This window comes from Cololabis saira, chromosome 3 (assembly GCF_033807715.1).
Source record: "Cololabis saira isolate AMF1-May2022 chromosome 3, fColSai1.1, whole genome shotgun sequence".
Taxonomy (NCBI): Eukaryota; Metazoa; Chordata; class Actinopteri; order Beloniformes; family Belonidae; genus Cololabis; species Cololabis saira.
In genome coordinates, this window is record NC_084589.1 from 55,689,908 (window position 1) to 55,761,656 (window position 71,749).

Consider the following 71,749-nt stretch of genomic DNA (forward strand, 5'->3'; position numbering starts at 1 on the left):
CACACACACACACACACACACACACACACACACACACACACGCACACACACACACAGTCACACACACTTGGCATAGTAACAGAATGCAAGCTAATTTTATGCAAATTTGAAATTTATAATATCCGCCTAGGATAAAAACTGTACATGGCCCACTGGGATAGGTACCCAAGGCTCTGGTCATAGTCATACAGATACAACTAACAAAGTTACAGCAAAACGACAAAAAATCATGCTGTAGATTGTGCATGATTTTCTTGTGTACAAGACTGTGGCAAGTTCACCACAACAATGGGGAATTCACCCATTTTCATTCATACCTCCATGGTGTCCCCCCACAGATTGGAGGTATGTCACTGTTTTATTATTATTTCCACAAATCAACTTCCAAAGTTCCACACCACCACACAACATCATTCTCTAAGCCAATATCTACCGTATCTTAATTACATGATGACATAGTAAAATATTAAAAAAATGGTGGAATTCCTCTTTAAAAACAAAAACACGACATTGACGTTACTAGTCTGCAACACTGCAAGTTGCATGGAAGTCACGTTGGCTGGTTACCTGACTGTTGTTGACGCAGCTCATCATTCCGTTGCTTCTTTTTCTTTTTTTCGCACCCTGAAGGATATATCCTTTTCATTTTGCAGTCTGCAGTGTTGGTGTTACTGTTACTACTGTAACTCTGAACTAGGTTTTCTTTTTAGCGCCGGCTCGGTCGCCGGCTCGTAAACGTAAACAAACAGCTGCTGGCTGCTGCACCGTGCACGCATGAGATTGAACGTCAAGTTACGTTTTTGGATTCACAACGCACCACTGCGCAAATACCGTAGCAGCAGCTGTGGCGAGGGGTCTGTCTGTAGTACTCAGATAGTGGGAGGATCCTATAGTACGTTCTTTGCCTAAACTCCGCAAATTCGCTCAGGCAATTGGGGGCCCCTGGCCGTCGGGGGCCTTACGCAATGTGCGTACTCTGCGTATAGGAAGGGGCGGGGCTGTATCTACCGTACATGATCTACATTTTTGCACTGGGTTTTATAAATTACTATAAAAACTTATTAAAGGGGACCTATTATGAAAAACAGGTTTTTTCTTGCTTTATAAAGTGGTCTCCCCTCAGCCTGCCAACTCAGAGAAGGAGGAAGCAACAGAATTCTGCAGGGTCTGTACAGCCGCCCGGATGATCCTTCTAGTGCCATGTTGATCTACGAGCCGTTCTGCATCTGCGCCTATGGCACCAACATAACATGATTCATTTGTTTTGTAACATAAGAAATGAAATGATGAGGAATCGGGGTAAATAACTGTGGTGTACCTGTTTAGAATTCAGAATTAGTGTGAAGACGAGGTGACCCGTTCCCTCTTCAGGGAACTAAAGGCTGATTTATGGTTCCAGTTTCACCAACGCAGAGTCTACGGCGTAGGGTACGCGTCGATTTAACGCGGAACCATAATTCAGGCTTTAAGATCCGTTTACAGCGTGTAACTGAATGCCAGCGTCCGACTATCGTGTCGAGCTGCGTGACATCGGACTCTCTCTGTCCACACTGAAACCGTTAAACTCTCTCTGTCCACACTGAAACCGTTAAACTCTCTCTGTCCACACTGAAACTGTTAAACTCTCTCTGTCCACACTGAAACCGTTAAACTCTCTCTGTCCACACTGAAACCGTTAAACTCTCTCTGTCCACACTGAAACTGTTAAACTCTCTCTGTCCACACTGAAACTGTTAAACTCTCTCTGTCCACACTGAAACTGTTAAACTCTCTCTGTCCACACTGAAAATGTTAAACTCTCTCTGTCCACACTGAAACTGTTAAACTCTCTCTGTCCACACTGAAACCGTTAAACTCTCTCTGTCCACACTGAAAATGTTAAACTCTCTCTGTCCACACTGAAACCGTTAAACTCTCTCTGTCCACACTGAAACCCTTAAAGTCTCTCTGTCCACACTGAAACCATTAAACTCTCTCTGTCCACACTGAAACCGTTAAACTCTCGGCCAGTTAGGACAGGCCAATACAAAAAAAATAAAGCAATGGTATTGATTTTGTCGCAGAAGCTTCTCGCAAGGGAGACGCTTTGTGTACACAGCCGGCTCTTCAGCCCGGAGAGGCTTTGTTCCCTCTCCTGCTACACGTCATTCAAGCAGCCAATCAGCGCAGAGCCTCATTATCATAGCCCCGCCCCCTCAGAATCCCTCACAGACAAAAATACTATTTTGACGCTGAGAGGCCTAGTAGGTTGCTGGCACTTAGGCTAAGGGAGAGCGAGGGCAAGGCCTCCATCCCCGCCGTTAGGGATCCCGCTGGCACTATTCTCACTTCACCCCAGTCAGTGAACAACACATTTAGGTCATTCTATGCGGACTTGTATAAATCAGAAGTGAAACATGATGCATCGCACTGTGAGGCGTTCCTTAGTGTCTTACACTTGCCCAAGATCTCGCAGGCCGACAGAGGGCTCTTAGATTCGCCCCTAGACCTCGAAGAGCTTCATAGGGCCCTCAAGTCTCCCACCACAGTTATACCTAGAGCTATGGGAGGTGATAGGCCCCCTGATCCTAGACTCGTTTAACGCCGCTATCTCCAGGGGGGAGTTCCATAGGGACCAGAAGGCTGCTCTCATCTCGCTTCTGTTAAAAAAAGGCAAGGATCCCCTGGAGTGTGCGAGCTACAGACCAATCTCTCTGATCCCCTGCGACCAGAAGCTCTTTGCGAAAGCTCTTGCCGTACGATTGGAGGCAGTCACAGATGCTCTCATTGGTCCAGACCAGACAGGTTTTATGAGGGGACGCCTCGCAGCTGACAACATGCGCAGACTGCTCCACATTTTAAACTCAACTAATGACTCTCATGATTCCCGCGTCATTTTCTCGCTCAACGCAGAGAAGGCATTTGACCGTCTCGAGTGGGGGTATATGTGGACAGTGCTAGAGTGCCTGGGTGTTGGGACCAATTTCCTAAATATGGTGAAGACTTTATATGGTGCACCGACGGCAGCGGTCCTTACAGGGAAAACCATCTCTCCCACATTCCAATTAGAGCGCTCGACCAGACAGGGTTGTCCTCGCTCACCCATCTTATTCTGTCTCGCTCTTGAGCCGTTAGCTCAGGCTGTCAGACAGAGTACTTCCATTTCCCCTATAAATTACAGGATCAACCCCACCACATTTTGTTATATGCCGACGACATTCTTCTCTATTTAGAAAATCTGAATGTCTCTATTCCTCAAGTATTGGACCTGTTTAGTGATTTCGGCAGCGGATGGTACAAGCCAGGGGCCACCGTTGGTCCAGGGGCCACCGTTAGTCCAGGGGCCACCGTTAGTCCAGGGGCCACCGTTGGTCCAGGGGCCACCGTTAGTCCAGGGACCAGTGTTAGTCCAGGGGCCCCCGTTGGTCCAGGGGCCAGCGTTGGTCCAGGGGCCAGCGTTGGTCCAGGGGCCACCGTTAGTCCAGGGGCCACCGTTAGTCCAGGGGCTACCGTTGGTCCAGGGGCTACCGTTGGTCCAGGGGCCAGCGTTGGTCCAGGGGCCACCGTTGGTCCAGGGGCCACCGTTAGTCCAGGGGCCACCGTTAGTCCAAGGGCCACCGTTGGTCCAGGGGCCACCGTTGGTCTAGGGGCCACCGTTAGTCCAGGGACCAGTGTTAGTCCAGGGGCCACCGTTGGTCCAGGGGCCAGCGTTGGTCCAGGGGCCAGCGTTGGTCCAGGGGCCAGCGTTAGTCCAGGGGCCACCGTTAGTCCAAGGGCCACCGTTGGTCCAGGGGCCACCGTTAGTCCAGGGGCCAGCGTTAGTCCAGGGGCCACCGTTAGTCCAGGGACCAGTGTTAGTCCAGGGGCCACCGTTGGTCCAGGGGCCACCGTTGGTCCAGGGGCCACCGTTAGTCCAGGGGCCACCGTTAGTCCAGGGGCCACCGTTAGTCCAGGGGCCACCGTTAGTCCAGGGGCCACCGTTGGTCCAGGGGCCACCGTTGGTCCAGGGGCCACCGTTGGTCCAGGGGCCACCATTAGTCCAGGGGCCAGCGTTAGTCCAGGAGCCAGTGTTAGTCCAGGGGCCACCGTTGGTCCAGGGGCCACCGTTGGTCCAGGAGCCAGCGTTGGTCCAGGGGCCACCGTTGGTCCAGGGGCCACCGTTGGTTCAGGCCAACAAATAATATACGGACAATTTAGTCGGACGGACCCCGCTTTGGGACCAGGAAGTAGGCTGGAGCAGCGCGCATCACCGCGGCTTTAACCGGGGAATCTGACCGGTTCCGACCGGCCGGGACCGCAGGAACCGGCCTGGACTGGTAGCAGGGACTCCGACTTAAGATTCCTGGGGCGCCAGGGACTCCCTCTGAGAGGGGCTGCAAATCGGGATGGGGTGTTATGGCAGCTAATGGTGGAAAGGGTACGCACTGATCCTGACCTGGAGAACTGGATGAAAAGAAGAGACAATTGGATGTCTGGCAGCATCCAAAATGAAATTCTGGAGCTGTTTGCGCATGACATTCAGAGAAAAATCGGAGCTAAAGCATCCCAAAGTCCTTTTTTTGGCTTAACTGCTGATGGGACCACCGACCTCAGTGGCAAAGAACAATTTTCATGCAATATACAGTTTGCTGATCACAATCTGGACATTCAGAATTTCTTTCTAGGCTTTTACAACCCCCCAGACACAACAGCAGAGATGCTGTTTTTGTGCATAAAAGATTTCCTTGTTCGGCTCAATTTACCAATGGAGAAGCTGAAAGGCTACTGTTTTGATGGAGCCAGCAACATGTCTGGGAGGTTCACAGGAGTGCAGGCAAGATTAAAGGAAACATGTCCTGACTCCGTGTTTGTTCACTGCGCAAATCACTCTCTGGATTTAGTGTTACAAGAAGTGGCAAAAGAAGTGCGCCTTGTTGCTGATACACTAAACTTCGTTCGAGAAGTCACTGTTGTTATTAATGATTCAGCAAAGAGAAAAACATTATACCAGTCTCTTTTTGGATGTGGAGAAGTGATAAACCTGCTTGCCCTGTGTCCAACTCGGTGGTGCGTCAGAGTTGTGGCACTGTCACGGTTGCTGGCCTGCTATGGAGAGATGCTGCAGACATTCAGGACCCTGGAGAGTGACAGGACTGTCAAGGGGGAGACGCGTGCCAAAGTGGCAGGATTGCTCAAAAAGGGCACCACTACGTGCACAGTCTTTGGTTTGTTTACCTGCGTTACCATGTTTACTCCATGTGAATCCGTGGCTCGGTCACTGCAAGGCATCAAGGTCACAGCCCTTGGATCAGTGGAAGCTGCGAAACTTCTTTGCCAGCGACTCAACTCACTGCGACAGGATGACACCTTCGCTGACCTTGTGGACAAGACCAAGCAGTACGCAGAGCGCTACAACTTAAAGCCTCCTCATCCAGCGCGCACGAGCAAGACCCCAGCGCGTTTTCGCCATACAGCGGAGGAGGAGGAACGGGAGTTGGGGAACATAGAGGGTAAATAAATAAATAATAATAATGCCAACAGTATTTTTAAATAACACATAGCTTAACTCATCCGCCTGTAATTGTATATGTTGAAATAGTGCAACAAATACGCACACATATAGACAGACAGATATTATGTATCTATTCATAGATTATGACATAAAAAACGATACAATAGTTCAATAATACTGTACATCCACGTACGCCTGTTTGAGAAATTAGCCTGTAATTAATAATACACAAACAACGGTTTGTGTATTTTTCATTTTCATAACAAACCAAATTCATGAATTTGAACTTAATGAATGAACTTGAAATTAATTAATTCAAAAAAAAAAGTTTGACCCAGCTTAAATAAGCAGCCCATGTGTAAACTATTGGTTGGTTGTTATTTAATTGATGTTATATTTAATATTGCAGAATATCCAAGCCTGTGGAAGAGGGAAATGTTTGAGGCCCTGGACGTGGTGCGCTCAGAGGTGGAGCGGCGTTTTGATCAGGGGGGACTCTGCATAGCTGCAGGGCGAGAGCAGGCAGTCCTTCAGGCGGCCCAAGGGAAACAGGTTGATGTGGGTTCCCCGGAACTGAGCCCCTTCTCACGAGAGCAGCTAAGCATTGAGCTGGACATACTGAGGGACGTGTGTAGGGGGCGAGAAGTTATCACCATTCAGGATGTTGTGTCCATCCTGCACACCTTGCAGCCCCAAACCCGCTCCATGCTGTCGGAGGTGGAGAAGCTCATAAAGCTCTGTCTGGCCCTGCCCATATCTGTCGCGGCATCCGAGCGCTCTTTCTCTGCCTTGCGCAGATTGAAAACCTGGCTGCGCAATACTATGAAGCAGGAAAGACTCACGCATTTGGCCATTATGAATGCGCATAGTGACCTTATTGATGAATGCGATGTTTCGGCCCTGCTTGAAGAATTCATCAGCATTCATTCATCATCATGCATTCATCAACTGAGAGAAGGTCCACTTTTGGAAAAGTGTGAAAGCCCTTTGGAGCGCAAACTGTTCTTTTTCTGAATGCTGTTTTTATAGCCTAGTGTTATGTGTCTTAATAAAGGCTTGATTTATTCATTCATTTATTTCGTTTCATTTTCTTAACAATTAAGATGCTGCATTATAGTTCGTTAATCATTGATACTGTAAGTGTGCGTCTCTCCCCCGACCCTCCCAAAAAAAATCCCGCCCCCCCTCTCAGAAAATAGTTCTGACGTCCATGTAACCATGGTAACCCCAGACTGGTGACCCAGACTGGTTCCTGGTCTCCTGGTCTGTTCAGTCCTTGATCAGGTTTTTCTGGTAACCACGGTAACCAGTACTGGTAACCCAGACTGGTTCTTCATTGTTCCTGGTCTCCTGGGGCCTCATTTAAAATGGAGTGCGTAGGAGTCATACTAAAAGTGCACGTACGCCCAAAAGCCGAAAATGGCGGGCGCAAAAAAAAATCCGGATCTATAAAACCGCGTGCACGCACACTTCCACGCAATATTCCCTTTATGAATCACAGTCCACCTGGAAAGCTGCGCAGCTGAATCCGCCCCATATCCCGCCCTCAACACGCCCATAAATCCATATGGATGAGCCTACTGAGCATGCGCAGTGGCTTCCTGCAGCCTGTTAGGGATGAATGCGTCAGAATGAATGAACGTGTCGAGCCACCGTGCCACTGAATTTCGCTGAGATCTGAGATCTAGATGTTGTGGATGATGTGGAGAGAGGACAGTGAAACGAGATTATTTGGTGGTCACAGTAAAAGTAGAAAAAGTATATAAATAGTATAAAATAAAGCGAGTGAGTGGCAGCACGTCGTTGCTGCCCGTTAGTGCCACGATCGCACGACGCAATTTCCACTGGGGGCAGGGGGGACATGTCCCCCCCACTTTTCAAAATGATGTATTTGTCCCCCCCACTTTTTACAGTTTAAAAACTAACGGTAGGCTCAGCAAATCATCAAGACACTCGGGACGGCGGCCCGGCAGCCCCTGAACGTAATTGTTATATAGTCCAACTTTCCTTATTTTAATCAGAACACTTTCTTTTTTCCTCTTCGGCGTGGAGTAGTGGGCTCGGAGCGGCAGCCCCCCCCCCCCCCCCCCCCCAGCCGCCTGCTCCGTTATCAGCACTATTTTATTATAAGTCTGATATATGTTGTGATGTGTGATGACATTATTAAGAGTATGACATGAATCTGGCTTCATTTCACCACCTCACAGCCTGCCTCGCCAGTTCCCCGTGTCTTAAGTAAATTCTTACGGGAGGGTCGGGGTTGCCGTAAAGATACGCAGATTTTTCGGTTAGTTTTTTCTTTTTAGATCCGAGGATTTGCGTAGATGGTGGCTTCCGCAACTTTCAGGCGCTTTTTCTGCGCAAGCAAGCTTTATAGATGAGGCCCCTGGTCTGTTCAGTCCTTGATCAGGTGTTTCTGCTCCGTTTCCCTCCAGAGCTCCGTGGCTGAACGTGTTTGCTGCAACGTCATGTGTAAATGTTCTGGATACGAAGGGAATCCCGGTGGTCGTGGTGGACCCGGAACCAAGGTGGGCCTGGAAAACCTGGAAAACCTGGGGTCCTGGGAACCCTGGGAAACCTGGAACCTCTCAAGGACCTCACTCTGGGGTCCGGGGAACCTCTCCCTGCTGGACTCTGCAGTCCTGGGGAGGACGGGGGTGAAAACATGTCAACGGCAGTAAAAGAGCCGGCTGGCTCCGCTCCTCCTCCGGACTCTTAAACATTATCATTATTTACACTAAACCAGACCCTTATTTACACTAAAATCATTTTCATTTGCACTGAAACGGCTGTTATTTACACTAAAACAGACCGTTATTTACACTAAAATCATTTTCATTTACACTAAAACGTCTGTTATTTGCATTAAACGGCTGTTCCACTCGTCTCTGAACATTTATCTCCGTGTCTAACAGGGCCCGTTTGGACTGGACGGCCGGCCCGGGTTCCCTGGAGACGAAGGCGTCCCCGTAAGTCTTTTTTTTTTTTTTTCCAATATCTTTTTATTTCACAAAAGAAAGGCAATCACAAACATCCTAAATAACAGTAGGTCTTACAATTTTCTTTTGTGCACACAAACCAAATCTCGCCTACAACCCACCCCTCCCACCACCCCCCCAAAAAAACACAAAAACATACACACGAAATAAATAAAAAATAAATAAACTGTAAAAAAAAAAAAAAAAGTAACAGTAGGGGCATCAAAACTCAAATACTTACAGATACATAGGTTACATAAAGTAAATGACAACAGTAAAACAGCAATCAGCGTACGATGAAGTTTACAATGAATGAAGCTCTAAGCCAGAAAATAATGGGAACGTAAGTCTTGGTTTATCTCTCTTCCTACCCAGCAAACATTGCACGTCTGGGTGACGTGCAGATCTAGTCTATATTTGGTCGGTCCGTCGAAGACCATTTCTAGACGTCCATACGACGTGCAATTCTTTGACGTCTAAATATGAACGTCCATACGGCGTCAATATGCAGTTCAATATCTGACCTCTGGTTGGGTAATTTTTTGTGACGTCATGCAGACGTCTAAAAAAGGTGCAAGAAAATTGTTTGATTAAAGAAGAATATAGAATATCTTGTATTGTTTATGTAACCCAGTAGATACTTGGGACTAGAAATAATATATATATATATATATATATATATATATATATATATATATATATATATATATATATGAAACCCAGTAGAAAATTGGGACTGGTAATATTATTGTTTCTTTGAAAATGTTTATTTTATTCATTAACTCTCATTTGGTTATTATTCTGTAATTATATTTATTTTGCACACACTCAGGGTGCGTCCGAAAACGCATACTAAATAGTATGTACTAAAAAGTATGCTTAAATTTGGCACACTTTTGAGTAAATATCAGTAGTGTGCATTCATTCGGACGTACTATTAAGTGCGCATACGTCACTTCCTGCCGTAGGGAGGGGGGTGTTACCATGGTAACCTGTCACTGCAGCGGTAGCAGCGCTCCGCTCCGATCTGCTCCGCTCTTTCTCGTTTATCCCGGCCCAAACAAGATGGCATTTCCCCTGCGCAGTGTGGTTTTATTCTCACCTAGTGAACTTCTAACGAGAAACAGAAGAACAAGCTTAACAGACCTCGGGACTCCGACAGGGAACTGCATCGCCAGATAATCCTCTACTTAGAGGAAAAGGCAAGCATAAAACTTTTTTTTACTTCTCAGGGAATATGAGTTATGAAGTTCTATTTAATATGCTGTACATAACAAAAAATAAAATAAATGTATTTTAAAGATATCCATATAAAATAGAATATCTTGTGAATATAGTTTAATTCCTCATGTGATGTAATTAGGGCCAGAGCACTGACAGTGCGAAGGCCCTATTGTACCTGTAGTTTATATTTGACATGTCTACTCATTAAATTAGACACATTTGCAATACACTGAAATATACTTGGGTAATTTCATGCTTAGTTTAGGCTATTTAAAAACATTATCTGACAGAATATATATTTTGGTATGAACCATTTTTTGCAGTAACCCAAAGCAGCATACTAAGCATGACCATTTATAAGCAACTGTATACCCAGAGGCGATTCTAGGGTCTGTTGGGGCCCTAGGCAAAAATTTCTAGGGGGCCCCTCAAACCAGCGTTCATCACCGTTATGTTATAATAAACTGACACAAACGAAAACTTTATGAAATTTATATTTATTTACACACTGCTAATTTACACACACAACACTGTGTGTAGTTTTTTTTTTTTTTTTGACACTGTGTACAGGTGGATGATCCGTGATCATGGGAATGACGACATGGGGCCCTTTAAGGGAGGTTTCTTACTGGCTACTGAGATGTCATTGATAATTGCCTTGTGTTTGTTTAAGGAGGAGGATGTGGTCATTGCAGTTACCACATTTTGAGATCTGTACAGTAAAAACCGCCTTCAATACTTTTTTAGTCCTCAAAACCCCTGATAGGAAACACTTTTGTAATAAAAGTAATTATAAAAAAAAAAAAAAAAAAAAAAATTTTTTTTTTTTTTGGGCCTCATGGGCCCCCCAACAACTCGGGGCCCCAAGCAGTTGCCTGCCTTGCCTGTTCACAAGCTGCGCCCCTGTGTATACCTATAGCCTACTTTTGTGCCTTGTAAAGTGATAACAAAATAATATTACATTTTTAAAAAGAAAATACACCAATAACTCTTTCTTCATTTGATTTATTTTATTTCAGAACATGAAGCTGAAGCTCTGAAGCGCTTCCACTCCATCCAGCTGCAGGCCATCTGCGACCATCAGGGGCGCTTCCTGGACATATTTGTGGGTTTCCCAGGGTCTGTCCACGATGCTCGGGTGCTTAAGAACAGCCGATCCAGCCACCTGAAGAAGACCCTGGAGCATCTGGACGTGCTGAGTTGTCCTCTGGAGAAACAATCAGAGACAAGCTGTCAGCCGCTGTCTCAGCTCCAGTGGTTGAAGTGCAAGCTCTGCAACAGCATGATTACATCTAAATGTTAACAGATATTAATCAGATTTAAAATCAATAATTATAATTGACTAATCAATCAATGTAAATATTTATATAATAGTTTATACTAGTTATAATATAGTAGTTAGTATTTGGAATGCATAGTCAACATTTATTTCATCAAACACGATCTTGTTCTAATTTTTTTATTCAATTCAATCTGTTCATTGTTCATCTTTATTTTTACCTCACAGTAATATTATTCTTGATAGTTGTTGATATATTGCAGAGATCAGTTTGGGATTGTTATAAAGGGCTACAGTGTATTATTGTCATTGTTATCATAATCAACATCTTCATTATTATTAACAATATTATTAGCATTAGCATATTATACTATATATTGATTCTAGTGAATTACTGCTTTAATAAAACTGATGTTACTTGTAATTGCTGTGGCGTATGGTGTTCAACCTTAGCCTATTGTATTATTTTATTCCCTGAGGTATTTTTAGGTGCCAGCTGTTGTCCTTCTTCATACAAGTTAATAATGATCCAAAATGTGTTATAACAACACCATTTAATATTAACCTTTCTATCATCCTCCTATCATAATGAGGTTTAATGAATTCAACACTCATAAAACTTGTGATTGTTTTATGGGTGTTGAATTCATTAAACCTCATTAAATCATCCCATAATATGATTTTTTAATAATTACTGTTTTGTGATATATAGTCTATATGACCATGAACACTCACAAGCAATATGACCAAAATCAGTGGTATGTATCACAAGTTTTATGGGTGTTGAATGTCGAATATCCAATATCAAACCAATTCAACCGCGGTTGAGAAGTCTGTTGTTGCTGCTCTCCAGCGGATCAGCTGCTCCGGGTTCTCGTCTTCTCGTCCGTCCCTGGCACATCAAAACAATTCACGTGATAGTATTTCACTGACAGAGGAAAGTATCACCCCTTAAATTGATTAGATACGATGGTTGTGTTTCCCTAGCCCCTCTCACTCAACGTTAACTTTATACCATAAATAACATTAACACTAGCGATCACTGGCTGTAGGTAGCTCATTCAACTTTGCAAATACATCTACCTACACAATAATGTGATCAATTATGAACTCATCTGGTTAATATCTTATGGAAACCAAAGCAAAATCACACCTAATTACTCACATTTGAATTGTAGCGGGATGGTGTTGCTTCTGCAACTTTCCTCGGCTCCGGCAGCTTTATCCTCCATCATGTTGCTCTGCGCAGCCGAAGTTGCGCGCGCAACTTCGCGCGCAACTGTTTGAAAAAACTGTTCGAAAATGTTTGAAAATGGAAATAGATGGGTAGGGAAATATATTTTTTGTTTTAACATGGTTTTTGTAGGAGGACAAACATGACACACACATTCTTAACGTTTTCCAATGCTGTAAAAATGTGTAGAATAAATATTACATTTTGTATTTGTACGAAAAAGAATCAAGGCCATGCAGGAGAAAAAATATTGGAGAGGGGACGATTTCTTTTTATTGTGCAATTCGGGGAAAAAGTCAAAATGTTGAGAAAAAAGTCAAAATTTCGTGAATAAACTTGAAATGTTGAGGAAAAAGGCGAAATTTTGACTTTATTCTTGAAAATGTATATCAACATTAATTTCGACATTTCGACTTTTTTCTCGATATTTCGACTTTTTTCTCAAAGTGCACAATAAAAAAAAATCTTCCCCTCTCCAATATGTTTTCTCCTTCAGGCTCTGATTCTCTTCCGTAGAGGATTCAACGTTTCTTGGATTCCAATATCAAAAATAGTAACGTGGAAAGACATTAGCAGCTACATTAGCAGCTACATTAGCAGCTACATTAGCAGCTACATTAGCGGCTACATTAGCAGCTACATTAGCAGCTACATTAGCAGCTACATTAGCAGCTACATTAGCAGCTACATTAGCTGCTACATTAGCAGCTACATTAGCAGCCGAGGACCCAGTTGTAACTAATATAGAAACATGCAGCATGTGTTCCTTCATTCTAAGATGATACAAGACTTTTCATTTTTTGCAGCTCCAGACATATTTAGGGCCTTATTGTATCTGTAGGAATTTTCTTTCTTTCTTTCTTTCTTTCTTTCTTTCTTTCTTTCTTTCTTTCTTTCTTTCTTTCTTTCTTTCTTTCTTTCTTTCTTTCTTTCTTTCTTTCTTTCTTTCTTTCTTTCTTTCTTTCTTTTTATTTTTCTGATGAAATTAGGTCTTTTTTCCCCCTAAACGTGTCCCAAAAGTCACCAAATTTATCACCAAGCCAGGCCTGGTGATAAATGTGATATTTAATGGTTTGCATTAATGGGCGTGGCCTAATGGCTCAACAGCGCCCCCTAGAAAACTTTGTGCCTCAAGCCCCACAATACGGTTTGACGTACATGCACGAAAATCAGTACACACCTGTATCATGTCACAACTTAAAGAAAAGTCTCTTGGAGCCATGGCCCAAACCCAACAGGAAGTAAGCCATTTTGAATTAATCGCGTAATTTTGGCGCAATTTATCCCATTCCTTCATTCGTTAATACGAACCGAACCGTAACGTGCACCCAGGTGTGTTATACATCAAAATGTGCGTCTCCATCCTGCGACAACACGCATTACTTTTCTCAGTGAAAAGTGTTACCGTGGCGACGCTACACGCCAAAAAGCGCCCACCCTTCATCTGATTGGTCCATATCTGATAGTTCCTACTTTCTGCCATAACTTGAATGGTTTGATATAGAGAGTTGTGGGTGGTGTCATCCTCTAAATGTCCAGACCTGAAGAATCTACATAAAGTCGTACAAGCTTCCACTGCAGCCTGAACCTGCACAAGGGTGGAGGACCGTTCATCCGTTCATCCGTTCATCCGTTCATCTGTTCATCCGTTCATCCGTTCATCCATTCATCCATTCATCCGTTCATTTGTTCATCCATTCATCCGTTCATCCGTTCATCTGTTCATCCGTTCATCCGTTCATCCGTTCATCTGTTCATCCGTTCATCTGTTCATCCGTTTATCCGTTCATCCGTTCATCCATTCATCCGTTCATTTGTTCATCCGTTCATTTGTTCATCCATTCATCCGTTCATCCGTTCATCTGTTCATCCGTTCATCCGTTCATCCGTTCATCTGTTTATCCGTTTATCCGTTTATCCGTTTATCCGTTCATCCGTTCATCCGTTCATGCGTTCATCCGTTCATCGCTGCTGCAGCTTTAATAGTTTCTTGTGTTTTTGGTCCAAAATGTCTCTTTAACATGTTGGGTTGACGACCGCTGATCTAAACATCTAAACCCACACAAAACCAGAGTGAACGTCTGGCCCGTAAACCAGCGGAACAATCCAGAGCAAATGTTTAACGGAGGTATTTTCTACTTAGTGAGAAACATATTAGCTCATGTTGAGTGGAATTGCAGCAACACGAGGGTTTAAGAGGAACCAGCTGCAGGAACTCGTACGAGTCGGACAGACCATTAGACGTGGAAAAGTGTCGGGCAGAGACTCAGAGGTCTGTGGACGGTCCGTGTATCTTTTGGTCATTGGATTTTTCCATCATGAGTGGGAATCAAAAAACAAAAAACGATTGGTTTATTTGATTTTCCTTTTAAAACAAAAAACAAATATTGAATTACACTGCATTTTTTTCTTTTTCTGTGTTAATATGATTTAACAAAGATTCAAAATACGCTTTTATTTTCGTTTTCTATTTCATATAAGAAAAATGAAATTACTAGTCAACAGGAACGAAAAAACGAACCAAAAACAACAGTTTATTCATATTCAGTGCAGTGTTTGGCAGGTGTGCTTGTGAGAACTGGGGTCCCTGGAGGTCCTGGAGGCAAAGGGAAAGCCCAAGTACCCCCGTACCGGGACGTGGTCCCGGTCTTGGCCGGGTGCAGTGCAGCGTTTGGCGGGCTGGGTGTGAGTGTCTGGGGTCTCTGGGTGCCTGGGTCGGTTCCCGGGACCCGTGGGTACCTGGGTCCTGGCCACTTTCGCCCGCTTTTCAGACACTTGGGCCAGCTTTTAAGACAGAAACGCTGGTTTTTCTGTGATGCTTCCACATCCCCCCCCCACCACTACACATTTCCTTTTTTATTTCTTGACCCAAAAGGTTTAGGCTGAAGCCTCATGGCTTATTTTGCCTATCTTTTCAACAAAAGGCAGAACTTCAGAAAAAAGATACTAATAAGAAGAAAATGAAACGAACGAACAAAACGAAAAAATAAAATGAACAAAGAAGAGAAGAAAATAAATGTGGTCACTCATGATTGAGGAACATAATTTAGACAGCTTAATATGAAGATAATTTATATTAGTGTTCTATATTTATCTATTATTTTAGATTTATATATATTTTTTAATTTGTAAATTGAGCTACTTTTTTTTAGTTCCTCATCCAGGCGGTTCCACAGTTTCACCTTCCACACTGAAACACTGCAACATTTTTTTTTGTTCTTGGCCATTTCTGCTCAAAAATGCTGAAGCCCTTTAGGTTGTGCCTGATTTCCCTCACCTGTTAGTTAGTTAGTTAGTTAGCTAGCTAGCTAGTTAGCTAGTTAGTTAGTTAGCTAGTTAGTTGGTTAGCTAGCTAGTAAGTTAGCTAGTTAATTAGTTAGTTAGTTAGTTAGTTAGTTAGTTAGTTAGTTAGTTAGTTAGTTAGTTAGTTGGTTAGTTAGTTAGTTAGTTAGCTACCTAGCTAGCTAGCTAGTTAGTTAGTTAGTTAGTTAGTTAGCTAGTTAGTAAGCTAGTTAATTAGTTAGTTAGTTAGCTAGCTAGCTAGCTAGTTAGTTAGTTAGTTAGTTAGTTAGCTAGTTAGCTAAGTACTTAGTTATTAGTTAGTTAGTTAGTTAGTTAGTTAGTTAGTTAGCTAGTTAGCTAGCTAGCTAGTTAGTTAGTTAGTTAGTTAGCTAGTTAGTTAGTTAGTTAGTTAGTTAGTTAGTTAGTTAGTTAGTTAGTTAGTTAGTTAGTTAGTTAGTTAGTTAGTTAGTTAGTTAGTTAGTTAGTTAGTTAGTTAGTTAGTTAGTTAGTTAGTTAGTTAGTTAGCAATTTGATTAAATCGTATAATTTTATGTGTTTTCATGCACTTGGTCGATTTCAACACCGTCAAACTTGATTTTGATCTGTTTGTCAATCTTGTGGTTTCCAAAGATGATGAATTTTGTTTTGCTTAGATTTAATGACAGTTTATTGATGTCAAACCATTTTTTCAGAGTTTTAAGCTCTTTTTCAACTGTTACCTGGAGTTGCTCCAGGTGTTTCCCTGAGCAATACAGACTTGTGTCGTCTGCGAACAGAACACATCTCATATTTGTTAATACATCACATATATCATTTATGTACATTATAAATAGCTTTGTTTCCAAGGCCCTTTGTAATCCATGGCTGATCTAGTCTGGCTTTGTTCTTGGATGTAGCCTTTCTTAACGGACAATGTTTGTCATAATGCTTAATTATAGTGGACAGAAAGGCTTCGTAGGCCTGGTTTGGGTCGTTTGTGGCGTAAACCTCATCCCACGTCAGGATGCTCAGGTCTTCCCTGAACGCTGCAACAGATTCGGGTGTTCTACGTCTAGTGAGTTTGTGGTTGAGCATTTTGGTTTTGGTTTCCTTTTTAAGAAGCTGTGGAAAGATACTGAAAACAGGGAGATGATCACTGATATCATTTATAAGTAGTCCTATTCTATTTCATTTATATAAATATGATCAATCAATGTAGCTGTTTCTATTGTGATTCTACTTGGCTTTGTGATTAATGGGAATTGACTTTTGCTATATATTGCATTAATAAAGTCTGTTATTTTAGGATGTCCATGGGGGTTTAGAAGGTCTACATTGAAATCCCCACACATTATGTGTACCTTGTTACTTATGTTAGCGAAAAGGACATCTAGTTTTTGGTTGAATGTATCTAGACAAGATCCAGGTGTTCTGTACACGCAGCTGATTATTATATTCTTTGTATCTGCACCAATAATTTCAATAGTAATCAATTCCATAATACCATGCCATCCAGATTTAGCATAGGTCCTATCCATTGTGAATAGCTCATAGCCCTCTATTCCCACATTGTAACCCTTTTCTTTTTCCAGCCAGGTCTCGGAAACTGCAATCACATTGAATTTGCTGAGTTGTTTCAAGTAGTTATCTATTTTTGAATGATTTTTGTAAAGACTCCTGCTGTTAAAGTGTATTATTGAAAAAGCACCTTCTGTTTTAATACTTTTGAATTGCTCGTCAGTATAATACTCACAGGTATTATTTATCCTATTAAAGAAATGGTTTTCTGGGTCTATATCATTACCAAATTCGTCCATTTTGTATTCCATGTTATCAAAGGTTATCAAGTTACGGGTTTCATATTTTGAGTAGAGTTGATGTATGGACTCAGCCCCATGGCCCTCATTTACAGTAGATTCAAACAAATTAACATCAATGTCCCTGAAAGGGAGCATTATTTCATCATCACTGGGAGTCATTGTGATGGTCCTTCTTTTGGGTCTTAACGTTCGATTTAGGACTGCAGCTTCCCATCCTACATACATATTTGCACACACACACGCTCGCACGCGCCCGCACACCAGCCCGCCTACACACACACGCACACACCCACTCACACGCTCATCAGTCGTCAGTTGAAGCTAAAATCTCCAGTAGATCAATAAACTTTGATCTGATTGATCTGACTGATCTGTGATTGATCTGTGACTGGAGTTTGGAGGTTGGAGACGGTTCTGAACTAAACTCAGAAAACAGAGAGTAAATAATGTCCTGCAGTCGTTTATTTGGAAAAGATTGATTTTATTAGAAAACACTTTGGTCAATTTAGTTTTTCTTAAATCAGGTAAACAACGATCTTCTGAAACGTGAAAAAAACTGAATTTAAAAGATTCCTGAAGAAGTTCCTGACCAATCAGGACTAGAGAGACGTCAGCTGATTCAGGCAAGGCGGTGAGGCTAGCAGGCGCTAGCGCAGTCGCTAGCGCAGTGGCTAGCGCAGTCGCAAGCGCAGTCGCAAGCGCAGGCTAATTAACAGGCTAATTACAGGCTAAATAACAGGCTAATTAACATGCTAATCAACAGGCTAATTAAAAGGATAATTAACAGGCTAATTAACAGGTTAATTAACAGGCTAATGGACAGGCGGGTCGTCGTCCAGGTAACGAGTCTGGAACCAACTTCAACAGTTCAAGCTGAGCGTCTGGAGTCTGTCGGCCAATCACAGCGCGGCAGGAAGGAACCAGACCCTCCAGGAGGGTTAGCGGCGGTGGCGGCCATGTTGGCTCCGGAGTGGTGGCCATGTTGGCTCTGGGGTGGCGGCCATGTTGGCTCCGGGGGGGCGGCCATGTTGGCTCTGGGGTGGCGGCCATGTTGGCTCCGGGGGGGGCGGCCATGTTGGCTCCGGGGGGGCGGCCATGTTGGCTCCGGGGGGGCGGCCATGTTGGCTCCAGGGGAAGGAGTCAGCGAGTTTCACCATAAAACGATGAGAAAGTTAAACATCCCTCCGGAGTGGAGGCGGGAGCCCCGCCCCCTGGCTGTGACATCACTGAAGGAAGCCCCGCCCCCCCTCACAAAGCCGTCTCCGTGGTGACAACATCCCGCTTCTCCTCCTCCTCCTCCGTCTCCACGGTGATCTGGACGCTCGGTAGCTTCTCCTGGCTGGGGGGAGAACAGCGTTACCGTGGCAACAACCCCGACCAATCCCAGCCGGCCCCGGCCCGTGATGTCACCGCCGGCCCCGCCCACGTACCTGCCGCTGCGCCGCGGAGCTTTGCTAACGTCCGAGCTCCGGGACACCGACTTCCAGACGCCGCTGCGAGACATTTCATCAGAGATGTTGACCTGGGAGGGATCGGACCTACACACACACATATATACATATATATATATAAATACACACTTATACACACACACACACACACACATGTATATAAATACACATATATACACACACACACATATATATATATATATATATATATATATATATATATATATATATATATATATATATATATATATATATATACACATATACACACACACATGTATATAAATACACACACATATATATATATATATTAGGGGTGTAACTGTATTTGTATTCGTCCCGTCCCGTCACGGTACGGGCGTCACGGTTCGGTGCACGCAGTCATACGGCGAATACGTCTGACTGAGTTAAAAAAAATAAAAAATTAATCGTTTTTCTTTCCCCTTATAAATATCAAAAGTCAGGTTCCATTACAGACCTAAATGTGTGCTAGTCTGTGCATATCAATACATATATGTGCAATTCATATATCATCATAAATTGTAGGCTATAATAACGATAAAATGTTCTAATTCTTCATTTACAACTGTCCTGAACGCATCAGGGCCGTGAGCCAACGCGGATTGGGAGTAAAGCCTGATTTATGGTTCTGCGTTAAATCGACGCTGAGCATACGCCGTAGGGTACGGCGCAGTCTACGGCGAGGTTATGCGGCGACGCGCAACCTTCGCCGTAGGCGCTGCGTTGGTGTAACGCGGTACCATAAATCAGCCTTAACAGTCACAGTGAAGGAGATTAGCGCTAAAGTTTAAAAGAGGACTAAATTTGTACAAAGTTTTGAATGTTACCCCGTTTTCCACGTTACCTGGATTATTTTGGGTTATGGAAGAGTCAACTACCGTTGGTGAGTCAGTGTAACCTTCATAAATACTTTATTTATCAGTTTCTTGACCAGCTGCCTATTTTAATGAGCTTGTGTTGTTGTGAACGAGACCGCCGAGTCTATTCTCTGTTATAGAGCTCAGAAATGATGTTATAGACCGCTGTGTCTATATCTATCTAAATAGATTGTGTACTTAAGACCAGTTATGTTTTTTTTGTATTTAAGCTGTATCAAAGATGAACTGAGTCAGTCAGTGACTATCTGAGTTTTCAGCGCCGTGTGATTGACAGCTGTCAGGCCTGTGTGTGTGTGTGTGTGTGTGTGTGTGTGTGTGTGTGTGTGTGTGTGTGTGTGTGTGTGTGTGTGTGTGTGTGTGTGTGTGTGTGTGACTTTACTCTGCTTTCTGCAGCATAGGCCTATATGCTTAGCTCAATAAAAGTGAGAATAAATGTAGTTTGATGGGTAGGATGATGTTGTTGAACGTTAAAATGACTATCATAAGGCCCATGGAGAATGCTCCGCCCCCAGACGGCTCTGCCCATGTGCAGCAGTAGAGGAGCCCGGGTTCAAGTATTTATTAAAAGTGCTCGAGCCTCGTTACAATGTCCCATCCCGCGCTCACATAAAAAAACATAAAAAATTAAAAACACTAATGCACAAGTTAAATGTTTTATTCTATTTATTTACACTTTAATAAGAGATGCTTTTTAGTTTTGTAGCCAATTGAACAAACTTTAACTTTCAAATGCTATGATCAAAATAAAGGAAGAAAAAACTAATGTTATACATTGGGACTTTTTGTATTTTTTTTCCCGTTGTACCGAACCCGTACCGAACCGTGACTTGTGTGTACCGTGACACCCCTAATATATATATATATATATATATATATATATATATGTAAGGGAGCCCTCTTGCCCCGATGGGATATTTTTTGCTGGATACACAATGGATTCCTACAAATATTGGAAACCGTTGTGTTTGGTGATTCTGTCTGTCGAGGACGTTGAAGATGCTTCATAATTGGATTTATGATAGCAGGATTTCTCCTAATTGGAGGGGGGGGATTCCTGGTCTACCGACAAACGCGTAAGTCGTCCACAGCTGTTTTGGCTCTTTCAGAGCTGCCGGACGTGGCTGAAGACTGAGTCTGTCTGTTTTGCAATATAATTGTTGATTCTATAATCTGGCCTTGACAGGGCGGTTTTGGCTCATCGTCCTGGTCACAATCTCCCTGGTGGAATGTAAAAAGGTGGCTCTGCCCCCACTAACCCTCCCCTCTCAGGAACATCTGTGGACCTGTTTCAGAACTGACCGAGCCGTCTGATAACATCAAGGACATTGGCTGAGAGCAGCTCTGAGCGAAGTTCACTGACTTACCGCTCACACACACACAATGATAACCACCTCCCTCAACTCAACACCTTCCCGGCCCCCCCTCTTATCAGCCCCCCCCAACGCAGTCTCCGGGTTTCGAGCGGCGATCACTTGGATGTACATGGGGCGTGTCCCCATGTGGGGGCGTGTCCCCATGATGGGGGGCGTGTCCAGGTGGCAGGGCTCTGACTCACCGGTCCTTCAGGGTCTGGATCGGTGACTCATACGGCGCCTCGTCTTCCGTCTCTTCCGACGTCCTCCGTCCGTCCTGGAGACACTGAGGACCAATCAGAGCACAGAACCGGGTCACATGGCCGCAGGGTCGGGTCGGACCAATCAGAGCTCAGAACCGGGTCACATGGTCGGGTCGGACCAATCAGAGCTCAGAACCGGATCACATGGTCGGGTCGGACCAATCAGAGCACAGAACCGGGTCACATGGTCGCAGGGTCGGGTCGGACCTGGACTGGTTGCTGTTTGTGTCTCTGCTTGTTCCCGTTTCTGTTTGGTTTTTTTCTCTCTTACAGATTCCAAAGGCTTGTGTTTTCCTGTTTCTCTCATTTCAGACTTGCAGCAGATATATTTATATTATATATATATATATATATATATATATATATATATATATATATATATATATATATATACCGTATTTTCCGCACTATAAGGCACCCAAAAGCCTTTAATTTTCTCAAAAACCGGCAGTGTGCCTTATAATGCGGTACACCTTATATATGATCACTATGGTAATTTCTGTTACTGTAGTCAGGGGGATTGTGGGTAATGTAGTCAGGGGGATTGTGGGTAATGTAGTCAGGGGGATTGTGGGTAATGTAGTCAGGGGGATTGTGGGTAATAACAGCAGCGACGCTGACTCACATAACGGAGACTTTGACGAGACTGAGCAAAGCTGGTTTTTATTTTGTTAATAAAGTTTGACATACGGTACTTTTCTTCTTGTTTTTCTTTTTTTTTTTGCATTTGCTGTATGATTTTGTAGCATTTCCTGTAGCGCAGCTCCATCAGGTAGATACGTAACTCAACCCCAGCCACTATAGTCGGTATTTTACCAGATATTTAGTGCTTAGCCTTATAATGCGGAAAATACGGTATATAAAAATGTTTAAAAAAACAACAAAAAAACTGGATTCGCGTTTACCATCATATTTACAATATACCCTTGTTTTTCTGTTGCTCGTATATATTTTATTTTGTTGTATTTTATTTTGAAGGCCCGTCTCACCTCCTTGTGCTGGTCGTCGTCTTTCTTCTTCTTGCTCTCGGGGATCAGGTCGTCCAACCAGCTCAGCTCCCTCTTGGTGAAGCAGAAGTCCAGAAGCTTCCGGATGAAGACGAGAGCCAGGACCTGCAGAGACCGGGACACGGGGGGGGTTTAGTCCTGGAGCCGGGGGGGGTTTAGTCCTGAAGCCGGCCCCGGGGCCCCCCCAGACCCCGTCCCCCAACCCCCCCCAGACTCACCATCATGGGGAAGACCACGGCGGCCGCCGAGGCCTTGATGACCCACAGGACGATGAGACAGAACAGCTGGACGGCCGTGAAGACGTGGACCTTCCAGAGAGGGACGTAGCGCAGGTAGATCAAGTCCGGCTGGTGCTTGGGCGGCTGGAAGAGCAGGCGGATCCGGTCCCAGAGCTGGGGGGGACGGGGGTGCATAAAACAGGTAGATCAGGTCCCAGAGCTGGGGGGTAGTTGATGGGTCAACTCCTGTTTTATGACTAGGCTGTTTTCTCTAGTTGCAGGGCCAACTCCTGTTTCATGACTAGGCTGTTTCCTCTAGTTGCAGGGTCAACTCCTGTTTTATGACTAGGTTGTTTTTTCTAGTCAACTCCTGTTTTATGACTAGGATGTTTTCTCTAGTTGCAGGGTCAACTCCTGTTTTATGACTAGGCTGTTTCCTCTAGTTGCAGGGTCAACTCCTGTTTCATGACTAGGTTGTTTCCTCTAGTTGCAGGGTAAACTCCTGTTTTATGACTAGGCTGTTTTCTATAGTTACCAGGGTCAACTCCTGTTTTATGACTAGGCTGTTTCCTCTAGTTGCAGGGTCAACTCCTGTTTTATGACTAGGCTGTTTCCTCTAGTTGCAGGGTCAACTCCTGTTTTATGACTAGGCTGTTTTCGCTAGTTGCAGGGTCAACTCCTGTTTTATGACTAGGCTGTTTCCTCTAGTTGCAGGGTCAACTCCTGTTTTATGACTAGGCTGTTTCCTCTAGTTGCAGGGTCAACTCCTGTTTTATGACTAGCCTGTTTCCTCTAGTTGCAGGGTCAACTCCTGTTTTATGACTAGGCTGTTTCCTCTAGTTGCAGGGTCAACTCCTGTTTTATGACTAGGCTGTTTTTTTCTAGTTGCAGGGTCAACTCCTGTTTTATGACTAGGCTGTTTCCTCTAGTTGCAGGGTCAACTCCTGTTTTATGACTAGGCTGTTTCCTCTAGTTGCAGGGTCAACTCCTGTTTTATGACTAGGCTGTTTCCTCTAGTTGCAGGGTCAACTCCTGTTTTATGACTAGGCTGTTTTCTCTAGTTGCAGGGTCAACTCCTGTTTTATGACTAGGCTGTTTCCTCTAGTTGCAGGGTCAACTCCTGTTTTATGACTAGGCTGTTTCCTCTAGTTGCAGGGTCAACTCCTGTTTTATGACTAGGCTGTTTCCTCTAGTTGCAGGGTCAACTCCTGTTTTATGACTAGGCTGTTTCCTCTAGTTGCAGGGTCAACTCCTGTTTAATGACTAGGCTGTTTTCTCTAGTTGCAGGGTCAACTCCTGTTTTATGACTAGGCTGTTTTCTCTAGTTGCAGGATCAACTCCTGTTTTATGACTAGGCTGTTTCCTCTAGTTGCAGGGTCAACTCCTGTTTTATAACTAGGCCGTTTTTCTCTAGTTGCAGGGTCAACTCCTGTTTCATGACTAGGCTGTTTCCTCTAGTTGCAGGGTCAACTCCTGTTTTATGACTAGGCTGTTTCCTCTAGTTGCAGGGTCAACTCCTGTTTCATGACTAGGCTGTTTCCTCTAGTTGCAGGGTCAACTCCTGTTTTATGACTAGGCTGTTTCCTCTAGTTGCAGGGTCAACTCCTGTCTTATGACTAGGCTGTTCTCTCTAGTCAACTCCTGTTTTATGACTAGGCTGTTTCCTCCGGTTGCAGGGTCAACTCCTGTTTTATGAGTAGGCTGTTTCCTCTAGTTGCAGGGTCAACTCCTGTTTTATGACTAGGCTGTTTTCTCTAGTTGCAGGGTCAACTCCTGTTTTATGACTAGGCTGTTTCCTCTAGTTGCAGGGTCAACTCCTGTTTTATGACTAGGCTGTTTTCTCTAGTTGCAGGGCCAACTCCTGTTTTATGACTAGGCTGTTTCCTCTAGTTGCAGGGCCAACTCCTGTTTTATGACTAGGCTGTTTCCTCTAGTTGCAGGGTCAACTCCTGTTTCATGACTAGGCTGTTTTCTCTAGTTGCAGGGTCAACTCCTGTTTTATGACTAGGCTGTTTCCTCTAGTTGCAGGGTCAACTCCTGCTTCATGACTAGGCTGTTTCCTCTAGTTGCAGGGTCAACTCCTGTTTTATGACTAGGCTGTTTTCAGGACAGAGAGGACGTGAGACAGACCTGGATGCCCTTGAGCGACGACACCCCCATGTACAGGAAGACTCCGTACAGCACCGGCATCGGGATGAACTGCAGGGACAAAGACACGTCTGAGTGAGCAGAACCAAGTGAAGGACAAAGCCTTGATAACGGTTAAAAATGAATAAATAAATAAAAATAAAACCTCTGTGGCGCCTAAAAAGGAAATAAAACATCCCTGGAGCTTAAAAAGAAGAACAGGAAACCTCTCTTGGTTTCTCTACTTACAATAAGTAGCAACAGTAGCAGTAGTAGTAGCAGCAGTAGTAGTAGTGGTAGTTTTAGTAGTAGCAGTAGTAGTAGTAGTAGTAGTAGTAGTAGCAGTAGTAGTACCAGTAATAGTAGTAGTAGCATTAGCAGTAGCAGTAGTAGTAGTACTAGCAGTAGCAGTAGTAGCAGCAGTAGTAGTAGTAGTAGTAGTAGTAGTAGTAGTAGTAGTAGTAGTAGTAGTAGTAGTAGTAGTAGCAAGTAGTAGTAGTAGCAGTAGCAGCAGTAGCAGTAGCAGTAGTAGCAGTAGTAGCAGTAGCAGTAGTAGCAGTACCAGTAGCAGTAGTAGCAGTAGCAGTAGTAGCAGTAGCAGCGTTAGCAGCATTAGCGACCCGCGCGGTTTTTTTAGCACCTTCAGCGCTGACGTCATGAACACGGAGCAGCCCATGAGCAGGAAGATCATGAATCCGGTGACACGCTGCTCCCGGATGCCCAGGAACCCGCGGCTGCTCGCCCCGGCGCGGCAGCAGCCCCCCGACTCCAGCTTCAGGCTGTTGACGTGCGAGATGGAGAGAACGGTGGCGGCCACGAACCAGGGCAGGCCCATGACGGAGCACACGCCTAGCATCAGCGCTACACCAGCAGGTCCAGGTGGTAGCCGCCGCCTTTCTGGAGGGGAGGGGGGGGTAAGGGAGCTATCGTCAACAAAAATTAGGACCAAATATTGTCGTCAATAAAAATTCGGACTAAATATCGTTGTCAACGAAAATTATGACTAAATTTCGTTGTCAATGAAAATTCACACTAAATATCATCAATGAAAATTCACACTAAATATCATCAATGAAAATTCAGACTAAATATCGTCGTCAACGAAAATTCGGACTAAATATCATCAATGAAAATTCGGACGAAATATCGTCGTCAACGAAAATTCGGATGAAATATCGTCGTCAACCAAAATTCAGACCAAATATCGGCAGCGAAAATTATGACTAAATATCGTTAACGAAAATTCGGACTAAATATCGTCAACGAAAATTTGCGCGAAATATCGTTGTGAACGAAAACGAAAATTCGGACTAAATGTCGTCGTCAACGAAAATTCGGACTAAATATCGTCGTGAACAAAAATTTGGACAAAATATTGTGAACGAAAATTCGGACGAAATATATCTTCAACAAAAATTCACACAAAATATGGTCGTCAACGAAAATTCGGACTAAATATCGTCGTGAACGAAAATTCAGACGAAATATCTTCGTCAACGAAAATTCAGACGAAATATCATCGTCAACGAACCTTTATGACCTGAGGAAAACGAGACGCAACGAAAATGCTGGTCATGTGACGATAACGATAATTAATACATATTGGGTGTGTTTACATGGGATGTTTAATTCCTCTTTGAAATGAGTAAAAAATGACCATGTAAACACCTAATTCTGAATGAAAATGGCATTCCGAATTAAACTTAATTCAGAAGTAAGTGGCTGGTTTATTCCTATTTTTAATCCGAATAGAATAATTCCGTGATCATGTATAACTCATTCCTCTTTAAATTAATTCCGGTCTTTCTTTCTGCTCGTTCCCTCGCCGTCTGTCTCCATGACGCTTATATTCCACTGGGCTGGTTTTAACAAACAAAGTTTCAAGATGCAGCAGCAGTAAAACGCTGGTCAAGAGCAGAGACCATTTATTTAATAAATAGAAATCATTAAAAGAACAGATGGAAACAGGAAACATCAACATGGTGATCTTTTCCCACCTTGAGCTTGTTCTCCTTGCGGTTGACGATGACGGCCGTGATCTGCTGGTCCATGAACACCAGGATGGTGCAGAGCAGCGCCGGCACGGCGGCGGCTAGCAGCGTCCACCAGGGGTTTGGGCCTAGCGGGGAGATGAGCCACCCACGGGTGCTGGAGGTGGGCTGGGGGCGAGTGGGGAGAGGGGGGGGGGGGGGGGGGGGTTAGTGGGGGGGTCAACGAAAATTCAAACGAAATATCGTTGTCAACAAAAATTTGGACTAAATATCGTCAACGAAAAATCGTACGAAATATCGTCAACGAAAATTTGGACAAAATGTCGTCAACGGAATTCGGACTTAATATAGTCGTCAACGGAAATTCTGACTAAATATCGTTGTCAACGGAAATTCTGACTAAATATCGTTGTCAACAAAAATTAGGACGAAATATCGTCAACGAAAATTTGGACGAAATATCGTCAGGGAAAATTTGGACGAAATATCGTTGTCAATGAAAATTATGACTAAATATCGTCAACGAAAATTCGCATTAAATATCGTTGTCAATGAGAATTATGACTAAATACCGTTGTCGAAAATTCGGACGAAATATCGTTGCCAATGAAAATTATTACTAAATATCGTCAAGAAAATTCGTCCATGAACACCAGGATGATTGGGGGAGGGAACCCCCACCAGGAACTAGACCAGAACCAGAACCACCAGGAACTGGACCAGAACCAGAACCCCCAGGAACTAGACCAGAACCAGAACCACCAGGAACTGGACCAGAACCAGAACCCCCAGGGGGCAGAACTCTCACCTGGAACCGGTCCGGGACGCTGAGCTTGGGGGACGGAACCCCACCAGGAAGTCCAGTAGAACCATCACCATGATGGTCAGGAAGACGGCGAAGTCGCTGACGGTGGACCGGACCTGCAGACACAACAAGGGGAGGTTCTGGATCAGTTCTGGATCAGTTCTGGATCAGTTCTGGATCAGGTCCAGGTCCGGCCAGACCTGGACCTGGAGGGCAAAATATGCCGCGACTGGAATCAAACCTGCGTTGCTGTTCAGGGGAAGGTTTACATAAGTTACTGCTCGACCCGTTGAACTATACGGGCGCTAGCGCTCGTGTTTGTGACGGAAATAACTTGGAGGGAAAAAAATCCACTCTCAAAATGGCAGGGAAGAAATGGAAGTGACAGGCCGTGGTAAACGCTCATTATATTATATTAAATTATATCACAGCTGAGCGGCGTCTCCGGCCCGACGCCAAGTGATGTGTTGCTTTTATAAAACGGTTACCAATAATGTAAATATGAAAGAGGAATACACAATCTATTTGATGTGGTTTTTAATGAATCATAAATACATATTATCCAGTAAAAATATCCCACTGTGTAAAACATAGTCCATCTCTCCAGATGAAGCTCCGCATGTCGGAGACAGGAACTCCTCAATGCATCCCTCCATCGTTAGCTCCTCCCCGCTAACGTTAGCTCCTCCCCGGAGATCAACGTTTACCCTCAACATGACTCATTAATTATTATAAATAAACTTTAACACCAGCTACTTTTTGCTACCTGCTGTAACCGTCATAAATCTGTAGCAGTTGGTTGTTGCCATGGAAACATTGTTGCTTCCCTGACGTGGAATGATCTGCTGTGGTGAGACTTTAGAATAGAAACCGTGGTATAAACTCATTATAGCACAGTTAATAACCAATCAGATCATTATAGCACAGTTAACAACCAATCAGATCATTATACCACAGTTAACAACCAATCAGATCATTATACCACAGTTAACAACCAATCAGATTCTTGGAATTATCTTCTGATAGCAGGATTTCTTCTAATTGGAGTTGGGGGATTCCTGGTCTACCGACAAACGTGTAAGTCGTCGACAGCTGTTCTGGCTCTTTCTGAGCTGCCGGACGTGGCTGAAGGATCAAGCAAGGTGATTCTTGAACGGAATCGCAGGCTAGCAGCGTCTTTGAGCTCATTGGTAAGATGGAGAAGACCTTGGAGAAGTTGGAAGCTCGGCTTGGCGGGAATTGATCACAAATTCGTCTGATTGGAGTCGCCATTGATGAACCAGAGACTGAAGGCAGACGGAAAATTACTGGAATTGTCACGGCTCAGACAGGACAGAGAACCCACATGCACAACACCAGGCAGAATCAGAGTCCAAGAGGCTTTATTCGGGTCCAAGGCAGGCAGGGGTCAAAACCGGGCAGACAGGCAGATCAGGCAAACAAGTCCAAGGGGACAGGCAAAAATCAAAAACCGAGAGTCATGCAGGGTTGCAGGGTTACAGGCAGGCAGGCAGGAACAGGACAGAAATCAGGAAGGCTGGAAAGCGGAGCAAAAGCACACGACAATCTGGCAACAGGTATGAGGGAATGGGCAGGTTTAAGAAGGGGAAACTGATGAGGGAAACCAGGTGTGGAGCTGGGCCAGGGAAGCACAGGTGAAGGGAATGAGGCTGATGAGGGTGGCAGGATCCAGATGACAGGAGAGTCAGTAACACAGCAAAAAAAACCATGAACTGTGATCATGACAGAACCCCCCCCTCAAGGGACAGATTCCAGATGTCCCAAAACCCCCCCACCCAGGGTGGGCGGAGGGGGTCCGGAGGAGGGCCCCGGCCAACACATGGCCAAAGCTCCGGGGGCCGTCCTCGGTGCCGGGCAGACCAGCGAGGCAGGTCTTCCGGGGGTCGGTCTGGGGACTTGGCAGGCGGATCCGGGGGTCGGTCTGGGGGCTTGGCAGGCGGTTCCGGGGGTGGGTCTGGGGGTTTGGCAGGCGGGTCTGGGGGTCGGTCTGGGGGCTTGGCAGGCGGGTCCGGGGGTCGGTCTGGGGGCTTGGCAGGCGGGTCCGGGGGTCGGTCTGGGGGCTTGGCAGGATGGTCAGAGGGTCGGTCTGGGACTGTGGCAGGCTGGTCAGGGGGTCGGTCTGGGACTGCGGCAGGCTGGTCAGGTGGTCGGTCTGGGACTGCGGCACGCATGTCAGGGGGTCGGTCTGGGACTGCGGCAGGCTGGTCAGGGGGTCGGTCTGGGACTGCGGCAGGCTGGTCAGGGGGTCGGTCTGGGACTGCGGCAGGCTGGTCAGGGGGTCGGTCTGGGACTGCGGCAGGCTGGTCAGGGGGTCGGTCTGGGACTGCGGCAGGCTGGTCAGGGGGTCGGTCTGGGACTGCGGCAGGCTGGTCAGGGGGTCGGTCTGGGACTGCGGCAGATCCATCCAGGATCGCCTCAGGAAGGGGAACAGAGACCACCTCCAGAACAGAGACCGGCGGGACCGCCTCAGGAACCGAGGGCTGCGGGACCGCCTCAGGAACAAGAGTCGGGGCAGACAGGAGGCGGGGAGCCGGAGTCGGGGCAGACAGGAGGCGGGGAGCCGGAACCGGGGCAGACAGGAGGCGGGGAGCCGGAACCGGGGCAGACAGGAGGCGGGGAGCCGGTACCGGGGCAGACAGGAGGCGGGGAGCCGGAACCGGGGCAGACAGGAGGCGGGGAGCCGGAACCGGGGCAGACAGGAGGCGGGGAGCCGGTACCGGGGCAGACAGGATGCGGGGGGCCGGAACCGGGGCAGACAGGATGCGGGGGGCCGGAACCGGGGCAGACAGGATGCGGGGGGCCGGAACCGGGGCAGACAGGATGCGGGGGGCCGGAACCGGGGCAGACAGGATGCGGGGGGCCGGAACCGGGGCAGACAGGATGCGGGGGGCCGGAACCGGGGCAGACAGGATGCGGGGGGCCGGAACAGGAGCAGACAGGATGCGGGGGGCCGGAATAGGAGCAGACAGGATGCGGGGGGCCGGAACAGGAGCAGACAGGATGCGGGGGGCCGGAACAGGAGCCGGAGCAGGAGCTGGAGCTGGAACAGGAGCCGGAGCAGCAGCTGGAACAGGAGCCGGAGCAGGAGCCGGAGCCGGAGCAGGAGCTGGAGCCGGAACAAGCTGGGGCTGGCGCTGACGCCGTCGTCGTTGCCTGCCCTGAAGGCTCCTGGGCCCACCCAGAGCCAGGCGTGTTCCCCAAAAGGGGTCCCAATACTCCTCCTTGGCCCAGCGCATGTTATCAGCCGATTCTCGGGGAGCAGGAACAAGCTGGGGCTGGGGCCGACGCCGTCGTTGTCTCCCCTGAGCCTGCAGGCCTCTGGGCCCACCCAGAGCCAGGCGTGTTCCCCAGAAAGAGGGAAGAGACTGGGGTGTGTCCGGGGCCACCTCGGGAACAGCAACAGGCTGGAACTGGGGGCATGTCTCTGTCCCCTTCACCGTACGGTGGTAGAACGCCACTTGGTCCCCATAAAAAAAATCCCACAAATCCTCTTCCTTACGTGGTAGGTCCATGTTGGCTGGGTTCAGTCCGTGCCAGATTGTACTGTCACGGCTCAGACAGGACAGAGAACCCACATGCACAACACCAGGCAGAATCAGAGTCCAAGAGGCTTTATTCGGGTCCAAGGCAGGCAGGGGTCAAAACCGGGCAGACAGGCAGATCAGGCAAACAAGTCCAAGGGGACAGGCAAAAATCAAAAACCGAGAGTCATACCGGGAGTCATGCAGGGTTACAGGCAGGCAGGCAGGAACAGGACAGAAATCAGGAAGGCTGGAAAGCGGAGCAAAAGCACACGACAATCTGGCAACAGGTATGAGGGAATGGGCAGGTTTAAGAAGGGGAAACTGATGAGGGAAACCAGGTGTGGAGCTGGGCCAGGGAAGCACAGGTGAAGGGAATGAGGCTGATGAGGGTGGCAGGATCCAGATGACAGGAGAGTCAGTAACACAGCAAAAAAAACCATGAACTGTGATCATGACAGGAATCTGCCTGTTTCCTTTCATTCAATACCATTGTTGATTCTATAATCTGGCCTTGACAGGGCAGCTTGGCCCGCTGGTCCAGTCACAATCTCCCTGGTGGAATGTAAACAAGGTGACTCTGCCCCCACTAGCCCTCCCCTCTCAGGAACATCTGTGGACCTGGATCAGAACTGACCGAGCCGTCTGATAACATCAAGGACATTGGCTGAGGAGCAGCTCTGGGGCAAAGTTCGCAGACTTACCGCTACACACACACTTACTGGTAACCACAACCAATCAGATCATTATACCACAGTTAACAACCAATCAGATTGCAGGACGCACCTTGGTGGGGACGGGGGGAAACGGGGGGGACGGGGGGACCTGTGGGGGACGGAGGGACGGACCTTGGTGGGGAAGTATCTCCGGGTCTTGAACTGCTTGAGGAAGGAGGACAGGAAGAAGGTGGTGAAGAAGAAGATGACGGACCAATAGAGGACGTCGGGGACGTAGGGACCTCCGGGACCGCAGGCCGGACCCACGAAGACCCCGCCGACGTCCAGGCAGTCCTGCAGGGGGACGGAGGGAGAGACAGTTCAGGTTTTTGTCCAGGTGAAGGTTCCACATGTGTCCCCCTCAGAACCGGTCCCACCTTCACGTCCAGCGTCTCCCAATCGACGGATTCTGGCGTCACATTCTTCGTCCTCCAGACCTGCAGGACGTCGGCCGAGACGTTGGAGGGAACCGAGCAGCGGCACCTGCAGACCAGAACCAGAATCAGGGTTACCAGAGACTTAGACCTGGAACCAGAACCAGAACCAGGACCAGGACCGGCACCTGGAGACGGGAACCAGAGTCACGCTTTTCATTTTTCATTTGTCCTGGGGAAGCTGCCCTGTACCTGGGAGTAACAGTCCTGGGAAGTGGGAGGTCGTTGAGAGGTCGTTTGTTACCCCCAGGTAGGACCGGAGAACCGGTCCTCCCTGGGGGTAACAGACCTGGTCCTGGTCCAGGTTCTGGTTCTGGACTCACGTGTAGAAGGTGAGGTTGTCCAGGTCCAGGCCCGGGTTGACGGGGAACAGCTCCCCCAGGTGCAGCAGCTTCTCCAGGGCCTCGTAGATGAAGATGATGCAGATGAGCGCGGCGAAGGCCTCCTCGGTGAAGCGGGTGATGTAGCAGACCAGCGCGCTGGCGTCCGTGGCAACCAGGACCAGACACAGGAAGGCCGTCCACAGGCCGATGCTGGTCCGCAGGGACAGGTAGCACAGCTGGTACTCGCTGGGGGAAGGGACAGTTAAACCTTAGAAAACCAGGTAGCACAGCTGGTACTCGCTGGGGGACGGGACAGGTAGCACAGCTGGTACTCGCTGGGGGACGGGACAGTTTAAACCTTAGAGAACCAGGTAGCACAGCTGGTACTCGCTGGGGGACGGGACAGTTTAAACCTTAGAGAACCAGGTAGCACAGCTGGTACTCGCTGGGGGACGGGACAGTTTAAACCTTAGAGAACCAGGTAGCACAGCTGGTACTCGCTGGGGGACGGGACAGGTTAAACCTTAGAGAACCAGGTAGGAGAGCTGGTACTCGCTGGGGGACGGGACAGGTTAAACCAGGTAGGACAGCTGGTCCTTTTGTATAAAATACGCACAAAAGGACATCAAAGGACATGAATATATTTCTGAAAAATTTCTCTTTTAATATGAGACCAAATTTTTTTTAACATTTTTCCTTTAACAACCTGTCGGAGTAGATTAAATGTTGAGTAATGATATAATAATAAGGAATGAAATCATCTCCTGTGTTTGTCACCAGTGTATAAAAAACACAAAAAATATTCAAGACATTCATAAATTATTCCTAACAATGTCTTATAAATGACTCATTCGCAAATATAATTTTTACAACTGCATAATTTCAAACAGACAAAGTTTTCGTGCCCCCCCAGAGTTCTCTGGCGCCCCCCCAGGAGGGGGAGGACCCCAGGGGGGGAACCATTGTGTTATGGTGTCCCGCAGGGTCCAGTTCTAGGTCCAATCTTGTTCAGTTCATACCTGCAGCCATTGGGAAGTTTAATCCAGAACCAGCATCAGTGTTCATCACTACGCTGATGATATGCAGCTGTATCTGTCTATGCTGATGATGATTCTAAATTCTGATAAAACTTACTGTTGGCGTCACTGACCTGCAGAAGCGGAACAGGATCTTCTCGAAGACCAGAACCGGGCCGGTGCTGCCCAGGATGGTGAGCGGCTGGCCGGAGAAGAGAGAGTAGGTGACGCCGGTGAGGGACGCCCCCAGCAGGGACTCGATGGCACTCTGGGGGGGGGGGGATTAAAAACATAAATGTAAACATTGTGCCAGAGTTAGCCTTATGCTAGCTGTTCCATTGCTTACAGCTTTACCAGAGAAGCTGCCGGTCCAGATGCTGAATAGCGAAAGCTATGCTAGTGGACCGTACGAGCCAAGCTAACAGACAAACTCGCTCAAACAGGTGGAAACTGTACATAGATTTTAAAATATTCTAAAATGTTCAAAAGTTAGTAGATTGTGCTTCTGTAATAAATCCCAGTGGTGGAACCTGGAACCTGTCAGGGGATTCTAAAGGCCCAACTGTTGTTTGACTAGCCTAGCCTAGCTTAGTCTAGCACTAGTCTAGATTAGCACTAGCCTAGCACTATCCCAGCCTAGCACTAGCCTAGCCTAGCACTAGCCTAGCCTAGCACTAGCCTAGCACTAGCCTAGCTTAGTACTAGCCTAGCACTAGCCTAGACTAGCACTAGCATAGCCTAGCACTAGCCTAGCCTAGCACTAGCCCAGCACTAGCCTAGCACTAGCCTAGCAATAGCCTATCACTAGCCTAGCACTAGCCTAGCCTAGCACTAGCCTAGCCTGTCCCCAGCAGGTGATACAGTAAGGTGTGAGAAGATGAAATCATGTAAAAACATCTTAACAGAGTCGATCTAATCTTCCTAAAGTATTTAATAGTTTTTGTTCTTCTTGATGTGTTTTTTGAAGCTCAGATTTGAATCGAGCAGCACACAACCCCGTCCCCCACCCCCCACCTACGATGTTGCCCCGGGTGGCCCCCCCAGGTCTTACGATGTTGCCCCGGGTCGCCCCCCCACCTACGATGTTGCCCCGGGTCGCCCCCTCTCTTGCGATGTTGCCCCGGGTGGCCCCCCCACCTACGATGTTGCCCCGGGTCGCCCCCTCTCTTACGATGTTGCCCCGGGTCGCCCCCTCTCTTGCGATGTTGCCCCGGGTGGCCCCCCCACCTACGATGTTGCCCCGGGTGGCCCCCCCAGGTCTCACTATGTTGCCCCGGGTGGCTTCCCCACCTACGATGTTGCCCCGGGTCGCCCCCCCTCTTACGATGTTTCCCCGGGTGGCCCCCCCCACCTACGATGTTTCCCCGGGTGGCCCCCCCCTCTTACGATGTTGCCCCGGGTGGCCCCCCCCTCTTACGATGTTGCCCCGGGTGGCCCCCCCCTCTTACGATGTTGCCCCGGGTGGCCTCCCCCAGCAGGCCTCCGAAGGTGATGACGGGCGACATGCAGGCGCAGTACAGGAACAGCACCGACGCCAAACACTGCAGGCTGACGCCGTCGCGGACGTCGCTCAGCAGGAACGGAGTCTTCCTCCGCACGTCCTGGACCAGACCCCCGAAGAACCTGCAACAGAACCAGAACCAGTCAGAACCAGAACCAGACCCCAGAAGAACCTGGAACAGAACCAGAACAACCGGTCAGAACCAGAACCAGACCAAACCAGAACCAGAACCAAAACAGAACCAGAACAGAACCTCTCTTCTTCCGGCTCTCGACGAAGGCGGACGCTTTTTCTGCTCTATCTATCTGCCCTGCTGCTGCTTTTGTCCTGTCTCGTCTTCAGAGTCTCTTCTTTTCACTCCTCCCAAACTCTACAATCATGGAATTGATTAACTGGTCTCTCAGCACAACCAGAAGTCAGGGGGTAAGGGAGCCCTCCTGCCCCGATGGGACATTTTTTGCTGGAAACACAATGGATTCCTGGAAACATTGGAAACCGTTGTGTTTGGTGATTCTGTCTGTCGAGGACGTTGAAGATGCTTCATAAAAAGAAAAAGAAAAAAGTTGAGAAAAAGTTGACATTTTGAGAAAAAAGTCGGAATTTTGAGAAAAAAGTCGAAATGTTGAGAAAAGAGTTGAGAAAAAAGTCGAAATTTTGAGAAAAAAGTCGAAATTTTGAGAAAAAAGTCGAAATCTTGAGAAAAAAGTCGAGAAAAAAGTTGACATTTTGAGAAAAAAGTCGAAATTTTGAGAAAAAGTCGAAGTTTTGAGAAAAAAGTCTCTCAGCACAATTGACCACATTTTTGCAACAAGAAGTCAGCGGGTAAGGGAGCCCTCCTGCCCCGATGGGAGGTTTTTTACTGGATACACAATGGATTCCTGGAAACACTGGAAACCGTTGTGTTTGGTGATTCTGTCTGTCGAGGACGTTGAAGATGCTTCATAATTGGATTAATGATAGCAGGATTTCTCCTAATCGGAGGAGGGGGATTCCTGGTCTACCGACAAACGCGTAAGTCGTCGACAGCTGTTCTGGCTCTTTCAGAGCTGCCGGACGTGGCTGAAGGATCAAGCAAGGTGATCAACACTCAGACTTTAACGCTGGGGGAGCAAAGCCGTAAGCTGGATGTGATTCTTGAACAGAATCACAGGCTGGCGGCGTCTTTGAGCTCATTGACAAGATGGAGAAGACCTTGGAGAAGTTGGAAGCTCGGCTTGGCGGGAATTGATCACAAATTCATCTGATTGGAGTCGCCATTGATGAACCAGAGACTGAAGGCGGACGGAAAATTACTGAGTCTGTCTGTTTTCAATATAATTGTTGATTCTATAATCTGGCCTTGACAGGGCGGTTTGGCCGATCGCTCTGGTCACAATCTCCCTGGTGGAATGTAAACAAGGTGGCTCTGCCCCCACTAGCCCTCCCCTCTCAGGAACATCTGTGGACCTGTTTCAGAACTGACCGAGCCGTCTGATAACATCAAGGACGTTGGCTGAGAGGCAGCTCTGAGCGAAGTTCACAACAAAAACAGTTTTCTAAGCTGACTTAATAAACCTGATTCTGATTCTGATAACCAGAACCAGAATCTGGACTCACCTGCCAGTCCTCTGCAGCTCCGGTCCGGGGTCATGCCCGGCCTCCTGCCCCGCCTCCCCTCCGGGGGCGGAGCCGTTGGGGGGCGGCGGCAGCTTCCTCTTCTCCTGTGGAGAGGGGGGACGTTAACATCTGACATCTGACCCCACCAGACCCGGGGACGTTAACCTCTGACCCGGGAGCGGTTAGCTCTTACCTGAGACGGGACGCTCTTTGGCGGGTCGATGCGTCACACTCCCCGGGGGGTTAGCAGGGAGGTTAGCGGTTAGCGGGGAGGTTAGCAGGGAGGTTAGCGGGGAGGTTAGCAGTTAGCAGGGAGGTTAGCGGGTTAGCAGGGAGGTTAGCGGGTTAGCGGGGAGGTTAGCGGTTAGCAGGGAGGTTAGCGGTTAGCGGGGAGGTTAGCGGGGGGTTAGCGGTGAGGTTAGCGGTTAGCGGGGAGGTTAGCGGTTAGCAGGGAGTTTAGCGGTTAGCGGGGAGGTTAGCAGGGAGGTTAGCGGGGAGGTTAGCAGTTAGCAGGGAGGTTAGCGGGTTAGCAGGGAGGTTAGCGGGTTAGCGGGGAGGTTAGCGGTTAGCAGGGAGGTTAGCGGTTAGCGGGGGGTTAGCGGTGAGGTTAGCGGTTAGCGGGGAGGTTAGCGGTTAGCAGGGAGTTTAGCGGTTAGCGGGGAGGTTAGCAGGGAGGTTAGCGGGGAGGTTAGCAGTTAGCAGGGAGGTTAGCGGGTTAGCAGGGAGGTTAGCGGGTTAGCGGGGAGGTTAGCGGTTAGCAGGGAGGTTAGCGGGTTAGCAGGGAGGTTAGCAGGTTAGCGGGGAGGTTAGCGGTTAGCAGGGAGGTTAGCGGTTAGCGGGGAGGTTAGCGGTTAGCAGGGAGTTTAGCGGTTAGCGGGGAGGTTAGCGGGGGTTAGCGGTGAGGTTAGCGGTTAGCAGGGAGTTTAGCGGTTAGCGGGGAGGTTAGCAGGGAGGTTAGCGGGGAGGTTAGCAGTTAGCAGGGAGGTTAGCGGGTTAGCAGGGAGGTTAGCGGGTTAGCGGGGAGGTTAGCGGTTAGCAGGGAGGTTAGCGGGTTAGCAGGGAGGTTAGCAGGTTAGCGGGGAGGTTAGCGGTTAGCAGGGAGGTTAGCGGTTAGCGGGGAGGTTAGCGGTTAGCAGGGAGTTTAGCGGTTAGCGGGGAGGTTAGCGGGGGTTAGCGGTGAGGTTAGCGGTTAGCGGGGAGGTTAGCTGTTAGCGGTTAGCGGAGAGGTTAGCAGTTAGCGGGGAGGTTAGCGCTTAGTGGGGAGGTTAGCGGTTAGCGGGGAGGTTAGTGGTTAGCGGGGGATTAGCGGTGAGGTTAGCGGTTAGCGGGAAGGTTAGCGGTTAGCGGGGAGGTTAGCAGTTAGCGGGGAGGTTAGCAGGGAGGTTAGCGGGTTAGCGGGGAGGTTAGCAGTTAGCAGGGAGGTTAGCGGGTTAGCAGGGAGGTTAGCGGGTTAGCGGGGAGGTTAGCGGTTAGCGGTGAGGTTAGCGGTTAGCAGGGAGGTTAGCGGGGGTTAGCGGTGAGGTTAGCGGTTAGCAGGGAGGTTAGCAGGGAGGTTAGCGGTTAGCGGGGAGGTTAGCGGTTAGCGGGGAGGTTAGCAGTTAGCGGGGAGGTTAGCGGTTAGCAGGGAGGTTAGCGGGTTAGCAGGGAGGTTAGCGGTTAGCAGGGAGGTTAGCGGGTTAGCGGGGAGGTTAGCGGTTAGCGGTGAGGTAAGCGGGGAGATTAGCGGGGAGGTTAGCGGTTAGCGGGGAGGTTAGCAGTTAGCGGGGAGGTTAGCGCTTAGTGGGGAGGTTAGCGGTTAGCGGGGAGGTTAGCAGGGAGGTTAGCGGTTAGCAGGGAGGTTAGCGGTTAGCGGGGAGGTTAGCGGTTAGCGGTGAGGTTAGCGGGGAGGTTAGCGGTTAGTGGGGAGGTTAGCGGGGAGGTTAGCAGTTAGCGGGGAGGTTAGCAGTTAGCGGGGAGGTTAGCACTTAGTGGGGAGGTTAGTGGTTAGCGGGGAGGTTAGCGGTTAGCGGGGAGGTTAGCGGTTAGCGGTGAGGTTAGCGGTTAGCAGTGAGGTTAGCGGGGAGGTTAGCGCTTAGTGGGGAGGTTAGCGGTTAGCGGGGAGGTTAGCGGTTAGCGGGGAGGTTAGCGGTTAGCGGGGCGGTTAGCGGGGGGATTAGCGGTTAGCGGGGACTCTCACCTGGGACGGGACGCTCTTGGGCGGGTCGATCCGGATGCTCGGGTCCCACTCCCCGGGGGGAAGGACCGTCACCTGGTCCAGGAACTCGTCGATGCCCGACAGCAGGTCCAGCCGGTCCTTGGCCTTGTAGGCCACGTCGTGGAAGACCTGGGGGGAGTCCCCGTGGGGGGGGGGGGGGGCAGGTGAGAACCGATCCTAGGGGGGGCCCCGGTCCAGAGACCCTAGTGGGGAGTCCCCAGTCCCCACCAACAACAAACGCAGACCCGCAACGCAGACCAAACGCAGACGAAAGGCTGTGATTGGTTCACTTGGTAGCAACGCATTTCCGGTTTCCGGTTTGAAGCAGTCGTGAACTTACAGCCTCTTTTCTTCGTGTATGTGTGATTTTTTTTGTTTTGATTTTTTTGCACAATAGTTGTTCTCATCTCTTTGATTCACTGTGACCGGAAAAAGTTGGATAAACCAATCAGGAAAAGATTGTGAATTAGCGCTCGCGGGGGGGTACTGCACCGCGGACAAATGGAGTGACGGAGAAGTCCGAAGGTTCACGACGGCGTCACGGCGACAGCGTCACGGCGACAACGTCACGGCGACAGCGTAGGCACGGTGACGGCGTCACGGCGACGGCGTCACGGTGACGGCGTCACGGTGACGGCGTAGGCACGACGTCGTAGGCACGACGTCGTTTTGACGCAGAACCATACTTCAGGCTTCACACAGCCGCAGTACTGGACTATATACGTTTCTGCACCGACACTGTGACAGAGACTAAAGCGGGTAAAGTGTTCCCCAACCAGAAGCCATGGCTCAAGGGCGAGGGGAGGGGCTTCCACTTTAACACCAACATCTCTAGAGGCTTCCACTTTAACACCAACAACTGTAGAGGCTTCCACTTTAACACCAACAACTGTAGAGGCTTCCACTTTAACACCAACATCTCTAGAGGCTTCCACTTTAACACCAACATCTCTAGAGGCTTCCACTTTAACACCAACAACTCTAGAGGCTTCCACTTTAACACCAACAACTCTAGAGGCTTCCACTTTAACACCAACATCTCTAGAGGCTTCCACTTTAACACCAACTGTAGAGGCTTCCACTTTAACACCAACTGTAGAGGCTTCCACTTTAACACCAACTGTAGAGGCTTCCACTTTAACACCAACAACTGTAGAGGCTTCCACTTTAACACCAACATCTCTAGAGGCTTCCACTTTAACACCAACATCTCTAGAGGCTTCCACTTTAACACCAACATCTCTAGAGGCTTCCACTTTAACACCAACAACTCTAGAGGCTTCCACTTTAACACCAACATCTCTAGAGGCTTCCACTTTAACACCAACATCTCTAGAGGCTTCCACTTTAACACCAACATCTCTAGAGTCTTCCACTTTAACACCAACAACTGTAGAGGCTTCCACTTTAACACCAACATCTCTAGAGGCTTCCACTTTAACACCAACAACTGTAGAGGCTTCCACTTTAACACCAACATCTCTAGAGGCTTCCACTTTAACACCAACATCTCTAGAGGCTTCCACTTTAACACCAACAACTGTAGAGGCTTCCACTTTAACACCAACATCTCTAGAGGCTTCCACTTTAACACCAACAACTCTAGAGGCTTCCACTTTAACACCAACAACATCTCTAGAGGCTTCCACTTTAACACCAACATCTTTAGAGGCTTCCACTTTAACACCAACATCTCTAGAGGCTTCCACTTTAACACCAACAACTGTAGAGGCTTCCACTTTAACACCAACAACTCTAGAGGCTTCCACTTTAACACCAACATCTCTAGAGGCTTCCACTTTAACACCAACATCTCTAGAGGCTTCCACTTTAACACCAACATCTCTAGAGGCTTCCACTTTAACACCAACAACTGTAGAGGCTTCCACTTTAACACCAACAACTGTAGAGGCTTCCACTTTAACACCAACATCTTTAGAGGCTTCCACTTTAACACCAACATCTCTAGAGGCTTCCACTTTAACACCAACATCTCTAGAGGCTTCCACTTTAACACCAACATCTCTAGAGGCTTCCACTTTAACACCAACATCTCTAGAGGCTTCCACTTTAACACCAACATCTCTAGAGGCTTCCACTTTAACACCAACAACTCTAGAGGCTTCCACTTTAACACCAACAACTGTAGAGGCTTCCACTTTAACACCAACAACTCTAGAGGCTTCCACTTTAACACCAACAACTCTAGAGGCTTCCACTTTAACACCAACATCTCTAGAGGCTTCCACTTTAACACCAACATCTCTAGAGGTTTCCACTTTAACACCAACAACTCTAGAGGCTTCCACTTTAACACCAACAACTCTAGAGGCTTCCACTTTAACACCAACATCTCTAGAGTCTTCCACTTTAACACCAACATCTCTAGAGGCTTCCACTTTAACACCAACATCTCTAGAGGCTTCCACTTTAACACCAACAACTGTAGAGGCTTCCACTTTAACACCAACAACTGTAGAGGCTTCCACTTTAACACCAACAACTGTAGAGGCTTCCACTTTAACACCAACATCTCTAGAGTCTTCCACTTTAACACCAACATCTCTAGAGGCTTCCACTTTAACACCAACAACTCTAGAGGCTTCCACTTTAACACCAACAACTCTAGAGGCTTCCACTTTAACACCAACATCTCTAGAGGCTTCCACTTTAACACCAACAACTCTAGAGGCTTCCACTTTAACACCAACAACTCTAGATGCTTCCACTTTAACACCAACATCTCTAGAGGCTTCCACTTTAACACCAACTGTAGAGGCTTCCACTTTAACACCAACATCTCTAGAGGCTTCCACTTTAACACCAACAACTGTAGAGGCTTCCACTTTAACACCAACAACTCTAGAGGCTTCCACTTTAACACCAACAACTCTAGAGGCTTCCACTTTAACACCAACATCTCTAGAGGCTTCCACTTTAACACCAACATCTCTAGAGGCTTCCACTTTAACACCAACAACTGTAGAGGCTTCCACTTTAACACCAACTGTAGAGGCTTCCACTTTAACACCAACATCTCTAGAGGCCTGTGGCGGGGGATTAAGATCCTGACCGGCTACAACACCAGCACCACACGACACTCCCGTCGGACTGCACCCTCCCCGACACACTGAACCACTTTTTAGAAAGTATTTATCTCTTGTCTTGCACTACATGTACCGTCATTCTTTTTATTACAATTTTGTACACGTGATTTTATTTATCTATTATTCTTGTTGTTTCTGTGTGTTGATTCTTGCTGAGTTCTGCTGTCGTGTGGAGCTGCTAAACAGATTTACTCAGTGATGTTGGAAACAATGTTTACAGTGACAATAAAGGATTCTATTCTATTCTATTCAGTGAGGAGTCCCCAGTCTCGAATCCCCATTGGGGAGTCCCCAATCGCTAGTTGGGAGTCTCCAGTCCCCAGTCTCTAGTGGATCACCCCCCCCTCCGGTCCCGCCCCCCTCCGGTCCCGGTCCCCCCCCCCCCTCACCTCGTCCGACATCAGCGTGGCGATGGAGCGGCCGATCTCGTGGTACTGCGGTCCTTTTCCCAGGGGGCCGAGCAGCAGGAACAGGAACCTGGGGGGAAACCCGGGTCAGCACTGAGGCATGCTGGGAAATTACTGGAGACCCGGGTCAGCACTGAGGCATGCTGGGAAATTACTGGACAAACCCCCCCCCAGACGTGTGTATGTGTGTGTGTATACTGTATCTATATATATATATATATATATATATATATATATATATATATATATATATATATATAGATATGCATACACACATACATGTGGGTATATGTCCTGGTACCTGGTGTGAGTGTGTGTATAAGCCGGTACACCTGGTGGGGACCAGGTGTGTGTGTGTGTGTGTGTGTGTATGAACCAGTACCTGGTGTGTGTGTGTGTGTGTGTGTGTGTGTGTGTGTGTGTGTGTGTGTGTGTGTGTGTGTGTGTGTGTGTGTGTGTGTGTGTCTGTGTGCGTGCGTGCGTGCGTGCGTGCGTGCGTGCGTGCGTGCGTGCGTGCGTGCGTGCGTGCGTGCGTGCGTGTGTGTATAAGAACCAGTACCTGGTAGGAACCGGGACCTCCGTCAGCCCCGTCAGCAGCACCGCCGGGGCCAGACGGATGAAGGCGATGATCGGCTGCTGCAGGAAATCCACCTCACCAACCAGGACGTTGGACGCCTCGGCCCCGGGGGGGATCTTCCTCATGAAGGACATGTCCACCTGGGGGGGACATATACACGTATATACACACTTATACACACACACACACGGGGGGGGTCTTCCTCATGAAGGACATGTCCACCTGGGGGGAAATACACACTTATATACACACTAATACACACACACCCGGGGGGGATCTTCCTCATGAAGGACATGTCCACCTGGGGGGAAATACACACTTATATACACACTAATACACACACACCCGGGGGGGATCTTCCTCATGAAGGACATGTCCACCTGGACACACACACACACTTATACACACCTGTATATACACACACACACACACACGTACACACACACACACACACACACACACACACACACACACACACACACACACACACACACACACACACATATATACACACTAACACACACGGGTCTATGACGTGACACCTATATTTTCTAAAAAACAGATTTTTTTTCAATTCAAAAAAGGTTTAAATTGATAAGAAAATACCATATAAATGACCTAACTGTCCCACATATGGACTCACTTGAATTTTACAAAAAATACTAGTTATTTGGGATTTTGTTGTTGTTTTAAGCGTCTAAATGTCACGTGCTGCGACCGTCCGATCATGACTCTGGTTTTGAAAACTTTTTTTTCAAATCACTCTTAATGTTTTAAATCAATCTTCTTCTATCTGGCAGGATTTCCAAAGTGTCTTGTAGTGTGTAAGATTGCAACACATTTTTATTTATATTTCCATCATAATATACAAACAAAGTTTGACTGATGACGTCCATTTTATGAAATATCGTTAAAAAAACAACCATTGTTGTATAATACTGAAAACTTATAAAATATGTCAAGATGTTAAGGAAATGAATTTATTTTAATATGAATCATGGTTGGACCACATGACCTTTTTTAAGGCTAATGCCAATTCATCTTGACAAGAAACTCAAAAAATTGACCTGTTGAAAATCCTCATTCGTCATTGATCCACACACACACACACTTATACACACCTACACACACACTTATACACACACACACACACTTATACACACACACACACACACACACTTATACACACCTACACACACACACACTGGGGGGATCTTCCTCTTGAAGGACATGTCCACCTGGGGACACGTGCCAGGTGTCAGGTTTCAGGTACCTCCCCGTTACCTTGCTGAGTGAACCAGTACGTTACCTTGCTGAAGTCGACGCTGCTGTTCTCGCGGCTGCCGCCGTTAGCACGACCATCGTGTTTGCTGTCCAGGTTCCCGGGGGCCGACTGGGGCGACGCTAGCAGACCTGCAGACAGGTTAGCGGGGTTAGCATACGACTGGGGCGACGCTAGCAGCCCTGCAGACAGGTTAGCGGGGTTAGCATACGACTGGGGCGACGCTAGCAGCCCTGCAGACAGGTTAGCAGGGTTAGCATACGACTGGGGCGACACTAGCAGCCCTGCAGACAGGTTAGTAGGGTTAGCATACGACTGGGGCGACGCTAGCAGCCCTGCAGACAGGTTAGCGGGGTTAGCATACGACTGGGGCGACGCTAGCAGCCCTGCAGACAGGTTAGCGGGGTTAGCATATGACTGGGACGATGCTAGCAGCCCTGCAGACAGGTTAGCAGGGTTAGCATACAACAGGGGCGACTCTAGCAGCGCTGCAGACAGGTTAGCAGGGTTAGCACACGACTGGGGCGACGCTAGCAGACCTGCAGACAGGTTAGCGGGGTTAGCATACGACTGGGGCGACGCTAGCAGCCCTGCAGACAGGTTAGCGGGGTTAGCATACGACTGGGGCGACGCTAGCCGCCCTGCAGACAGGTTAGTAGGGTTAGCATACGACTGGGGCGACGCTAGCAGCCCTGCAGACAGGTTAGCGGGGTTAGCATACGACTGGGGCGACGCTAGCAGCCCTGCAGACAGGTTAGCGGGGTTAGCATATGACTGGGACGATGCTAGCAGCCCTGCAGACAGGTTAGCAGGGTTAGCATACAACTGGGGCGACTCTAGCAGCGCTGCAGACAGGTTAGCAGGGTTAGCACACGACTGGGGCGACGCTAGCAGACCTGCAGACAGGTTAGCAGGTTTAGCATACGACTGGGGCGACGCTAGCAGCCCTGCGGACAGGTTAGCGTTGTTAGCATACGACTGGGGCGACGCTAGCAGACCTGCGGACAGGTTAGCAGGGTTAGCATACGACTGGGGCGACGCTAGCAGCCCTGCAGACAGGTTAGCGGGTCGGGGTTAGCATACGACTGGGGCGACGCTAGCAGCCCTGCAGACAGGTTAGCGGGTCGGGGTTAGCATACGACTGGGGCGACGCTAGCAGCCCTGCAGACAGGTTAGCGAGTTTAGCATAAGACTGGGGCGACGCTAGCAGCCCTGCAGACAGGTTAGCGAGTTTAGCATAAGACTGGGGCGACGCTAGCAGCCCTGCGGACAGTATAGCGGGGTTAGCATATGACAAGGGCGACGCTAGCAGCCCTACAGACAGGCTAGCAGGGTTAGCATACGACTAGGGCGATGCTAGCAGCCCTACAGACAGGTTAGTGGGGTTAGCATAAGACTGGGGTGACGCTAGCAGCCCTGCGGACAGGTTAGCAGGGTTAGCGTACAGAACCAGTTTACCAGAGCCGGCTAACGTTAGCCATAACATGTTTACATTCCTAGTTTATTAGAGTTTGCTAACTTTAATCTTAACTTGTTTAAGTTACTAGTTTACTAGAACGGGCTAACTTTAGCCGCAACCGTCAAAAAAATTCCCCACGGTAAGAATTTGTATCTCACGGTAAAAATGATAAATTCAAGTTGATGACGTTTTTGGGTAACACTTTACAATAAGGGTCCCTTAATTAACGTTAGTTAATGCATTATTAAGCATTAATTAAGAGTTTAATAATAGTTAAATAACCATTATTATGTATTACTTAACATTAATTAGCATATTAGTTAATGCATTAATAAACAGTTAGTTAATGCATTATTAAGCATTAATTAACAGTGTAATAATAGTTAAATAACCATTATTATGTATTACTTAACATTAATTAGCATATTAGTTAATGCATTAATAAACAGTTAATTAATGCCTCCTGCTCAGATTTAATGAATACATAAGTAAGCATTAATAAATGTTACATGATGTAATTATTTATCCTTATGTATGCGTTACTTAGTATTAAGTAATACATTAGTTAATACATAAGTAAAACGTTAATAATGTCCCTAGTAATCATTTACTAATGGTGTTTATTTGGAGTGAATATGCATTAAGTAACAGCTACCTAATACATCTACTAATCATTCACTAATGGTGTACATGTTTACTGGATGGGCATTATTAAACAACTATTTAGAGTCTTAAGTAATCATTTCCTAATGGTGCTGTGTATGTTATCAGGTAGCTTACCTGACCTTATGAACGGTAACCTGACATAAACCTTAATAAATGTATAGGAGTGGCTCATAACCATTACTTAACCATTAGTAAAGGCTTGCTGGACCCTTATTGTAAAGTGTAACACATTTATCCCTTAGGTAACACATTATTAATGCTTAACTGCCTCATAAGCATTACTTAACCATAATTAACCATTAGTAAAGGCTTGCTGGACCCTTATTGTAAAGTGTAACACATTTATCCCTTAGGTAACACATTATTAATGCTTAACTGCCTCATAAGCATTACTTAACCATAATTCACCATTAGTAAAGGCTTGCTGGACCCTTATTGTAAAGTGTAACACATTTATCCCTTAGGTAACACATTATTAATGCTTAACTGCCTCATAAGCATTACTTAACCATAATTAACCATTAGTAAATACTATTCTGGACCCTTATTGTAAAGTGTAACACATTTATCCCTTAGGTAACACATTATTAATGCTTAACTGCCTCATAAGCATTACTTGACCATAGTTAACCATTAGTAAATTAAGAAATGACATATAAAGAAGTTTACACTTTTTATTTAAAACAAAATAAAACAGATTTTAACAGATAACATTTGTTATATGTATACATCATATATATATATACACATCTGTGATAACATATACGTAACAACAATTCACACAGAGAGCTTTGAACAAACATTATTTAGTAACATAATACAATAACACAGTATTATAGGCTGGCATAATTTCATCATCCTTCATTTTATGTATTGTAGCAGAAATGACTTCAGTGGCCTTTATAACCTCCTTGCATCTTTTAGCAAAGTCTGCCACCGTCTCCCCCTTCTCCACCTGATCATATTCTTCTGGAGCAGCTATTGCAAGCTCGGCAATCGCTGCAGTCCTCACAATAGTAAGTCTGTCTACTCCATACTTCTCGAAGGATTTGGCCATATTCTTCCCCGTCTGGAAAATGGCAAGGACTTCCTTGTACCGCTTCACCACATCACCTGGTCCTCCAACTAATATAAACACACAAGAACAAGAAGGAATGTATCATTTGAATCATGAGATTGATGAGAAGAAAAAAACAAATCATTGTATTTTACTGTTAATGTTCAATGTGCCGCGAGACACACTAATCCCATATGTGACACCTCAACACAGTGTAGAAGGATTTTCTGGCACAACTTCACCAAGGTACATGGAAACACCATGACACACACAGGGAATTATCAAGGCTAAATTGGGAGAAAAAGAGGGGAAAATGCTAAATAAAAATGGACACATTTGGGGTGAATCATTTTTGGAAATGAACATTCATTTGGACCGTACTGGTCCTTCTGGTACATCCCTCTATCAGCGTGCAGGGCTTGAATTTAGCACTCGCCACTTGCCATTTGCGACCCAAATTCCTCAAGTGGCGAGACAGATTTTCTTGCCACTTGGCTAGTTAGAAAAATCGAGATTCCCAACTGTTGTGCCATTTATAAATCAAATTGAGATTCCCAATACTGTGCGCACCATCGCACCTTTTTATTTTTTATTCTTGATGTCAACTCCGGGTGAACCGTCTGAGTCTGACTCTGAAGAATGAATAGTAAACACTCTGAAGAACAACTGGAGAAAATGGACCAATGCAATGTCTCAGTTTGACCAGCAGGGGGCACACTGTATAGTTCCTTAAATGGTTTAGCTGTTGTCTTGTGGTTGTCTTAAGACAGGCTAGGTTGGTTGTTGTAGTCTTAATAAGACACTTTCGAGCTAATAATAAAAAGGCTGCTTGTTTTTAAATTCACTTGTTCGTTCTCATTTGGACATTTTTATCCAGCCCAGAATAAACACATTATTTATACAATACACCTGCTGCATTATAGAATATACAGACAGGACAGGATCAAAGTGTTACTTTGAAGGTGTAATGCTATATATTCCTCCATAAATGTTAGATTTACAATTAAGTAGGCAACTACTGAAATTAAATTATACAAGAACACATCATGCAATCTCATTTTCCACCAATAGTATAGTAGTACACTACTGAATGATAATTGTAGCGTATAGAAAAACAGGATTGATGTAATATGGTACTACGATGACTGCTATATACAAGTGATGTCGAAATACAAAAGTAAAGCAACGTTTTGGTTTTGGCTAGTAAAAAATCTGGTTGGCTAATAACTTTTTTCATCTACTAGCCACTTGGCTAGTAAGTCAAAAAGTTAATTTCAAGCCCTGTCAGCTTGTCATGAGAGATTGATCTACTTGTAGGGACAACAGACACATACAGCTCAAGCCAGCCAAGAAATACGTTCCACATACCCCGCAGGCGAGAGCGATGTTTGCTTTTCTTCGCCTTTTTCTCCTTATCCTGTCAGAGCTGGATTCAGAGCTGGATTCAGAGTCATCCTCACTGTCGTCTTCACTGTCATGCTGCATCTCAGATCCCCTCATCGCTTTATCATCACTGTCTTCTCTTCTGGACTGTTGAGCCTCCTTGAGACATGTCAAAGCTATGGATGCAAGGATTGATAGTTGATTACATCAGTTTGATTGCTTATTGTATACAAACACCTACAACAACAAACACAGCTATGACACAACTTTCGCACCCACAGCGTACACACCCATCATTCTTTAACCCTCAAGCATCCCTTAAAATTAATATACACTTTTTACCCATAGTCCAAATTAGCCTCATTGACTACCATCTCATAAAAGTGCAATAAAAATGTAATACATATTTATTTTCACTTTCACCACATAAAATCTTTTCAACGACTTCAGACCTAGCCATAGATATAAAGTTAATTATAATCTTTAAACATTATTTTTACAACTCCTGATTTTTTCAATAGGAAAATCACAAAATATGCAATATTTTCAAAAATTAGGTTCAAAGTGAAATATATTACAGCATTGACTATGTCAATAATTGATAACATTTATTTTGATGCATTATTATTTTTGGAACAATGATTGTTCATTTAAAAAAACTTACACTCTTTACCTTCATGTCCAAATTTGCCCCATTGACTCCCATTATAACCACATATTTTTTATGTACTGTAATTCTTACCTATTATAATTTTTTTCAGACGAATTCCTAATAAATCTAAGCCTCTACCTTCAAAATACAGAGAAAACAGGTTTTATGTCTGGTGACCCCCCCAAAACTAGCAGGGGCAGCAGAGCTTCATCACATCAAGTTTCAGTGACGTCTCATCCATCCCGCTCCGTGTTTAGTTGGGGTCTTTCGTTTAAAAAAGTGTCAGCCTTCACGAGGTGTATTAGCTTCTACACACACCCTTTCAGTTACATGACTGAGAAGTCAGTCTTTCAAATTTACCGACGTAAACTTCTTCTTCTCCATTATTCAAGTGTTACTGAGTCAAATATGCAGCATCTTTTTGAAAAGTTTACATTTTGTCAGAATGATGTATTTGTTATGACAACTCGAATTGTGAACTTTTCAAAAAAAGTGTCATAAAGTTAACATTAAGAGCTAACAGTTTAACGTAGTTAGATTAATCTTACCATGTTTTCCAGATGAATTTCCCTTTTCCGCTTTTTCCTTCTGCGTGGTTATCCTGGTCCTGTGAGGAGGTGAGACTCCGAGCTCATCCATCTGGAGACGCTTCTGTAGATGGGGCCGCGGTCAGTGCGCGCAAAGAAAAAAGTGCGGCGTGCGGCGTTCAGGCCAATTCGGAACTAAGGCTTTTAACTAAGGCCTAATATTGGTGCTCCTAATCGGGAAATTCAGAGTCTTCTTGGAGAATCAGTTTTCTGACATCACACAACAATGTCTAATGTCAATGTCTGGAACGCTTTGAAGACAGAAATGGGAGTTTTCAATGGGGAAACCCAGAGTTCTGAGGTGTCATGAACGCAGCATTAGCGCGCACCAGAACTCAGGAGTTATCGCGGTGTAACCTGGGTGGAACTGCCTTGTAGGAGGAGCAGAATGTTCTGGCAGGACGGACAGTAATTTTAATAGGATAGCCATTTACCAAGCTGCACGTTTCATTTTAGGAGCACTTTAGTGGGTTTCATTTTAGTGTGTTAAAGTTAGCAAACAAGTTGAGTGAGCTGACAGAAGGCAAAAGAAACACAAACACCTCAAACTAATTGAATGGCTCCAAAAGAAAAAAATACTGAGATGGAAAGTCAAGTGCAACCGGTGCCATCACAAAATGAAGCTGAAGAAAAAGATGGTGGATCTGTGGACCGATTTGAATGGTAGGTAACTTTGGCTAACATTGTGGGATAACTTTTTTGGTCAGTATTATTATTGTTGTTATTATTATTATTATTATTATTATTATTATTATTATTATTATTATTATTATTATTATTATTATTATTATTATCATTATTATTCACCAGCTTGATTTCATGATGGACAACATTGCTGCATCCTCAAGAACCCTTTCAAGAATGGCAAAGCAACGGGAGGTCTGCGTGACAGCGATGGAGAGGCTGCATCATAGAGAAGGACAGAGAATTGGGGGAAGGAGCATTTCGTGGTGATAGATGAGTCACTTCAGACATAAAAGAAAGGTAACTTTTTATATTAACTGCTACAAATTGTTAGGCTGCTAATTATGACTTAGTCTTGTGATGCCCAACGTTCAGGTCGAGACTGGACAAGACTTGAATGTCTGGGGAAGTTAAAAGTAAAATAGGCAGGTTAAATAAGAGTTTTCTTTTTCCTGCTCCTTTCTGAACATGGATAAAGATGCAATTGTTTGCTATTTCCTTTGGTACAATTTGAATGTTTCCATGGGCAGAACAAGTAAATGAAATTAAATGAAAATCTGTGTTAGTCTTTCATCCTCAACCAATGATTGGTTAGCTCTGCTTTGCACACACCTTACCAGAAACGTCAGCAATGTTAGCAACGAAAGGCCCACCCTAAAAGACTGTTGGTTGGTTTTGCAACACTGTTTTTTTTTAAACTCACAAAACGTTTCCACCCAGACACCCGCTTATTTTTACAAAATTGAGGCGGAACTTCCCCAGACAATCCTTTTGAAACATTAGAGTTTGGAAACAAGACTATTTATAACCACATCACCAATGTGGAAAAAATTAATTAGTATATTCAAAGATTCAATATGTAAAATTTGATCAGAATTTTGATGTAAAACATTACAAAATCATGTGCAATTATCAGAAATATGTTTAGAAAGAAGAGTTTAAATGTTATGTCAAAGACATTTACCAATTGAAGATGCAAAAGGCTCCAAATACAAGCGCAACAGTAAAAGTTGGTGGCGAAGTGCAAATATGCGGCCTCCAGCAGGGAGCAGGGTGCAGATTTTTATTTTAAAAGTTGTACCAGCGCTCCTGCTCCATCCCGCTCCAATTTAGCTCCAGGGCCACCCATACCTGACCTACAACCAGCTTGTTTTCTAGCTGGATCTGTTTGTTATCGAAAAGTATGTAATTGATTAAATTATTATTCAAACTGTGGGAGGGTAGAGACCTGAAACAGAACTGATACTGGAATCTGACGATGCCAGGTTTGGGTTTAAGTGTACAACGCTGCTTTTTTGGACAGGTCTGTGAGCAAGGAGCAAGAAAATTCTCACCTGCTCTGTTTCCCTCACATGCTCTGGTCCACCATCCTAATGTGGAGATCTATACTGTATTTTTTAGCCTGGTATTTGGCTGTACTTTGTGTGTATAAAAAGAGTTAAAAACTGCAAGATCTAACTGCTGTCTGAGCGTCGATCAGCTGAGCCAGAGCACAATGGGTGGGGCACTACACAGCTGTAGCAGCATGTGTGTATGTTTTATAACATCGGCAAGAAAAAAAAACATTGTTGATTGTCTTCTCAATCGCAGTGAAACGATTGGATTGCCGATCGACAGAAGCCAAGTTGAAACAGCAGCCCATCATTTATAATGTTCATGCTTATAGTGATGAAAAACAGAATGGGACAGAATCATTCCTATAGAAACTCTTAAATTTGGCTATAGTAATCATCCATTCCATGGAAATCTTGCATTTTACTTTGTCTAATCAGATTTGTCAACTTTATTCCTGCTAACATTATAAATGTATCTGACACAAGGTTAATAATCTTGTTTCTTGTTCTGTCATTTTCCCCAAAACACAGTATGGAAGGGGCAGGATGGCTGGGGGCTGGAAGCGGAGGAAGTGGGTGTTCGGGATGCTGGGGGTGCAAAGCACGCGGAGGCGGCCAGGGCGAAGACATCCAGGGAAGCGGTGCTTCGCTTGGTGGAGAAGAGGGGGAGGAGGGAACTGGTGCCACTCATAGCTCATCATGTCAAAAGGGAGCAGACATTTCCAGGGAGGATAAACAGAGGGTAGCCTATCATACTGTGTTATTGTATTATGTTACTAAATAATGTTTGTTCAAAGATCTCCTCTGTGAGAATTGTTGTTACGTATCTGTTATCACAGATGTATGTATATATATATATATATATATATATATATATATATATATATATATATATATATATATATATATATATATATATATATATATATGTTGTATACATATAACAAATGTTATCTGTTAAAATCTGTTTTATTTTGTTTTAAATAAAAAGTGTAAACTTCTTTATGTGTGATTGCTTAATTTACTAATGGTTAACTATGGTTAAGTAATGCTTATGAGGCTGTTAAGCATTAATAATGTGTTACCTAAGGGATAAATGTGTTACACTTTACAATAAGGGTCCAGAATAGTATTTACTAATGGTTAATTATGGTTAAGTAATGCTTATGAGGCAGTTAAGCATTAATAATGTGTTACCTAAGGGATAAATGTGTTACACTTTACAATAAGGGTCCAGAAAAGTATTTACTAATGGTTAATTATGGTTAAGTAATGCTTATGAGGCAGTTAAGCATTAATAATGTGTTAGCTAAGGGATAAATGTGTTACACTTTACAATAAGGGTCCAGCAAGCCTTTACTAATGGTTAATTATGGTTATGAGCCACTCCTATACATTTATTAAGGTTTATGTGAGTGTTGAACAGGTGAGGTGGAGACAGGTGAGGTGGAGACAGGTGAGGTTGAGACAGGTGAGGTGGAGACAGGTGAAGTGGAGACAGGTGAGGTGGAGACAGGTGAGTGTTGAACAGGTGAGGTGGAGACAGGTGAGGTGGAGACAGGTGAGTGTTGAACAGGTGAAGTGGAGACAGGTGAGTGTTGAACAGGTGAGTGTTGAACAGGTGAGGTGGAGACAGGTGAGGTGGAGACAGGTGAGGTGGAGACAGGTGAGGTGGAGACAGGTGAGTGTTGAACAGGTGAGTGTTGAACAGGTGAGGTGGAGACAGGTGAAGTGGAGACAGGTGAGGTGGAGACAGGTGAGGTGGAGACAGGTGAGTGTTGAACAGGTGAGGTGGAGACAGGTGAGGTGGAGACAGGTGAGTGTTGAACAGGTGAAGTGGAGACAGGTGAGTGTTGAACAGGTGAGTGTTGAACAGGTGAGGTGGAGACAGGTGAGGTGGAGACAGGTGAGTGTTGAACAGGTGAGGTGGAGGCAGGTGAGGTGGAGACAGGTGAGGTGGAGACAGGTGAGTGTTGAACAGGTGAGGTGGAGACAGGTGAGGTGGAGGCAGGTGAAGTGGAGACAGGTGAGGTAGAGGCAGGTGAGGTGGAGGCAGGTGAAGTGGAGACAGGTGAGGTGGAGACAGGTGAGTGTTGAACAGGTGAGGTGGAGACAGGTGAGTGTTGAACAGGTGAGGTGGAGACAGGTGAGGTGGAGACAGGTGAGGTGGAGACAGGTGAAGTGGAGACAGGTGAGGTGGAGACAGGTGAGTGTTGAACAGGTGAGTGTTGAACAGGTGAGGTGGAGACAGGTGAAGTGGAGACAGGTGAAGTGGAGACAGGTGAGGTGGAGACAGGTGAGGTGGAGACAGGTGAGGTAGAGGCAGGTGAGGTGGAGGCAGGTGAAGTGGAGACAGGTGAGGTGGAGACAGGTGAGTGTTGAACAGGTGAGGTGGAGACAGGTGAGTGTTGAACAGGTGAGGTGGAGACAGGTGAGGTGGAGACAGGTGAGGTGGAGACAGGTGAGGTGGAGACAGGTGAGGTGGAGACAGGTGAGGTGGAGACAGGTGAAGTGGAGACAGGTGAGTGTTCAACAGGTGAGGTGGAGACAAGTGAGGTGGAGACAGGTGAGGTGGAGACAGGTGAGTGTTGAACAAGTGAGGTGGAGACAGGTGAAGTGGAGACAGGTGAGGTGGAGACAGGTGAGTGTTGAACAGGTGAGGTGGAGACAGGTGAGGTGGAGACAGGTGAGGTGGAGACAGGTGAGTGTTGAACAGGTGAGTGTTGAACAGGTGAGGTGGAGACAGGTGAGGTGGAGACAGGTGAGGTGGAGACAGGTGAGGTGGAGACAGGTGAGTGTTGAACAGGTGAGGTGGAGACAGGTGAGGTGGAGACAGGTGAGGTGGAGACAGGTGAAGTGGAGACAGGTGAGGTGGAGACAGGTGAGTGTTGAACAGGTGAGGTGGAGACAGGTGAGGTGGAGACAGGTGAGTGTTGAACAGGTGAGGTGGAGACAGGTGAGGTGGAGACAGGTGAGGTGGAGACAGGTGAAGTGGAGACAGGTGAGTGTTGAACAGGTGAGGTGGAGACAGGTGAGTGTTGAACAGGTGAGGTGGAGACAGGTGAGGTGGAGACAGGTGAGGTGGAGACAGGTGAGGTGGAGACAGGTGAGGTGGAGACAGGTGAAGTGGAGACAGGTGAGGTGGAGACAGGTGAGGTGGAGACAGGTGAGGTGGAGACAGGTGAGGTGGAGACAGGTGAGTGTTGAACAGGTGAGGTGGAGACAGGTGAGTGTTGAACAGGTGAGGTGGAGACAGGTGAGGTGGAGACAGGTGAGGTGGAGACAGGTGAGGTGGAGACAGGTGAGGTGGAGACAGGTGAGTGTTGAACAGGTGAGGTGGAGACAGGTGAGTGTTGAACAGGTGAGGTGGAGACAGGTGAGGTGGAGACAGGTGAGGTGGAGACAGGTGAGGTGGAGACAGGTGAAGTGGAGACAGGTGAGGTGGAGACAGGTGAGTGTTGAACAGGTGAGGTGGAGACAGGTGAGTGTTGAACAGGTGAGGTGGAGACAGGTGAGGTGGAGACAGGTGAAGTGGAGACAGGTGAGTGTTGAATAGGTGAAGTGGAGACAGGTGAGTGTTGAACAGGTGAGGTGGAGACAGGTGAGTGTTGAACAGGTGAGGTGGAGACAGGTGAGTGTTGAACAGGTGAGGTGGAGACAGGTGAGTGTTGAACAGGTGAGGTGGAGACAGGTGAGTGTTGAACAGGTGAGGTGGAGACAGGTGAGTGTTGAACAGGTGAGGTGGAGACAGGTGAGGTGGAGACAGGTGAGGTGGAGACAGGTGAGTGTTGAACAGGTGAGGTGGAGACAGGTGAAGTGGAGACAGGTGAGTGTTGAATAGGTGAGGTGGAGACAGGTGAGTGTTGAACAGGTGAGGTGGAGACAGGTGAGGTGGAGACAGGTGAGTGTTGAACAGGTGAGGTGGAGACAGGTGAAGTGGAGACAGGTGAGGTGGAGACAAGTGAGGTGGAGACAGGTGAAGTGGAGACAGGTGAGGTGGAGACAGGTGAGGTGGAGACAGGTGAAGTGGAGACAGGTGAGGTGGAGACAGGTGAGGTGGAGACAGGTGAGGTGGAGACAGGTGAAGTGGAGACAGGTGAGGTGGAGACAGGTGAGTGTTGAACAGGTGAGGTGGAGACAGGTGAGGTGGAGACAGGTGAAGTGGAGACAGGTGAGTGTTGAACAGGTGAGGTGGAGACAGGTGAGTGTTGAACAGGTGAGGTGGAGACAGGTGAGGTGGAGACAGGTGAGTGTTGAACAGGTGAGGTGGAGACAGGTGAGGTGGAGACAGGTGAAGTGGAGACAGGTGAGTGTTGAATAGGTGAAGTGGAGACAGGTGAGGTGGAGACAGGTGAGTGTTGAACAGGTGAGGTGGAGACAGGTGAGTGTTGAACAGGTGAGGTGGAGACAGGTGAGGTGGAGACAGGTGAGGTGGAGACAGGTGAGTGTTGAACAGGTGAGGTGGAGACAGGTGAGTGTTGAACAGGTGAGGTGGAGACAGGTGAAGTGGAGACAGGTGAGGTGGAGACAGGTGAGGTGGAGACAGGTGAGTGTTGAACAGGTGAGGTGGAGACAGGTGAGGTGGAGACAGGTGAGGTGGAGACAGGTGAGTGTTGAACAGGTGAGGTGGAGACAGGTGAAGTGGAGACAGGTGAGTGTTGAATAGGTGAAGTGGAGACAGGTGAGGTGGAGACAGGTGAGGTGGAGACAGGTGAGTGTTGAACAGGTGAGGTGGAGACAGGTGAGTGTTGAACAGGTGAGGTGGAGACAGGTGAGGTGGAGACAGGTGAGGTGGAGACAGGTGAGTGTTGAACAGGTGAGGTGGAGACAGGTGAAGTGGAGACAGGTGAGTGTTGAATAGGTGAGGTGGAGACAGGTGAGGTGGAGACAGGTGAGGTGGAGACAGGTGAGTGTTGAACAGGTGAGGTGGAGACAGGTGAGTGTTGAACAGGTGAGGTGGAGACAGGTGAGTGTTGAACAGGTGAGGTGGAGACAGGTGAGGTGGAGACAGGTGAGGTGGAGACAGGTGAAGTGGAGACAGGTGAGGTGGAGACAGGTGAGTGTTGAACAGGTGAGTGTTGAACAGGTGAGGTGGAGACAGGTGAAGTGGAGACAGGTGAAGTGGAGACAGGTGAGGTGGAGACAGGTGAGGTGGAGACAGGTGAGGTAGAGGCAGGTGAGGTGGAGACAGGTGAGTGTTCAACAGGTGAGGTGGAGACAGGTGAGGTGGAGACAGGTGAGGTGGAGACAGGTGAGTGTTGAACAGGTGAGGTGGAGACAGGTGAGTGTTGAACAGGTGAGGTGGAGACAGGTGAGGTGGAGACAGGTGAGGTGGAGACAGGTGAGGTGGAGACAGGTGAGGTGGAGACAGGTGAGGTGGAGACAGGTGAAGTGGAGACAGGTGAGTGTTGAACAGGTGAGGTGGAGACAGGTGAGTGTTGAACAGGTGAGGTGGAGACAGGTGAAGTGGAGACAGGTGAGGTGGAGACAGGTGAGGTGGAGACAGGTGAGTGTTGAATAGGTGAAGTGGAGACAGGTGAGGTGGAGAAAGGTGAGTGTTGAACAGGTGAGGTGGAGACAGGTGAGTGTTGAACAGGTGAGGTGGAGACAGGTGAGGTGGAGACAGGTGAGGTGGAGACAGGTGAAGTGGAGACAGGTGAGTGTTGAATAGGTGAAGTGGAGACAGGTGAGGTGGAGACAGGTGAGTGTTGAACAGGTGAGGTGGAGACAGGTGAGTGTTGAACAGGTGAGGTGGAGACAGGTGAGGTGGAGACAGGTGAGGTGGAGACAGGTGAGTGTTGAACAGGTGAGGTGGAGACAGGTGAAGTGGAGACAGGTGAGGTGGAGACAGGTGAGTGTTGAACAGGTGAGGTGGAGACAGGTGAAGTGGAGACAGGTGAGGTGGAGACAGGTGAAGTGGAGACAGGTGAGTGTTGAACAGGTGAGGTGGAGACAGGTGAGGTGGAGACAGGTGAGGTGGAGACAGGTGAAGTGGAGACAGGTGAGGTGGAGACAGGTGAGTGTTGAACAGGTGAGTGTTGAACAGGTGAGGTGGAGACAGGTGAAGTGGAGACAGGTGAAGTGGAGACAGGTGAGGTGGAGACAGGTGAGGTGGAGACAGGTGAGGTAGAGGCAGGTGAGGTGGAGACAGGTGAGTGTTCAACAGGTGAGGTGGAGACAGGTGAGGTGGAGACAGGTGAGGTGGAGACAGGTGAGTGTTGAACAGGTGAGGTGGAGACAGGTGAGTGTTGAACAGGTGAGGTGGAGACAGGTGAGGTGGAGACAGGTGAGGTGGAGACAGGTGAGGTGGAGACAGGTGAGGTGGAGACAGGTGAGGTGGAGACAGGTGAGGTGGAGACAGGTGAGGTGGAGACAGGTGAGTGTTGAACAGGTGAGTGTTGAACAGGTGAGGTGGAGACAGGTGAGGTGGAGACAGGTGAGGTGGAGACAGGTGAGGTGGAGACAGGTGAGGTGGAGACAGGTGAGGTGGAGACAGGTGAGTGTTGAACAGGTGAGGTGGAGACAGGTGAAGTGGAGACAGGTGAAGTGGAGACAGGTGAGTGTTGAACAGGTGAGGTGGAGACAGGTGAGGTGGAGACAGGTGAGGTGGAGACAGGTGAAGTGGAGACAGGTGAGGTGGAGACAGGTGAGATGGAGACAGGTGAGGTGGAGACAGGTGAAGTGGAGACAGGTGAGTGTTGAACAGGTGAGGTGGAGACAGGTGAGTGTTGAACAGGTGAGGTGGAGACAGGTGAAGTGGAGACAGGTGAGGTGGAGACAGGTGAGGTGGAGACAGGTGAGGTGGAGACAGGTGAAGTGGAGACAGGTGAGTGTTGAATAGGTGAAGTGGAGACAGGTGAGGTGGAGACAGGTGAAGTGGAGACAGGTGAGGTGGAGACAGGTGAGATGGAGACAGGTGAAGTGGAGACAGGTGAGGTGGAGACAGGTGAGATGGAGACAGGTGAGGTGGAGACAGGTGAAGTGGAGACAGGTGAGTGTTGAACAGGTGAGGTGGAGACAGGTGAGTGTTGAACAGGTGAGGTGGAGACAGGTGAAGTGGAGGCAGGTGAGGTGGAGACAGGTGAGGTGGAGACAGGTGAGGTGGAGACAGGTGAGTGTTGAATAGGTGAAGTGGAGACAGGTGAGGTGGAGACAGGTGAGGTGGAGACAGGTGAAGTGGAGACAGGTGAGGTGGAGACAGGTGAGATGGAGACAGGTGAGGTGGAGACAGGTGAAGTGGAGACAGGTGAGTGTTGAACAGGTGAGGTGGAGACAGGTGAGTGTTGAACAGGTGAGGTGGAGACAGGTGAAGTGGAGACAGGTGAGGTGGAGACAGGTGAGGTGGAGACAGGTGAGGTGGAGACAGGTGAGTGTTGAATAGGTGAAGTGGAGACAGGTGAGGTGGAGACAGGAGAGGTGGAGACAGGTGAGTGTTGAACAGGTGAGGTGGAGACAGGTGAGTGTTGAACAGGTGAGGTGGAGACAGGTGAGGTGGAGACAGGTGAGGTGGAGACAGGTGAGTGTTGAACAGGTGAGGTGGAGACAGGTGAGGTGGAGACAGGTGAGGTGGAGACAGGTGAGTGTTGAACAGGTGAGGTGGAGACAGGTGAGTGTTGAACAGGTGAGGTGGAGACAGGTGAAGTGGAGACAGGTGAGGTGGAGACAGGTGAGTGTTGAACAGGTGAGGTGGAGACAGGTGAGTGTTGAACAGGTGAGGTGGAGACAGGTGAGGTGGAGACAGGTGAAGTGGAGAGAGGTGAGTGTTGAATAGGTGAAGTGGAGACAGGTGAGGTGGAGACAGGTGAGTGTTGAACAGGTGAGGTGGAGACAGGTGAGTGTTGAACAGGTGAGGTGGAGACAGGTGAGTGTTGAACAGGTGAGGTGGAGACAGGTGAGGTGGAGACAGGTGAGGTGGAGACAGGTGAGTGTTGAACAGGTGAGGTGGAGACAGGTGAAGTAGAGACAGGTGAGTGTTGAATAGGTGAGGTGGAGACAGGTGAGTGTTGAACAGGTGAGTGTTGAACAGGTGAGGTGGAGACAGGTGAAGTGGAGACAGGTGAGGTGGAGACAGGTGAGGTGGAGACAGGTGAAGTGGAGACAGGTGAGGTGCAGACAGGTGAGGTGGAGACAGGTGAAGTGGAGACAGGTGAGGTGGAGACAGGTGAAGTGGAGACAGGTGAGGTGCAGACAGGTGAGGTGGAGACAGGTGAGGTGGAGACAGGTGAGGTGGAGACAGGTGAAGTGGAGACAGGTGAGATGGAGACAGGTGAGTGTTGAACAGGTGAGGTGGAGACAGGTGAGTGTTGAACAGGTGAGGTGGAGACAGGTGAAGTGGAGACAGGTGAGGTGGAGACAGGTGAGTGTTGAACAGGTGAGGTGGAGACAGGTGAGTGTTGAACAGGTGAGGTGGAGACAGGTGAGGTGGAGACAGGTGAAGTGGAGACAGGTGAGTGTTGAATAGGTGAAGTGGAGACAGGTGAGGTGGAGACAGGTGAGTGTTGAACAGGTGAGGTCGAGACAGGTGAGTGTTGAACAGGTGAGGTGGAGACAGGTGAGTGTTGAACAGGTGAGGTGGAGACAGGTGAGGTGGAGACAGGTGAGGTGGAGACAGGTGAGGTGGAGACAGGTGAAGTGGAGACAGGTGAGGTGGAGACAGGTGAAGTGGAGACAGGTGAGGTGGAGACAGGTGAGGTGGAGACAGGTGAGGTGGAGACAGGTGAAGTGGAGACAGGTGAGGTGGAGACAGGTGAGGTGGAGACAGGTGAAGTGGAGACAGGTGAGGTGGAGACAGGTGAGTGTTGAACAGGTGAGGTGGAGACAGGTGAGTGTTGAACAGGTGAGGTGGAGACAGGTGAGGTGGAGACAGGTGAGGTGGAGACAGGTGAGGTGGAGACAGGTGAGGTGGAGACAGGTGAGTGTTGAACAGGTGAGGTGGAGACAGGTGAAGTGGAGACAGGTGAGGTGGAGACAGGTGAGTGTTGAACAGGTGAGGTGGAGACAGGTGAGTGTTGAACAGGTGAGGTGGAGACAGGTGAGGTGGAGACAGGTGAAGTGGAGACAGGTGAGTGTTGAACAGGTGAGGTGGAGACAGGTGAGTGTTGAACAGGTGAGGTGGAGACAGGTGAGTGTTGAACAGGTGAGGTGGAGACAGGTGAGTGTTGAACAGGTGAGGTGGAGACAGGTGAGTGTTGAACAGGTGAGGTGGAGACAGGTGAGTGTTGAACAGGTGAGGTGGAGACAGGTGAGGTGGAGACAGGTGAGGTGGAGACAGGTGAGTGTTGAACAGGTGAGGTGGAGACAGGTGAAGTGGAGACAGGTGAGTGTTGAATAGGTGAGGTGGAGACAGGTGAGTGTTGAACAGGTGAGGTGGAGACAGGTGAGGTGGAGACAGGTGAGTGTTGAACAGGTGAGGTGGAGACAGGTGAAGTGGAGACAGGTGAGGTGGAGACAGGTGAGGTGGAGACAGGTGAAGTGGAGACAGGTGAGGTGGAGACAGGTGAGGTGGAGACAGGTGAAGTGGAGACAGGTGAGGTGGAGACAGGTGAGGTGGAGACAGGTGAGGTGGAGACAGGTGAAGTGGAGACAGGTGAGGTGGAGACAGGTGAGTGTTGAACAGGTGAGGTGGAGACAGGTGAGGTGGAGACAGGTGAAGTGGAGACAGGTGAGTGTTGAATAGGTGAAGTGGAGACAGGTGAGGTGGAGACAGGTGAGTGTTGAACAGGTGAGGTGGAGACAGGTGAGTGTTGAACAGGTGAGGTGGAGACAGGTGAGGTGGAGACAGGTGAGTGTTGAACAGGTGAGGTGGAGACAGGTGAGGTGGAGACAGGTGAAGTGGAGACAGGTGAGTGTTGAATAGGTGAAGTGGAGACAGGTGAGGTGGAGACAGGTGAGTGTTGAACAGGTGAGGTGGAGACAGGTGAGTGTTGAACAGGTGAGGTGGAGACAGGTGAGGTGGAGACAGGTGAGGTGGAGACAGGTGAGTGTTGAACAGGTGAGGTGGAGACAGGTGAGTGTTGAACAGGTGAGGTGGAGACAGGTGAAGTGGAGACAGGTGAGGTGGAGACAGGTGAGGTGGAGACAGGTGAGTGTTGAACAGGTGAGGTGGAGACAGGTGAGGTGGAGACAGGTGAGGTGGAGACAGGTGAGTGTTGAACAGGTGAGGTGGAGACAGGTGAAGTGGAGACAGGTGAGTGTTGAATAGGTGAAGTGGAGACAGGTGAGGTGGAGACAGGTGAGGTGGAGACAGGTGAGTGTTGAACAGGTGAGGTGGAGACAGGTGAGTGTTGAACAGGTGAGGTGGAGACAGGTGAGGTGGAGACAGGTGAGGTGGAGACAGGTGAGTGTTGAACAGGTGAGGTGGAGACAGGTGAAGTGGAGACAGGTGAGTGTTGAATAGGTGAGGTGGAGACAGGTGAGTGTTGAACAGGTGAGGTGGAGACAGGTGAAGTGGAGACAGGTGAGGTGGAGACAGGTGAGGTGGAGACAGGTGAGTGTTGAACAGGTGAGGTGGAGACAGGTGAGTGTTGAACAGGTGAGGTGGAGACAGGTGAGTGTTGAACAGGTGAGGTGGAGACAGGTGAGGTGGAGACAGGTGAGGTGGAGACAGGTGAAGTGGAGACAGGTGAGGTGGAGACAGGTGAGTGTTGAACAGGTGAGTGTTGAACAGGTGAGGTGGAGACAGGTGAAGTGGAGACAGGTGAAGTGGAGACAGGTGAGGTGGAGACAGGTGAGGTGGAGACAGGTGAGGTAGAGGCAGGTGAGGTGGAGACAGGTGAGTGTTCAACAGGTGAGGTGGAGACAGGTGAGGTGGAGACAGGTGAGGTGGAGACAGGTGAGTGTTGAACAGGTGAGGTGGAGACAGGTGAGTGTTGAACAGGTGAGGTGGAGACAGGTGAGGTGGAGACAGGTGAGGTGGAGACAGGTGAGGTGGAGACAGGTGAGGTGGAGACAGGTGAAGTGGAGACAGGTGAGTGTTGAACAGGTGAGGTGGAGACAGGTGAAGTGGAGACAGGTGAGGTGGAGACAGGTGAGGTGGAGACAGGTGAGTGTTGAATAGGTGAAGTGGAGACAGGTGAGGTGGAGACAGGTGAGTGTTGAACAGGTGAGGTGGAGACAGGTGAGTGTTGAACAGGTGAGGTGGAGACAGGTGAGGTGGAGACAGGTGAGGTGGAGACAGGTGAAGTGGAGACAGGTGAGTGTTGAATAGGTGAAGTGGAGACAGGTGAGGTGGAGACAGGTGAGTGTTGAACAGGTGAGGTGGAGACAGGTGAGTGTTGAACAGGTGAGGTGGAGACAGGTGAGGTGGAGACAGGTGAGTGTTGAACAGGTGAGGTGGAGACAGGTGAAGTGGAGACAGGTGAGTGTTGAATAGGTGAGGTGGAGACAGGTGAGTGTTGAACAGGTGAGGTGGAGACAGGTGAAGTGGAGACAGGTGAGGTGGAGACAGGTGAGTGTTGAACAGGTGAGGTGGAGACAGGTGAAGTGGAGACAGGTGAGGTGGAGACAGGTGAAGTGGAGACAGGTGAGTGTTGAACAGGTGAGGTGGAGACAGGTGAGTGTTGAACAGGTGAGGTGGAGACAGGTGAGGTGGAGACAGGTGAGGTGGAGACAGGTGAAGTGGAGACAGGTGAGGTGGAGACAGGTGAGTGTTGAACAGGTGAGTGTTGAACAGGTGAGGTGGAGACAGGTGAAGTGGATACAGGTGAAGTGGAGACAGGTGAGGTGGAGACAGGTGAGGTGGAGACAGGTGAGGTAGAGGCAGGTGAGGTGGAGACAGGTGAGTGTTCAACAGGTGAGGTGGAGACAGGTGAGGTGGAGACAGGTGAGTGTTGAACAGGTGAGGTGGAGACAGGTGAGTGTTGAACAGGTGAGGTGGAGACAGGTGAGGTGGAGACAGGTGAGGTGGAGACAGGTGAGGTGGAGACAGGTGAGGTGGAGACAGGTGAGGTGGAGACAGGTGAGTGTTGAACAGGTGAGTGTTGAACAGGTGAGGTGGAGACAGGTGAGTGTTGAACAGGTGAGGTGGAGACAGGTGAGGTGGAGACAGGTGAGGTGGAGACAGGTGAGGTGGAGACAGGTGAGGTGGAGACAGGTGAGGTGGAGACAGGTGAGGTGGAGACAGGTGAGTGTTGAACAGGTGAGGTGGAGACAGGTGAAGTGGAGACAGGTGAAGTGGAGACAGGTGAGTGTTGAACAGGTGAGGTGGAGACAGGTGAGGTGGAGACAGGTGAGGTGGAGACAGGTGAAGTGGAGACAGGTGAGGTGGAGACAGGTGAGATGGAGACAGGTGAGGTGGAGACAGGTGAAGTGGAGACAGGTGAGTGTTGAACAGGTGAGGTGGAGACAGGTGAGTGTTGAACAGGTGAGGTGGAGACAGGTGAAGTGGAGACAGGTGAGGTGGAGACAGGTGAGGTGGAGACAGGTGAGGTGGAGACAGGTGAAGTGGAGACAGGTGAGTGTTGAACAGGTGAGGTGGAGACAGGTGAGGTGGAGACAGGTGAGGTGGAGACAGGTGAAGTGGAGACAGGTGAGTGTTGAATAGGTGAAGTGGAGACAGGTGAGGTGGAGACAGGTGAGTGTTGAACAGGTGAGTGTTGAACAGGTGAGGTGGAGACAGGTGAAGTGGAGACAGGTGAAGTGGAGACAGGTGAGGTGGAGACAGGTGAGGTGGAGACAGGTGAGGTAGAGGCAGGTGAGGTGGAGACAGGTGAGTGTTCAACAGGTGAGGTGGAGACAGGTGAAGTGGAGACAGGTGAGGTGGAGACAGGTGAGGTGGAGACAGGTGAGGTGGAGACAGGTGAAGTGGAGACAGGTGAGGTGGAGACAGGTGAGGTGGAGACAGGTGAGGTGGAGACAGGTGAGGTGGAGACAGGTGAAGTGGAGACAGGTGAGTGTTGAATAGGTGAAGTGGAGACAGGTGAGGTGGAGACAGGTGAGTGTTGAACAGGTGAGTGTTGAACAGGTGAGGTGGAGACAGGTGAAGTGGAGACAGGTGAAGTGGAGACAGGTGAGGTGGAGACAGGTGAGGTGGAGACAGGTGAGGTAGAGGCAGGTGAGGTGGAGACAGGTGAGTGTTCAACAGGTGAGGTGGAGACAGGTGAGGTGGAGACAGGTGAGGTGGAGACAGGTGAGTGTTGAACAGGTGAGGTGGAGACAGGTGAGTGTTGAACAGGTGAGGTGGAGACAGGTGAGGTGGAGACAGGTGAGGTGGAGACAGGTGAGGTGGAGACAGGTGAGGTGGAGACAGGTGAGGTGGAGACAGGTGAGGTGGAGACAGGTGAGGTGGAGACAGGTGAGTGTTGAACAGGTGAGTGTTGAACAGGTGAGGTGGAGACAGGTGAGTGTTGAACAGGTGAGGTGGAGACAGGTGAGGTGGAGACAGGTGAGGTGGAGACAGGTGAGGTGGAGACAGGTGAGGTGGAGACAGGTGAGGTGGAGACAGGTGAGTGTTGAACAGGTGAGGTGGAGACAGGTGAAGTGGAGACAGGTGAAGTGGAGACAGGTGAGTGTTGAACAGGTGAGGTGGAGACAGGTGAGGTGGAGACAGGTGAGGTGGAGACAGGTGAAGTGGAGACAGGTGAGGTGGAGACAGGTGAAGTGGAGACAGGTGAGTGTTGAACAGGTGAGGTGGAGACAGGTGAGTGTTGAACAGGTGAGGTGGAGACAGGTGAAGTGGAGACAGGTGAGGTGGAGACAGGTGAGGTGGAGACAGGTGAGGTGGAGACAGGTGAAGTGGAGACAGGTGAGTGTTGAATAGGTGAAGTGGAGACAGGTGAGGTGGAGACAGGTGAGGTGGAGACAGGTGAGGTGGAGACAGGTGAGGTGGAGACAGGTGAAGTGGAGACAGGTGAGTGTTGAATAGGTGAAGTGGAGACAGGTGAGGTGGAGACAGGTGAGTGTTGAACAGGTGAGGTGGAGACAGGTGAGTGTTGAACAGGTGAGGTGGAGACAGGTGAGGTGGAGACAGGTGAGGTGGAGACAGGTGAGGTGGAGACAGGTGAGGTAGAGGCAGGTGAGGTGGAGACAGGTGAGTGTTCAACAGGTGAGGTGGAGACAGGTGAGGTGGAGACAGGTGAGTGTTGAACAGGTGAGGTGGAGACAGGTGAGTGTTGAACAGGTGAGGTGGAGACAGGTGAGGTGGAGACAGGTGAGGTGGAGACAGGTGAGTGTTGAACAGGTGAGGTGGAGACAGGTGAGTGTTGAACAGGTGAGGTGGAGACAGGTGAAGTGGAGACAGGTGAGGTGGAGACAGGTGAGTGTTGAATAGGTGAAGTGGAGACAGGTGAGGTGGAGACAGGTGAGTGTTGAACAGGTGAGGTGGAGACAGGTGAGGTGGAGACAGGTGAGGTGGAGACAGGTGAGTGTTGAACAGGTGAGGTGGAGACAGGTGAGTGTTGAACAGGTGAGGTGGAGACAGGTGAGGTGGAGACAGGTGAAGTGGAGAGAGGTGAGTGTTGAATAGGTGAAGTGGAGACAGGTGAGGTGGAGACAGGTGAGTGTTGAACAGGTGAGGTGGAGACAGGTGAGTGTTGAACAGGTGAGGTGGAGACAGGTGAGTGTTGAACAGGTGAGGTGGAGACAGGTGAGGTGGAGACAGGTGAGGTGGAGACAGGTGAGTGTTGAACAGGTGAGGTGGAGACAGGTGAAGTAGAGACAGGTGAGTGTTGAATAGGTGAGGTGGAGACAGGTGAGTGTTGAACAGGTGAGGTGGAGACAGGTGAGGTGGAGACAGGTGAGTGTTGAACAGGTGAGGTGGAGACAGGTGAAGTGGAGACAGGTGAGGTGGAGACAGGTGAGGTGGAGACAGGTGAAGTGGAGACAGGTGAGGTGGAGACAGGTGAGGTGGAGACAGGTGAAGTGGAGACAGGTGAGGTGGAGACAGGTGAGGTGGAGACAGGTGAGGTGGAGACAGGTGAAGTGGAGACAGGTGAGATGGAGACAGGTGAGTGTTGAACAGGTGAGGTGGAGACAGGTGAGTGTTGAACAGGTGAGGTGGAGACAGGTGAAGTGGAGACAGGTGAGGTGGAGACAGGTGAGTGTTGAACAGGGAAGGTGGAGACAGGTGAGTGTTGAACAGGTGAGGTGGAGACAGGTGAGGTGGAGACAGGTGAAGTGGAGACAGGTGAGTGTTGAATAGGTGAAGTGGAGACAGGTGAGGTGGAGACAGGTGAGTGTTGAACAGGTGAGGTGGAGACAGGTGAGTGTTGAACAGGTGAGGTGGAGACAGGTGAGTGTTGAACAGGTGAGGTGGAGACAGGTGAGGTGGAGACAGGTGAGGTGGAGACAGGTGAGGTGGAGACAGGTGAGGTGGAGACAGGTGAAGTGGAGACAGGTGAGGTGGAGACAGGTGAAGTGGAGACAGGTGAGGTGGAGACAGGTGAGGTGGAGACAGGTGAGGTGGAGACAGGTGAAGTGGAGACAGGTGAGGTGGAGACAGGTGAGGTGGAGACAGGTGAGTGTTGAACAGGTGAGGTGGAGACAGGTGAGTGTTGAACAGGTGAGGTGGAGACAGGTGAGGTGGAGACAGGTGAGGTGGAGACAGGTGAGGTGGAGACAGGTGAGGTGGAGACAGGTGAGGTGGAGACAGGTGAGGTGGAGACAGGTGAGTGTTGAACAGGTGAGGTGGAGACAGGTGAAGTGGAGACAGGTGAGGTGGAGACAGGTGAGTGTTGAACAGGTGAGGTGGAGACAGGTGAGTGTTGAACAGGTGAGGTGGAGACAGGTGAGGTGGAGACAGGTGAAGTGGAGACAGGTGAGTGTTGAATAGGTGAAGTGGAGACAGGTGAGTGTTGAACAGGTGAGGTGGAGACAGGTGAGTGTTGAACAGGTGAGGTGGAGACAGGTGAGTGTTGAACAGGTGAGGTGGAGACAGGTGAGTGTTGAACAGGTGAGGTGGAGACAGGTGAGTGTTGAACAGGTGAGGTGGAGACAGGTGAGGTGGAGACAGGTGAGGTGGAGACAGGTGAGTGTTGAACAGGTGAGGTGGAGACAGGTGAAGTGGAGACAGGTGAGTGTTGAATAGGTGAGGTGGAGACAGGTGAGTGTTGAACAGGTGAGGTGGAGACAGGTGAGGTGGAGACAGGTGAGTGTTGAACAGGTGAGGTGGAGACAGGTGAAGTGGAGACAGGTGAGGTGGAGACAGGTGAGGTGGAGACAGGTGAAGTGGAGACAGGTGAGTGTTGAACAGGTGAGGTGGAGACAGGTGAGGTGGAGACAGGTGAGGTGGAGACAGGTGAAGTGGAGACAGGTGAGGTGGAGACAGGTGAGTGTTGAACAGGTGAGGTGGAGACAGGTGAGGTGGAGACAGGTGAAGTGGAGACAGGTGAGTGTTGAATAGGTGAAGTGGAGACAGGTGAGGTGGAGACAGGTGAGTGTTGAACAGGTGAGGTGGAGACAGGTGAGTGTTGAACAGGTGAGGTGGAGACAGGTGAGGTGGAGACAGGTGAGTGTTGAACAGGTGAGGTGGAGACAGGTGAGGTGGAGACAGGTAAAGTGGAGACAGGTGAGTGTTGAATAGGTGAAGTGGAGACAGGTGAGGTGGAGACAGGTGAGTGTTGAACAGGTGAGGTGGAGACAGGTGAGTGTTGAACAGGTGAGGTGGAGACAGGTGAGGTGGAGACAGGTGAGGTGGAGACAGGTGAGTGTTGAACAGGTGAGGTGGAGACAGGTGAGTGTTGAACAGGTGAGGTGGAGACAGGTGAAGTGGAGACAGGTGAGGTGGAGACAGGTGAGGTGGAGACAGGTGAGTGTTGAACAGGTGAGGTGGAGACAGGTGAGGTGGAGACAGGTGAGGTGGAGACAGGTGAGTGTTGAACAGGTGAGGTGGAGACAGGTGAAGTGGAGACAGGTGAGTGTTGAATAGGTGAAGTGGAGACAGGTGAGGTGGAGACAGGTGAGGTGGAGACAGGTGAGTGTTGAACAGGTGAGGTGGAGACAGGTGAGTGTTGAACAGGTGAGGTGGAGACAGGTGAGGTGGAGACAGGTGAGGTGGAGACAGGTGAGTGTTGAACAGGTGAGGTGGAGACAGGTGAAGTGGAGACAGGTGAGTGTTGAATAGGTGAGGTGGAGACAGGTGAGTGTTGAACAGGTGAGGTGGAGACAGGTGAAGTGGAGACAGGTGAGGTGGAGACAGGTGAGGTGGAGACAGGTGAGTGTTGAACAGGTGAGGTGGAGACAGGTGAGTGTTGAACAGGTGAGGTGGAGACAGGTGAGTGTTGAACAGGTGAGGTGGAGACAGGTGAGGTGGAGACAGGTGAGGTGGAGACAGGTGAAGTGGAGACAGGTGAGGTGGAGACAGGTGAGTGTTGAACAGGTGAGTGTTGAACAGGTGAGGTGGAGACAGGTGAAGTGGAGACAGGTGAGGTGGAGACAGGTGAGGTGGAGACAGGTGAGGTAGAGGCAGGTGAGGTGGAGACAGGTGAGTGTTCAACAGGTGAGGTGGAGACAGGTGAGGTGGAGACAGGTGAGGTGGAAACAGGTGAGTGTTGAACAGGTGAGGTGGAGACAGGTGAGTGTTGAACAGGTGAGGTGGAGACAGGTGAGGTGGAGACAGGTGAGGTGGAGACAGGTGAGGTGGAGACAGGTGAGGTGGAGACAGGTGAGGTGGAGACAGGTGAAGTGGAGACAGGTGAGTGTTGAACAGGTGAGGTGGAGACAGGTGAGTGTTGAACAGGTGAGGTGGAGACAGGTGAAGTGGAGACAGGTGAGGTGGAGACAGGTGAGTGTTGAACAGGTGAGGTGGAGACAGGTGAGTGTTGAACAGGTGAGGTGGAGACAGGTGAGTGTTGAACAGGTGAGGTGGAGACAGGTGAGGTGGAGACAGGTGAGGTGGAGACAGGTGAGTGTTGAACAGGTGAGGTGGAGACAGGTGAAGTGGAGACAGGTGAGTGTTGAATAGGTGAGGTGGAGACAGGTGAGTGTTGAACAGGTGAGGTGGAGACAGGTGAGGTGGAGACAGGTGAGTGTTGAACAGGTGAGGTGGAGACAGGTGAAGTGGAGACAGGTGAGGTGGAGACAGGTGAGGTGGAGACAGGTGAAGTGGAGACAGGTGAGGTGGAGACAGGTGAGGTGGAGACAGGTGAAGTGGAGACAGGTGAGGTGGAGACAGGTGAGGTGGAGACAGGTGAGGTGGAGACAGGTGAAGTGGAGACAGGTGAGGTGGAGACAGGTGAGTGTTGAACAGGTGAGGTGGAGACAGGTGAGGTGGAGACAGGTGAAGTGGAGACAGGTGAGTGTTGAATAGGTGAAGTGGAGACAGGTGAGGTGGAGACAGGTGAGTGTTGAACAGGTGAGGTGGAGACAGGTGAGTGTTGAACAGGTGAGGTGGAGACAGGTGAGGTGGAGACAGGTGAGTGTTGAACAGGTGAGGTGGAGACAGGTGAGGTGGAGACAGGTGAAGTGGAGACAGGTGAGTGTTGAATAGGTGAAGTGGAGACAGGTGAGGTGGAGACAGGTGAGTGTTGAACAGGTGAGGTGGAGACAGGTGAGTGTTGAACAGGTGAGGTGGAGACAGGTGAGGTGGAGACAGGTGAGGTGGAGACAGGTGAGTGTTGAACAGGTGAGGTGGAGACAGGTGAGTGTTGAACAGGTGAGGTGGAGACAGGTGAAGTGGAGACAGGTGAGGTGGAGACAGGTGAGGTGGAGACAGGTGAGTGTTGAACAGGTGAGGTGGAGACAGGTGAGGTGGAGACAGGTGAGGTGGAGACAGGTGAGTGTTGAACAGGTGAGGTGGAGACAGGTGAAGTGGAGACAGGTGAGTGTTGAATAGGTGAAGTGGAGACAGGTGAGGTGGAGACAGGTGAGGTGGAGACAGGTGAGTGTTGAACAGGTGAGGTGGAGACAGGTGAGTGTTGAACAGGTGAGGTGGAGACAGGTGAGGTGGAGACAGGTGAGGTGGAGACAGGTGAGTGTTGAACAGGTGAGGTGGAGACAGGTGAAGTGGAGACAGGTGAGTGTTGAATAGGTGAGGTGGAGACAGGTGAGTGTTGAACAGGTGAGGTGGAGACAGGTGAAGTGGAGACAGGTGAGGTGGAGACAGGTGAGGTGGAGACAGGTGAGTGTTGAACAGGTGAGGTGGAGACAGGTGAGTGTTGAACAGGTGAGGTGGAGACAGGTGAGGTGGAGACAGGTGAGGTGGAGACAGGTGAGGTGGAGACAGGTGAGTGTTGAACAGGTGAGGTGGAGACAGGTGAGGTGGAGACAGGTGAGGTGGAGACAGGTGAAGTGGAGACAGGTGAGGTGGAGACAGGTGAGTGTTGAACAGGTGAGTGTTGAACAGGTGAGGTGGAGACAGGTGAAGTGGAGACAGGTGAAGTGGAGACAGGTGAGGTGGAGACAGGTGAGGTGGAGACAGGTGAGGTAGAGGCAGGTGAGGTGGAGACAGGTGAGTGTTCAACAGGTGAGGTGGAGACAGGTGAGGTGGAGACAGGTGAGGTGGAGACAGGTGAGTGTTGAACAGGTGAGGTGGAGACAGGTGAGTGTTGAACAGGTGAGGTGGAGACAGGTGAGGTGGAGACAGGTGTGGTGGAGACAGGTGAGGTGGAGACAGGTGAGGTGGAGACAGGTGAGGTGGAGACAGGTGAAGTGGAACAGGTGAGTGTTGAACAGGTGAGGTGGAGACAGGTGAGGTGGAGACAGGTGAAGTGGAGACAGGTGAGGTGGAGACAGGTGAGGTGGAGACAGGTGAGTGTTGAATAGGTGAAGTGGAGACAGGTGAGGTGGAGACAGGTGAGTGTTGAACAGGTGAGGTGGAGACAGGTGAGTGTTGAACAGGTGAGGTGGAGACAGGTGAGGTGGAGACAGGTGAGGTGGAGACAGGTGAAGTGGAGACAGGTGAGGTGGAGACAGGTGAGTGT

General features: G+C 48.4%; 2 long non-coding RNA genes and 1 pseudogene across 3 annotated transcripts; 1 reads left to right on the forward strand and 2 right to left on the reverse strand.

The window, feature by feature from the left end:
• Positions 1-10,818: 10,818 nt before the first annotated feature.
• Positions 10,819-12,217, reverse strand: LOC133441207 (uncharacterized). 2 transcript variants are annotated; one of them, XR_009782411.1, is made up of 3 exons: positions 12,117-12,217; positions 11,687-11,843; positions 10,819-10,879 (listed from the first exon to the last, which is right to left on the reverse strand). It is a non-coding gene; the product is annotated as an uncharacterized LOC133441207 (long non-coding RNA). The 2 variants fall into 2 exon arrangements; XR_009782412.1 differs by having other exon boundaries at positions 10,837-10,944.
• A 6,222-nt stretch (positions 12,218-18,439) lies between these two features.
• LOC133440808 (electroneutral sodium bicarbonate exchanger 1-like) lies at positions 18,440-47,256 on the reverse strand (annotated as a pseudogene).
• Positions 47,257-50,462: 3,206 nt separating this feature from the next.
• LOC133441208 (uncharacterized) lies at positions 50,463-52,518 on the forward strand. Its single transcript, XR_009782413.1, has 3 exons — positions 50,463-50,541; positions 50,689-50,862; positions 52,428-52,518. It is a non-coding gene; the product is annotated as an uncharacterized LOC133441208 (long non-coding RNA).
• Positions 52,519-71,749: the final 19,231 nt, after the last annotated feature.